Consider the following 71453-nt stretch of genomic DNA (forward strand, 5'->3'; position numbering starts at 1 on the left):
CTGGAGACATTCCCCTACGAACACATCGTCTTCTTCGGGGCCCCGCAGCCCAACACCTACAAGATCACCGTGGACGAGAGGGAGATGTTCTTCGAAACGCCACAGGTACTTTCAAACGCCATCGCTTGGAACTGCACTATAAACACATCGTCGTCGCATCGTAGCATCTCAGAGCCATGGTTTTATTGGCTGTTGAATAGCGTATAATAATGTTCCTGTGTGTATCCCACATGTACTGAATAGCGTATAATAATGTTCCTGTGTGTATTCCACATGTATTGAATAGCGTATAATAATGTTCCTGTGTGTATTCCACATGTACTTGTTCCTGGCGGGTGACTGTGTTTATGTTGTATCATCATCAGGTCGGGGAGATCACCAAGATCATGAAGGCCTACATCAACATGATCGTGAAGAAGCGCTGCAGCGTGAGATCGGTTTCCAGTTACGGAACCAGCTGGATCAGGTGATGGACGGGACAACAGCCCCACCGGGCTCGCAACCACCTTGGGTCGAAAAGTTCGCAGGAAGGAGGCCGCGAAGGCTACAGGGATTAAACTCCACTACCCAGAAATCTGAATGGCAGGGAGTTTTGCTGATCAGAAGCAAATCTGTCCTTCTCGTAGACATTGACTGGCTAGTGAGAATCGTGGGGGTCTCCCTCAGTGCATATGCCAACATTGTAGCATCTGCTTCACTAAAGGCTTTATCGCCCAGTTAATAGTGCTTATTCCCCTAGAGGCTGCGCTGTATTCACACCTACACCATCTGGTTGCAGCCTGATCAGTACAATATCAGTATGAGTATCACATGTCGTGTCAAATTCTACATTCTCTGATCTCATTGGATCGAGACGCAGACCACACTCCGTTTCTCACGTCGCCTCGGTAACTCCCCCCGCCATGAGAATGTTGCGTTTGTTTTTTCCCACGTTGGCATAGTAACTGAGTTATTGACCATAATGAGGTTCTGATACTGTACACTCTTAACAGATGTGTTATTTTAACAAGTCTGTGTGTATAGTTCAGGACGATATAACACATGTTGTTTTTAACACATCTGTGGTAAGAGTGGTGTTTGGGGGCGGGTCTCACTATTATTATTTCTGATATGTCTTGATTTAGCCACTGAATGGAAATGCAGGTTGTATATTTCTCCTGTTGGAAGAGTCCCTCAGGTTCAGTGGGCAATATGACGGTCAGCATTACACCTAGGGAGGTTCCTGTCTTCAACTCTAATGCCTTAAGTAGTTTCACTGCTTCCATCTGTTATTATGGACTATAAGTAATAGTTTCAGTGCAGACTTTGCCTTTCACGAATGGAGGATTAAAGAAGTTGGTTGGTTTTGCTGCACTCTGCCATTGAAATGTGCCTCAGAAGCAGGGTTCTATCCCTGGTGAAATAAAATGCCTTTTACAAGTCAGTAGAATAAGCAAATTACATTCGCACTCCATGAGAGTGCCTTCATTCTAAGGCAGTGTTGTTCACTAAAAGCAGTGGCTCTACAAAGTGATTGTGTGCTTTTTGTGTAATACACGCTTATAGAACTAGTCCTCAGTATTCAGCTGTTTTGATTTTCTTATGGATTAGAACATTTTTGCATCCTGGTAATGAAATGTATTCTGACTGAAACTGTTGTTCAAAGAAAGCGTTTTTTTTTTTTCTCCAGAAACGAGCATGTTCTGCTTGGTACTTCTGCTACTGAAGGATGTTTTATTTGGGAGGGGGACATGGGTGGGTGGGGTATTTATTATGTGTCATTTTAATGGTTTGGAAGAGAGAGGAGCAGTGAGGAGGACACGTCGTCACAAGCCAATACAGAGAGTATAGTATAGAGTAGCATAGTATAACAGATGTATCTGCCATGTCAGAGAAACGTTTAAGGCGAGTCACAGGTGGACCCCTGGTTTGGCCCCCTGGTTTGGCCCCCTGCTTAGGTGGTCTGCAATTCATGATGCAAGCATTTTAAAGAAAGAAGAAAAAAGCTCCTATCCTAAAACCTAGATTCACTATTATTTGGTTGCAAGCATTTTTCTTTTAAATGACCCCGAGACCCATGTTGGTAAGGGCAACGGGTGTCTGCCTGTCAAGCTACGGTGTGATTTGGATGTTAGCCCATGTCTGTACCTCGCTCTCAGCATCGCTGTCCTCCCTGCGTTTCATTGCTCTCCTCTCTCGTTGACTGTTCTGGTCAGCTGCCGGCAGCTACACCAGAGCTCTTAGCTTCCAATTTATAATGACTGTACTTATGACATTTCTGCTTGTTTGGAGTAAAACAATCACAAAATGATGTTTTATAACTGGATTTAAAAATGCTTTAATAAATTATTGTATTTCATAAGCTATCTGATGTTGTCTGTATCTTGTGGACTTCTGTGATGTAAACACAAACACGTACAACATTATTTATTTCACAACTTGCAGCCATACCCCACCTCCCTATGGCTAAATTATTGTTTTGATAAACAAGGGATTGGCCTGCAGAGGGTATGGGATCAAATTGATGACCAAAAATATTATGAAAAATATGAAAATCATGATCCATCCGGTATATGGAAAAGTATGGAATTTGATTTTAGTAATTTCCAGGTCTGGATAAGCAAGGGGGGGGGGGTGGTCTTGGACCTTGCAGGAATGACAGCTGATACAGTAGTTGTGGGTGGATATTAAATCCACTTATAGATTTCCTCATAGCACTGGGGTTCTTTCGCCCCAAGCAAATTGTCTTTGTGCCATTTGTGCAGATCTGATCATATCATATTCTGCCACAAAGAGGCGCCAAATATCTTTATGATTAAATAGAGGGGGGGGGGGGTAGACCGCTACTGTTGAGTGACGGTTTAAATATTGAGGGATACCCCTCCAGCTGAAAGTGGCTGATGTGTCACATATTTATAGGCTATATTCTCTTTACGTTGCCTTAATGTTTGTGAAACGATCTTCGTGATTGAGTCTATTAATTGTAATAGGCTTGTTGTGCCCCCACGCCCAAGCCGATCCCAGTCACGTTCCCAGTCCCACTCAGCGCGTCATCATTGAGGTTGGTCCCGGCGTCTCCTTCAGCAGCAGGTGTTTCCCATTACCATCTGACCAGCTGAAGCCAATCACCGCCTGGGCTCGGTACTACTTCAGGCTGCTGAAGACAAACGTCGGGCGCTTGAACGTTGACAACTGTTTGGCTCCCTCCGGCTCAAGACCAGTGTCTCCCCAGCTCCACCTACGTCCTCCCCCGAACTTCCTAAGCCCCATCTCCCCGCTCCTTCCCTCCACTCTCTCGTTCCTCCTCGGGACCGCATCTCCCCGTGCTCCCCTACCCAGGACCCTCCCGGACGGGTCTCCCCCCACGCATTCGACCCAGGAACCCACCTCTCGGATTCTCCCTGTCGCCTCACCCCTGCCACTAGGGCTTTTCTTCTGCAGCACATAGCCTACACAACACTCCCCGGTACATTTAGCCTACACTCGCACCGGACACTGACACACACACACACTCCATTCATATTCCTACCAGGCACCCATACACAACTAAATAGGCTAGTTTTCGTTTATGTTAGGTAGGGTTTATGATTTATCAAATCGTTGAACTTGGATCCGGTCTTGTCTCTGCTTCTGGGGTCTCTGGCACATTTGGCTAGCAGGTATCGTTGGGTCTTAACAACGCTAAAATAAAATAGCTTAAATCTATTTAAATCTAGCACTACATTTATTTCAATTAGTTGGCCGCCTGGACTAGCCGTCAAGTCACAGTGTTCTATCCGGTCTGTGACATCACGGGTGTTCGCATGGCGTAACATGTACACGTCACAGCGGCAAGGTACATCCTGCTGTAAACAAGTGGACAAGCGTCAGTGTGGTGTTTGCGATGAGATTAACATGTTGCTAAAGATGTGTCTTTGCCAATATGTTCGATAGTGCAAGAAAGATTTTTTCTAGAACCCGAGAGAGGGTGCCATGTGGACATACATCCCAAGGTCCTGAGGCGACGCCCTTTCAGCCAAACCCGTTCCTGGACCTTGATGTGATACTCTGGGGAGTTGTGGTCGCTCTCTCTATGATCCTGATCCTGTCTTGGCTATTAGACCAATGGAGAAATCGCCAAGGAAATATTAAGGTTGGTAATCAAAGTTTCATTGTACTTTAATAATTTACAATTCAAACAATTACAGAAGCTGCTCTTTGTGAAGCCTTAATGACCTCAACATCCATCTGGTATTTCCTTTATAAATTAGGATGAAAACCGTGAAGACAGTGATTGGTAAGTTCAAAATGTTTTTTGCAGTGTATCCAACTGTGTGTGTGTGTGTGTGTGTGTGTTTGTGCTTGCATGTGTGAGATGTGTGTGTTTATGTGTAAAGTGTGTGGTATGATGCATTTTGATTATACAAGTGTACTAAAATCATCAAAAGTCATTTTTTTATTCATTTATTTTATTCTATCTCAAAAGGGCCGAGCTGGAGAGTGTGACAGTCAGGGTCAACAGCTGTCTTGCCCGTCTGGAAGTACTAATGCAGATGCATGAGCTCCATTGGGACTGTCGAGGACAAGATGATCCAGGTTCATACTCCTATGATCCGGGGGCCTGTGGAGAAGACCCGGTGTCTGAGATGAGTAGAGGCTCCGCCCCCATGCCGTCTGGCGGCGTCGCCGAGCCCTTCCAGACACACAAGGGCAAAAGTTCAAAGGGCACATCTGAGCTGAACGTTCCGCTCTCAGCCGAGGCCGACAGGGAGCGTCTGGTGCTGCCTCGCTCTCAGAGGCTCTGTTGCAACAGCGCAGACTCTCTGGTGAACAGGGCAGCTGTCACAGCCCCGTCTGTCACAGCTCCATCTGCCAGTCCACCACTCTCAATGACCAGGACCAGTAGAGGAGACAGCCCCGCTAGCCACTTATCCACCCCCATGGCATCTACTGGTGTGCTGGTAAAGGGACAATCTGACCCGGACGTTCCACGATCGCCCGAGTCCCACTGGAGGCAAGGTCCAGAGGTCTCTCTGCATCAGAGGCTCTTTCACGAGATGTCGAAAAGAGACCATCAAAGAGCAGCCACTTCCAGTTCGGACTCTCTGATGAAGAGGTCACCTGACACAGTCCCTTCTGTCACAGCTCCATCTGCCAGTCCACCACTCTTCATGACCAGGACCAGTAGAGGAGACATCCGCACTAGCCACTTATCCACCCCTGTGGTATCTACTGGTGTGCTGGTAAAGGGAAAATCTGACCAGGACGTTCCACGATCACCCGCGCCCCACTGGAGACAAGATCTGGAGCTCTCTCAGCGTTGGAGGCTCATTCGTAATAAGTGGGAAAAAGTCTCTCAAGGGGCGACCACTTCCACCTCGGACTCTCTGATGAAGAGGGCCTCTGACACAGGCCTGTCTGTAACAGGTCCATCTGAAACAGCCCCGTCTGTAACAGGACCATCTGACACAGCCCCGTCTGTAACAGGTCCATCTGACACAGCCCCGTCTGTAACAGGTCCATCTGACACAGCCCCGTCTGCAACAGGTCCATCTGACACAGCCCCGTTTGTAACAGGTCCATCTGACACAGCCCCGTCTGTAACAGGTCCATCTGACACAGCCCCGTCTGTAACAGGTCCATCTGTCAGACTACCATTCGCGATGACCAAGACCGGTAGAGGAGACAGCCCCGCTAGCCACTTATCCACCCCCATGGTGTCCAGTGGTGTGACACTAAAGGGACGATCTAAGCCTGACGTTCCACAATCGCCCAAGGCCCACTGGACACGAGGTCCGGAGCTCTCTCTGCATGAGATGCTCCGTCGCGAATTGTTGGAAAAAGTCGCGAACCTGACACAAACCCGTCTGACCAAGTCCCTTCAATCACAGCCCCGACTTGATGACCCGACTTGATGACCCGACTCGATGACCAGACTCGATGACCAGACTCGATGACAAGACTCAGTGACCAGACTTGATGACCGGACTCCCCAGTTCCCCCCAACACTATCCACTGAACAAACACAAGACGTTATGTTTTGTGCTTTTACTGATTTCATTTGAGAGTAAAGTTTCTGAACATTCTTCTCCTGTGTTTGGGTCATATCTCCATTGTATCCTGATGCACGCTAATTAGCGCCCATCCCACGGCTGTGCTTAGTGAGCTGCATGGACTAAGAGACGTGCAATAAAATGTGTAATAAAAATCAAATTAAATTCGCAAGCAACAATGAGACGAGGTCCTACGGTTACACGCCTTTAAGACTGACAGACAGGGTGAGACTGACCAGACAGACCTGGTAAATCCAGCAAGACCAGCCAATGACCAGCTGTGGTTTGTAGCTGACTCTCACTGGATTTACCAGTAGAGTATGACATCTAGCCTGTATTGAGGTCATTGTATCACACATTTACCATGGGGGTAATTTTACATACAATCCAGCTGCAGATTGACAAACAGGGTTTTATTGATTGATTGATTGATTGATTAATAATAATAATAATAATAATAATAATAATAATAACAATACTACACTATGTAGCCTATATAGCACTTTTCATACAACTAGCTCAAAGTGCTTCAAATAAAAAGACGTCAAATAAACAACAAGCAGGTAAATAAGATGGAAGACAAAACACAATAAGAGATGAAGATAAGAAATCAAGTAAAATACAGTGTAAAATTACAATTTAATAAAATATTGTGCTGAAGATAAAATAAAGAAAAGTACAGTAGGCCTAGCCTGCAAGTGCAAAAGGAGCTAGTTAAAAGCTTAAGTGAAGAGATACGTTTCTAGCTTTCTTTTAAAACTATTTAGCGAGCTGGCTTCCCTGATATCTGTATTGTGTTCCATAGCTTTGGGCCATAATTGACAACGGCTGCACTCCTGATCGGCCGACTGTTGTTGCTGGAAACTTCTAGTAAACCAGCAGTGGATTATCGCAATGTTCTTGAAGGCGCGTAATTGACAAGGGAGTTAGCAATGCTTGGTCCATTAAAGCCCATTAAGGGCTTTGTATATAAGGAGGAGGACCTTAAAATCAACTCTAAATGTTACTGGAAGCCAATGTAAAGCATTTAAGACTGGACAAATGTGCTCTCTCCTCTTGGTTTTTGTTAACAGTGGGCCTGCAGAGTTTTGAATGAGCTGAAGTCTCTCAGTGGTTTTGGGGGGAGGCCAGTGAAGAGTGCATTACAGTAATCAAGTCGGCTTGAAATAAAAGCATGAATCAAATGTTCTGCATCCGTTTGCATATGGCCGTACCTTAGCTATTTCTAAGGTGGGAATATGAAGTTTGAGGTCACATTGTTAGCTATATTAGCGTTAGCCCTATTTTGCTAGTTATGGCTTCGGTAGGGATTTTGATAGCTTCTTCATATTATTATCATGTAATCTCTGGTTATACTGTAGGCTATTTGTAGCTCAGAGTAACTGTAGCCTACTTTGTTTTATTTTTATGTTCATTATGTTCTGTTGTCCAAGTAGGCTATGATTTAGTCCACGTTCTTGTTGGCTACAAATGTGTGTTATCGGTGATAGACTGCATTTACCGTTTTCGGCCACAGGAGGGCAGCAACAGGCTTAGACAGACTGTTCCTGGCTCAGTTTCAGCAATTCAATTAGTATTTGAGTTAGGATATTTAGTTATTTCTGTAAGTATTTCTGTTAGTTAGGCTATATATGATATTTCTTTATTATTTCAGAGACCACACACTCACTAACCAGGTTTCCCGATAAAGAACCTTCTTAAGGAACCCTTCTTAAGCAACCCTTTGCATGGGAGTTAAGAAGTACTTTGGAGTTAAGTGCTTCTTAACACGTTCGGGAAACCCGGCCACTGTCTGTTAATGTAAGTGAAGAGAATTGAAAGGTCAAATAATTCTTATTACCTGTTTAAAAAGAAGTAGTACTGTCACAATACTGAGGAAAGCTTGCGTGCAACGAGCGCATGTATGCTCTCACTCACTTAAGAAACTGGGCTCAGCATCATGATCATTATCACAAGTTTATACAGTTTACATATTTTTAAGCAATGGTAGTGTCTTCTTTTCATGTCAGTGAGTCAAACAAAATTGATAATGCATGGGTTGTGTCTTTTGTCTTTTCCCACATGTGACCTTCATTCCTGTCTGGGCTGATCATCGACCACTATGTTCCTCTGATCTGGAATAAAACAAGTGCAGAGGTAGTGTTTTTTTCTCTTTCAATGTCTAGTTAATGGAGTAAACAGTGAAAAATTGGGGGGGGGATTTAAAAAAGGGGGTACCACATATAACATTTGTTATAATTCCTAAACCGTTCACCTGATTTGGATGTACATTTTGATGGATTTTGGAGATTAGCATATAACATATATGTGTGCCCTGTAGTTTCTAGAGGGTTGTCAACACGCACTGGTAAATATACAAGAGCTGTTCTGCCAACCAGGCCTAGCAGAAGGGTCATGCTAAGGGGTCAACTTTGGGAGTGCAGACTAGGAGAGAGGCCTAATCCCACCATCTAATATCTTATTTAGAAAGAAGGCCCTCCTGATAGTCATAAATTCATTAATGGTTGAAGTCTAGGCGTTGCGTCATACATATTACGCGCCACAGCTGACGCACACGAGTGTTATGGAACCTTCAGGTCTAGCACAAGCACACTGTGAATAGCAAGTAAGGGTCATCTTGGCCCCCCTAGCACCATTTAATCAGAACCTTAGCTGATACCGATACGCTAATGAATGACTGTCCACATATGTCGAAGTGTATGGAGGTAGATTTATATCATAAATACACACGTACGAAAGTATAATACGCAACCGTGTTTTGCTATCCATCCGCACACATCTCTCGAGTCGTGTGTCGTAAAAAGAATTAATGCGTGCGTGAACAGATCCACGCGCAAAACCCCCTTTATACGTGCATAAACAGATCCACACGCAAGCGTGTTTTGCTATCGACCCGCAAATATCTCTCCATTCGTGAACCGTGTTTTGCTATACACCCGTAAACATCTTTCGATTCGTGCTCAACACCCCTCTTCGTACATATGCAAAGAGAATCCGCACGCAAACACCCCAAACGCTTTACTTGCAAACTGGCAAGACACGCTTGCTCTGCTTGGATTTACGTATGTATTTTTGAGATAAACATTTCCCTGTTTGGCCGTCTCGATTCGTAACTCGTAATATTCATTAGCTGATTATAAGGCGCTATCTGATTGGCCGGTGACTGCCAATCATTCTAGGCTGGAAGTGGAGGTCGTTGTTTGCTTTTTAATAATTAAAAAGGCTAGTAATGAGCAAATGTAAGCCTACCCAAACAACTAACAATTAAAAAGCAAACCATCATTGAGTGAAGATTTCTTTAATTATATTTCCAGGCGAAAGAGACAGAGAAAAACAACCCCTTATCAATGGACGGACCGGGTGGAAATCTGTCGGCAGCGTTATCTCAACAGACAGCAGTCAGAACTGGAGAGGGCACCGTTAGCACAATGTACCCTAACACAGGGGGGTGCTGATTGCTAATCAAGCTTAAAGATCAACTATTATCTGGAATGTAATGCTGACTTTCTAGTCAGCTAATATGCTAACGTTAACATGCTATTGCCCATTCAAAATACTCCCAAAGCTAGTTCAACGTCATGATCCTATTCAATGCCGACAGCTCTGGTAAACAGGTTTAGCTGACGTTAGTTAGCCTAACGTAAAGATAGAGAGAACCAGCTCACAACACAACGTTACTCACAAATCAATACATGTCTTTCCCAGTTACAGTAGGCTACCGATCATCTGGTTGATGTTAAGATGGCAAACGTAATGACATTCACACCAGATAGCGGCTAGCAAAAGTTATTCAGCAGACCGGCGTACCCTTGATGCCTTTTCAAACGACCTCCACTTCCAGCCTAGAATGATTGGCAGTCACCGGCCAATCAGATAGCGCCTTATAATCAGCTAATGAATATTACGAGTTACGAATCGAGACGGCCAAACAGGGAAATGTTTATCTCAAAAATACATACGTAAATCCAAGCAGAGCAAGCGTGTCTTGCCAGTTTGCAAGCAAAGCGTTTGGGGTGTTTGCGTGCGGATTCTCTTTGCATATGTACGAAGAGGGGTGTTGAGCACGAATCGAAAGATGTTTACGGGTGTATAGCAAAACACGGTTCACGAATGGAGAGATATTTGCGGGTCGATAGCAAAACACGCTTTCGTGTGGATCTGTTTATGCACGTATAAAGGGGGTTTTGCGCGTGGATCTGTTCACGCACGCATTAATTCTTTTTACGACACACGACTCGAGAGATGTGTGCGGATGGATAGCAAAACACGGTTGCGTATTATACTTTCGTAAGTAAGTAAGTAAGTAAGTTTTATTTATATAGCGCCTTTCACAGCACGAGTGCACAAAGCGCTTTACAATACAAATAACACATAAAAGGGAAGAAAGAGCGACATACAAAATACAATACATACAAAATACAAGGCAATTACGACATACAAAATACATTACAAGGCAGTTACAAAATACAGTACGAGGCAGTTACAGTTACCAGGGGAGGGGAGGGGGAATTACCATACAGGCAGCCAGCCTCGACAAGCAGCCATACAATCGGCGCGGCCAATAACCTGACAGCACTGTACTGTAATGAGAGAGGGGGGGGGGAGGGTGCGAAAGGAGGGGAAGGGGTGGGGGAGGGCTGGGGAAGGGGTGGGTGCGTGTGGTGTGGTTTGTGTATGTGTCTTTCTGAGTCCGTGAGTTCAGTCCATGTGTGTGTGTGTGTATGTGTATGCCTGAAGGCCTCTGGCCGAGGACTCGGACGGAATGTCTTAGCGATAACAGCTATGGAGACGTCCTCGATCCTCAAGACCAAAAGTCAACAGGAGGAGGGCAGGGAGGAGGGGGGACGGTGCAGCGCCTCTTTAGCCTGTGAATCTTCAGGGGAGTTTGGGCTTATCAATTCCATACGTACGTGTGTATTTATGATATAAATCTACCTCCATAATAAATGGACATCTATCAAAAAGCAAAGGTAACGCTCTGGACAGTTGTTATTGCCGCTGGCAAATCGGCAGCGTCAAACATTTCGCAGATATGCACCACATATAGTGGCATTGGGAAGCCCCTATACAGTCAAAAACTCGCTTCCATGAACTCATATCATCATGCATTGGAGCGTGATTGATGTCGGACGTTCCTGAGGACAGCACGATTGGAGTTGCCGTGGAGGACGAAGGAAGACGATTGTGGATTATATGCTATAACGACACACATTTTGGATTGTAACCAGCGGAGACGCCGACTCGTCGAGACCTGTGGATTGTAACCAGCGGAGACGCCGACTCGTCGAGACCTGTGGATTGTAACCAGCGGAGACGCCGACTCGTCGAGACCTGTGGATTGTAACCAGCGGAGACGCCGACTCGTCGAGACCTGGACCACCGCAGCCAAACCGAGCGATTATGGATTAATCAAGACCAAGGGGCAACGATCTACAAACATTGAGGTATGAGTAGCGCTACTTAGGTAATGGCCATAACATGACTTGTGTGCACACATTTTGCGGGCATAAATCCAAGCTTGGTAGCTGAAAACTAAACTAACTTTGACTTGATCGTTGCGTTTGCGCGTTCGTGCGGGATCGTTGCGCTACAGTATGGCAGACGTCAACAGTGGGGATGGTTTGATACCAATGGACTTGCCTGTCGAGGATGGGCCTAATGACTTGAATGACAATGGGGTGTCCGACTATGACGCAAATAACTATGGTGAAATCAAATCAGATAGCACCACTAGGCCAAAACGTGTTATTAAATTAACTAACAAGGCGTTTTGTGAAAAGGTAGAAAGGCTACAAAACACAAGAAAGGCTAAGTTTAACAAAGCAAGTAATCTAAAACGACTTGTGGAGGAGTTGATGTCTGAGAAAGATTGTGAAAATGAGATAAAATGCACATTTAACAAATTTCTTGCTTTGTGTGATGAAGCTAAAACATTGCATAATTCATTGGTGGGTTTGTTACCAGGTGATGAACTTGAAAGGCAACAAACATGGTTTAAAGCAAAAATGATGATTAATAATGTTCATTAATGATGTGCAAAAATGGTTGTCACACAATCAAGGTAATGCAAATGAACATAATAACAGTTTGTCACAAATTGAAGCCAATGAAAAGGAGGTCACTAAGGATGTTCAAAATGAAAACAATGAAAATTAGGTCATTGAAGACATTCAACCTGAGGACAGTGTGTCAAATGTTGCCAGCAAACACCACAGTAGACACAGCTCTGGCAGCAGGAAAAGCAGTAGTTCCACAGCATCTGCCCGTATTAAGGAAGAAGCTGAAAGAGCTGCACTTGTGACACGCATAGCTGCTCTCAAGGAGAAACACATGCTGGAGGAACAGGAACAACAGCTACGGAGAAGAAGGGAACAGCTTGAGCTGGAGGCTGAGATAGCTGCATCAACTGCTAAATTAGCAGTGCCCAAAGCTTCAGACAGCACAAGTGTATCCAAAGCCCGGTCTGATGGCATGAATTCCTATCTGGACAGGAGAACTCAACAGCACTCAACTTCCAAAATTCTCAATCCTATGGCAAAGGAATATGAACCTCTCTCAGGAAACTCATTAAGGAATAGAAATGAGCCATTACTTAGTCAAAGGGACTCATTATCACTGGGCACACATCCCAAGGAGCTCACTAAACAACTCTCATCCAAACCAAGCCAAGATGCCCACGTCAACCCAGGGTACCAACATGGGTCTATTGTGCATCAGCAAATACATGCTTTTTTGGCTCCCGATGCAGAACCAGCACTGGATCTCACACAACCTTTGCAACCTCCAACCAAAGGCAAGGAATATGGAGGCATCTACAGCATAATGCAAAGACAGAATGAGATTACAGCAACTCTTGTGCAACAGCAACGCTCACTGTCCTTACCACCTAGAGACATCCCAGTATTTGATGGTAATCCACTTGAATACAGGGCCTTTATACGAGCATTCGAGCATGGCGTGGAAGAAAAGGCCAGCAAAGATGATTGCTTGTATTTCTTGGAGCAGTTCACTAGAGGGCAGCCAAGGGAACTTATACGTAGTTGTCAGCATATGGTTCCTGAACGTGGTTATGCATTGGCAAAAGAGCTTCTACATGAACACTTTGGAAATGAGTTTAAAATCGCATCTGCATACACTGAAAAGGCTCTTGCTTGGCCTACAGTAAGATCCGAGGATGTAAAGGCACTGCAGGCCTACTCTTTGTTCTTGCGCGGTTGTTGCTATATGATGGGAGAACTTGAATATATGCAAGAGCTGGATACACCAACCACCATGAGAACAGTAATGTCAAAGCTGCCGTTCAAATTGAGAGAAAGATGGAGGACCGCTGCACATGATGTGTTGGAGAAATTCAAACGTAGGGCACGGTTCACAGATCTTGTCATCTTTATTGAGCGTGAAGTCAAGATAGTTTCCGATTCTGTCTTTGGCGATATTCAGGACTCTTCATTTGTGAAAACTGGCTTGAAGATTGTGAGTAAGCCTATGCTTAGGAAAGACGTGAGAGGAAACAGCTTTGCCACTACAGTTAAACTTGCTGATGGTGCGGATGAGAAAGGAACTAAAGGTAATGTTCCAAGAAAACAAGGATTGACTGAGAAGCGTAAGCCAGCTGCTTGTATGTGCTGCGCTCGCGAGCACTCATTGGAGGATTGTCCACAATTAAACAGGAAGAAGCACTGGGAGAAGATCAACTTTCTAAAGGAGAAAGGAATCTGCTTTGCCTGCCTGTGTGATGGACATATGAGCAAGGACTGCGAGCGCCGCCTTACTTGCAAAAGTTGTGGTCAAAGTCATCCTACCGTGCTTCATGTCAAGAAGGAGAGAGCTAGCCAAGACTCAAAATCAAAACTGTCAAAGGAACCACCAGCCAGTGGGACACTGTTTTCTCAAGGAACTTGTGGACATACAGGGGTCGGAAAAGACGATTGTGTCCTGTCAATACTGCCTGTCAAGGTCAAGTCCAGCAAAGGAGACAAGGTGATACATACTTACGCCTTTTTAGATCCTGGCAGTTCTGCCACTTTCTGCTCGGAGAGTCTAATGCAAAGGCTGAATATTGGAGGACGACGTACAAGCTTTCTCTTACGGACCATGGGACAGGAGAGGGTCGTTCCAACGTATGTGCTATCCGGGCTTGAGGTGTCTGGTCTTAGCAATGAGTGCTATTACCAGCTACCGGACGTGCTCACTCAAAGCAAAATGCCTGTAACAGCGGACAGTATCGTTACACAAGAAGATCTGGTGCAGTGGCCATACCTGTCAGCCATCCAAATTCCTTGCATAATGGCCAATGTTGACTTGTTGATTGGTAGCAACATTCCCAAGTTACTGGAACCCTGGGAGATTGTCAACAGTTGTGGGGGAGGCCCATATGCTATAAGGACAGTGTTGGGTTGGGTCATTAATGGTCCCATGCAAGGCTGCGACACCACTGACCTGGAAACTGGATTAACTGTTGCTGCTGTGAATAGGATCTCTGTTTGTAAGCTGGAGGGACTGCTGAACAACCAGTATATGCATGACTTTAATGAAAGGTCCTATGAGGACAAGGAAATGTCTAGAGAAGACATGAGATTCTTGGAAATCGTAAGTCAAACTGCAGTACTGTTGGATGGCCACTACAGCTTAAAAATGCCTTTTCGGAAAGTGCAGCCCACTCTCCATAACAATCTCTCTATGGCTAAGCAAAGGATACTTGGACTCAAGAGGAGATTTGAGAAAAATGAGCAGTTCCATCAGGAATACACAAGCTTCTTCTCAGATGTCATCAGTAAAGGTTACGCAGAGAAGATACCTGTCGTGTAATTTGTCCCTTACACGGGGGGCTGGAAAGAGGCGTCGAGATTCGAGTTCCCAATTCTTTACTTTAATTAGAAACTAAACAGATTTCGAACTGGGAAAACACAAGAAACACAAGGAACAAAATTACAGTCACATCAGGGATCAATTGGGGGGAAACAATCAAGGGGGGAACACGAATAGCAACCAACGCACCAATTCCTCATTTCAACCGCCTCCCCCGAAATCCAGGTGAGAAAGACCTGAGGACCCTGCTCGGTGTGTTCCTGCCCCTAAGCCCCCTTCTCGGCAACAGCCAATCCCAGCGCTCTTAAACGACAGAGCTCCCCTGAACGCGCAGTAAACCGCACACCTCCCACTTGGTCCCCTGGTCTCCAGACCCAAGGGGACCACAAAAACCACCGCCATCATACGTCCGCGGGCCCGCCATCCTGTTCCTCCACGGGAATGAGCACCACGAGCCTCCGCACGTCCCTGCTGAGTACGACGGAGGGTCCCCGTCCTTCGGTAGTCCCCGCCCTCGGACGAGCGTGCCCGGACGCGGGGTAGCTGGGGCACACCTTCACCATAGCATCCCTGACGACCCCCTCCTTGTCGGGAGTCACTTCCAAGACCCGCCCGAGTCTAAACTGACCCCTCAGGGCATTCTGGTCGGCCAACCAGACCAGGTCTCCCACCGCCACATTTCGGGCTTTCCTGTGCCACTTGGGCCTGATGAACAGACTCGGCCCGGCCAGTTGGCTCCACCGCAACCAGAACCTGTTCACCTCGGCCTGCACCGCCCTCAATCTCACAAAGGGGTAGGTCGTGGGCTCGAACCCCCGCATGTCTCCTTCGGGCCCGGCCCTTCCCAGCAGCAAGGAGTTGGGAGTGATGAACTCCACTGCGTCATCCCGCATCTGGACCCTGGCGCCGATAGGCCTCTCATTTGCCAGGTTGGCCGCAAGGAAGAGCGCCGTCTGGAACTCCAGCCCTGTGAGGTTTCCATCCCCTCCGATGCTGCCCAGCGCCCGCTTAATCACCCGGACTGCCGCCTCAGCCGCGCCATTCCGATGGGGAGAGTCGGGCGGATGGAGCGCCCAGGCCCACTCGGTTCCGTGCTCAGCGGCTTCGGCCGTCACCCTGTCCTTATTGATCCCTCCCAGGAATCCGTAGATCTCCTTCAAGACCGGCCGGGCCCCTATGAAGTTCGTCCCCTGGTCCGACCAGATCTTCTTGGGGTGCCCACGGAGCGCGGTGAACCTCTGGTAGCAGCCCAGGAAACTCTCTGTGGACAGGCTCTCCACCATATCCGCGTGCATTGCTCGTGAGGCCATGCAAGCGAACACCACGCCCCACACTTTCATTCCGGACCTCCTCTTCACCACGTCCTTGACAGTGTACGGGCCAAAGAGGTCCACGGAGGTGAATGCGAAAGGAGCGGCTGGCTCGGTCCGTTCGAGGGGGAGACTACTCATGACCTGCTTGCACGCCTTCGCCCTGGTCTTTCGACAGGGGACGCAGGAGTCGGCAACTTTCCACGCAGCCCGCTGACCTTGCACCACCCAGGCCTTCCCTCTCATCCGCAGAAGGGTCCCGGCCGTGCCCTCGTGATTTGCTCTGTGAGCCTCGCGGGCCAACAGGGTGCTGACCCATGCTCCGTAGGGGACCAGCGGCACTCCTACTTCGCCCGCTCCCACGCCTCGGACCCTTCCATAGCACCTTAGCAGTCCAGTCCCGGCGTCCTTGGCCACCACCAGCCGACTCAGCGTGGATTCGGGGAAGACGACTCCTTTTTGGGCCGCCAGACACAACTCCTGGAACGCGGCTCTCAGCTCCCACGCGCTCAGCACGGGCGCCTCCTTAGGCTTCCTCTCGAGCTTGGCCTCCCACTTTTCTCTCTTTGCGGCTCCTCTGCGATCCAGCCAACTCCTCACGACCCGCCTGAGCCAACCAAGCGCCCCACACAGCCCACGCAGGCTGCTGAACTTCTCCGGCTTGATCAGTTCAACTATACTCGCGCCCCACAGCCCCTCCTCGCCCCTTTCTCCTGAGGCGGTCGTCTCTCTCTTTTCTTCGGGGGAGCTAAGGGCCTCACCCTCTCTTCCTGCCGCGGCCCCGGGACTTAGCGCCTTCCGCGCCTGGGCGCGAGTGAGGACCGCTGTGAAGGCCTTTCTCTGGAGCTTGCTCACGGCCTCCCTTGCTTCGGCCGCCACCTCCCCCGCGGATTTCATGGGCCACTCATCCACCGGCCCCTCCAAGAACTTGGGCCCCTTCTGCCAGACGGAGTGCTCCCCCAGGTCTTCCGGGGAGCACCCTCGGGTGACGAGGTCGGCGACGTTCAGTTCTCCAGGGATCCACCTCCAGTCAGCTACGGGCCCGGCCCTCTGGATCTCACCGACCCTGTTCGCGAAGAACGTCTGGTACCCGTAGCTCTCCCTCTGGATGGCTCCCAGGATGGTCTGGCTGTCCACGAAGTGGACCCATCTCTCGACCTCCAGCCGGCTCTGCTTCTCCCAGTACTTCTTCAGTCTGGAGGCGAAGACCGCTCCGCAGATTTCAGACTTGACCACGTCGCCTTTCTGGTCCAGGGGCGTCAGTTTGGCCTTTGCCTCGACTAGGCGCGTGACCACCCCGGTGGACGTCTCCCACCTCAGGTAGAGGACGGCTCCGAAAGCGTCGTCGCTCCCATCCGAAAACGTCACTCCCCACGGTTTCCCTTTCCATCCGGATGGGGTCAGGCCCCTCGGGAAACTGACGCGGCTCAGTCGCTCGTACTCCTCGAACAGCAGGATGGCCTCGCCCCGGAGATTCTGGGAGAGGGGGTTGTCCCACGAGCCCTGCCTGGCTTCCTTCCTTCCGGACTCCTGGAACGCCCTTCTCACCAGGATGGCTCCCTTTTCCTTGACGGGGGTCACCAGACCGAGAGGGTCGTAGAGTCCTGCGACTTGGCTCAGGAGCTCACGCCTCGACAAGGGGTCCGGCGTCCTTGCTTTGACCTCCACCTCTGAGAGGTTGGCCTCCAGCCTCAGCTTCTGCTTCCTCCCGGAGAAGTTGATCGGGGCCCGCAGGAAGAGCTGGTCGCTGCTCACGTGGTACCCGAGGCCGAGGGCCTTGTTGTCTTCTTCTCCGAGCTGATTTGGCAGCACGAGGGTCTCGGCCGCCGGTTCAAGGCTCTTGCCGCCCTGCCCGTTCGGGACGCTCCCACGCCTCCCACTTTGACCGGAGCGGACCCATGGCTTGAGCGAGAAGCCTCCCGCACTGAGTATCTTCTCTACCCCTGCTGTGATCTTGTCAAGCTCCTCTAGATCGTTGTGGGACGTGAGAACGTCGTCCACGTAGCAGTCTTCCTCGATGACCCTCCTCTCCTTGGCCATGTCACGGAACTTCGGCAGGTTGGCCGTCTCCCTCAAAGCCAGTTGCGCGATGCACCCCGCCGGCCTGTCGCCGATGTTCACTCGGGTGACGGCGAAAACTCGGATGTCCTCCTCCGGCGAGTCTCTCCAGAGGAAGCGGTGGAGGTGGACTTCTCGCTCCTTCAGCCACACCGAGTTGTACATCTTGCGGATGTCTCCCACGGCCGCGTGCACCCCGGTTCTGAACCTGAGCAGCACCGCTCGGATCGGGTTCAGGACGTCCGGCCCCTTCAATAGCAGGCTGTTCAGGCTCACTCCCCTGAACTCCTGGCTGCTATTCCAGACGAGGCGCACCGGCGTGGTGAGCGAGTGGGGGTTGAGCGCGACCAGATGACTCACGTACCAGACGGGCCCCTTCCAGGCGTCAATGGCGTCCTTCGTCAGCTCGACGGCTGCTCCTCTTTCCAGGAAGTCGCGGACCTGCTCCGTGTAGGCCGCTTTCCACCGCGCCTCCCTTGCGAGCCGCTTCTCGGTCCTTCGGAACGTCGCTTCCACTACCTTCCTGTTGTCCGGAAGCGAGACCGGATCTTCTACCCAGGGGTACGCCGCATCCCAGTGGGGGGAGTCGCTGTGTCCATCCGCCTCCACGTAGGATAGGCCCTTCTTGATCTCCTCCAGCTCTTTTTCCTCCACCAGCGACATCTCTTTACCGCCCGGCTGGCACGTCCCGCACCGGCACCCCCCGCACTTGGGCACGCAGGCGGCGCCGATACTGTCCCACCTCAACCACTCCAAGAACTCCACGCCGCTCGTGGCCGCGGTCCTGGCCGTTCTTTCAGGCTCCTCCTCTTCTAGGATCTCCTCGACCCTCTCAGCCGCCGTCCTCAACGAGCGCGCAAAGTGCGTGTTGGACCGGTGGGCAGTCACCTCGACGTCCTCGAGCAGGCCAGGGTGCGTCCCCCCTACGACCTTCCCCAGCGGGCCGTCCCACAGGACCAAGTCACCCACTCTCTTCATCTGCCACGGGGCGAGCCGACCCTCCCGGAGGCTGATTAAGAGTTCGATCTTGTCCGGGCGGACCAACTCCTCCCTCTTGACCCCTGGGAAGAGTCTCTGGAGCCGCCCCGGGTCGACGGGTTGGTCCGCGCGGGCGATTGTTTCCAGGCCGTAGCAAGTCAACTCGTGGAGCGTCCAGGAGCGCTCTGGGGCCCGCACCCTGATCTTGAGTTGGTACTTCCTGGTCTTGACCCTCGCCTCCATCGGTCCGACCCCGTGCACGATCAGCGTGACTTTCTCTCCCCTCAGGCGGAGTCTGTTGGCGGCTTGGTGGGTGATGTAGTTGGTGTCGGACGCCAGATCCATCAGGGCCCCGACCGTCTGTCCCCCACCGACGGTGACTTTCATGATCATCATGAGCACCGGGTGCACTCCGGGGCCGCTTCCTCCCGAGAGATCCTCTCCTCCTACATCCGCACGCGCCTCCGCCCTGAGTGTGCGTGCTTCCCTCCACGCCTTCCTCATTGCAGCTACTGCCTCGGGTTCGGTTTGGGTAAGGGCCTTCTCCAGCTGCTCGGGCACCCCCCCTGCCCCCGGGGGACCGCCTCTTCCCTCCTTCTGCCTTCCCCGCTGCTCTCCGCCACCCTTCTCCTCTCCCTCATAAGGGCACAACAGGTGGTGGTGCTCCGGGAACTCGCCTTTCCGGCAGCGTATCCTCTTGCAGATGAACCTGTTGGAGCACCTCCCACTTTCGCCGTGAGAGTCCAGGCACCTCCGGCAGGCGTTGATCCTCTTCGCTGTTTTCTTCCTTTCGACCGGGCCGAGGCTCCTGAACTTCCCGCAGAAATATACCTTCCCCTCGTGATCCCTGCCTCCGCACACGCCGCATGCGTCTCCCTCCGGGCGTGCGCCTGTGGCCCTCGAGTACGCTCCCCGCTCTTCCGACTCGTCTCCATGACCCTCGTCCTCGCTCTCGCCGCTTGCCTCTTCCTCGGGGACCGCTCCCGTGGATCTCGTGAGCGCTTTCTTCTCCCACCTGTTCGTCCTCTCAGGTGCCTCCGACTTCCCCAGAAGCTCCAGCCCTTCGAGGATCGCCTCCTGCTCCTTCAGGAACCCCAGGAGGGCGTCGAAATGGCGTTCCGGAGTGACGCCGTTTGTGCCCTTAAGCCTGAAGGCAAGCCAGCTCTCCTGTAAGCGAGACGGTTCTGACTGCGAGCGGGTTCTTAATGGCGTCGGTGCTCCCGAGGTCTTTCAGGTCGACCAGAGCCTTCTCCACAGTTTGGATGAGGTCGATAGTTTTCCTGGGCTGACTCCATCTCGCCGCCGGGATTTTTTCCAGCTCCTCGATTATTTGAATCGCGATCGCGGCCTTGTCTCCGAACCGGTTCTCGAGGACCCTGAGCATTTCCTCGGCGGAGTTGTAACTTGAGAGCCTGAGTTCGTCAAGAACCTTCCGCTCCACGCTGCCCAGGAGCTGAAACTTTTTAACCTCAGGTGACCCGTACGGATCCCCTTGGCGCTGGAGGCTCTCCCAGTCTTTCCGCCACCGGTGGAAGTCTCTCCTGCACCCGCCGAACCTCGGCAGCTGCAGGGGTTGGAGGCGCACTCTCGGTGTGACTCTTTCATGCGCGTCTCCTCCTTCCGAGCCGACCGGCGCAGCGCCCCGCGTCTCCTCCCACGCCTTTCGCTGGGCCTCGGCCACCCTGACGCGCTCTACCTCGGCTGCCTCAGCCGTCATCAGCTGGAGTACGGCAGCCTTCTGTCTCGTTTCAGTGTTTCTCTCCTCCGCCTCAGCGGTCCTCCTTTCTGCCGCAGCGCTATCCTCGGCGTCCTTCAGTCTAGCTTCCGCAGCTTTCCTCTCGGCCGAGGCGGCCTCAGCGCTGTCCTTGGCGGCCCTTCTTCTGTCCTCCACGGCCTTCCTTTCGACCTCGGCGATCACGGCTTCGTTCCTGCCGAGCTCGCCTAGCTGTCTCGTCCAGAGGTCGGCCGCGTTGTCCTGGAGCTCCCGTATTTGCTGCGCCATGTCGCCTCTCTCGGCCCTCGGGATCCACTTTTCCCAGGCGGCTAGCAGACCTTCGGCCTTCGCGTTCAGAGCCTCCAGGGCCTCATTTTGCCCCCTGGCGGAGGCGAAGGTCGTCCACGACAGGTCCCCTTTCCCTGCGTCCGTGCAGGCCCTCTTCGCCGCCCTGACTGCGGAGGTGAGTGCGGGCCCCGCGTACACTGACCAGAGGTGGGACCAGACCACTTGGTTCACTTCATCGGTCCTGACCCGGCGCTTCCGTTCTGCCTCTTCTGCTTCGGTCCCGCTCTGCGCGCTGTCCGTGCTCTCCGCATAGTCCTCAATCGCGGAGAAAACCCGCTCCCCCTCAGCGGAGAACGCCGTCCATGCACCCTTGATTTCCTCCTCCCCGGCCGCGGCGTCTACCTTCATGCGGGCGAGTTTAGCTTTTTTCTCAAATGCCTTGATCGCCGTCTCCAGCTCCTTCTTCTGCTCTCCTGCCATACTCGGGGGATGAGGTTAGAGTTCAGGGTTAGCAGACAATTAGGTTTTCAAGGATACCAGTCAATTACCAAATGACATTTAGCAACCACTAATGCTCAATCATTAAGGATCAGAGCGCCAGAGATGACCAAGACGAAAACCAACAACTGGCAGTTCACAATTAGCAATTGACAGACAATAACCGGTAACTGTTTGATCAATAGTTCAGATCGCTGATGAGGAGAGTAGTGACGGATGCTGGTGTTACTGAGGCCCCTTTCCGAATGTCTCTTTTACTGTCCAGAAGTGGCTTATCAATCAATTAACTAATTACCAAATGAGTAATAATAATGATAATTAATTAATAATTGATAATCGTTCAAACGGTAACACAAAGTCCTGAGCGATAGTCTCTGCGAAGGAATGTCCTTTCTCCTGCTTAATGTTGCCCTCCCCACCAGTTGCTGACGCCTCTCCCAGGCAGCATGGGGCAGCAGCAACTGTCTCCTGTGAAGGAATGTCCTCTCTCCTGCTGAGTGTTGCTCTCCCCACCAGCAGGGGGCGACAGCGGGCCTCGCAGCGGCTGCCTCTTCCTTGTCTGTAGTTCCGCTAGTCTCTTTACTCTTTAGCTGCAGCTAGCACGCTAACACGCTAGGCTCACGTTAGCCTTAGCACCTAGCTTCGTTAGCCAGCTGGCTCCGGGCATGCTAACCGACTACACAGTGTTCAGGGTCCTAACGTTAGCACAAGCCTCCCCAGACATGCGGTGGGTTTATAGTATTTTCCTGCTTAACATTGTCCGAAACCTAACATCACAGTCCCTTCCCAAACGTGCGATGGGTTCATTTCCTTTCCTACTCAAACAGTTCTCCACAGCTGGGTCGAGTCCTCCTTTCTTTCACCTCGCCGGTCAGCAAGTCTGCCGCCGCACCGGATTGTTCGAAATTGTCGTGTAATTTGTCCCTTACACGGGGGGCTGGAAAGAGGCGTCGAGATTCGAGTTCCCAATTCTTTACTTTAATTAGAAACTAAACAGATTTCGAACTGGGAAAACACAAGAAACACAAGGAACAAAATTACAGTCACATCAGGGATCAATTGGGGGGAAACAATCAAGGGGGGAACACGAATAGCAACCAACGCACCAATTCCTCATTTCAACCGCCTCCCCCGAAATCCAGGTGAGAAAGACCTGAGGACCCTGCTCGGTGTGTTCCTGCCCCTAAGCCCCCTTCTCGGCAACAGCCAATCCCAGCGCTCTTAAACGACAGAGCTCCCCTGAACGCGCATTAAACCGCACAATACCTCAGCACCAGTTGGACTGTGAAGAAGGAGAGGCGTGGTATATCCCCCACCACGGAGTCTACCATCCAAGGAAAAATACTTTGCGTGTGGTATTTGACTGCGGGGCAACTTTTAAAGGAACATCACTGAACAGCCAACTCTTGCAGGGTCCCAACCTCACTAGTAGTTTGCTTGGAGTGCTCACAAGGTTCAGGCAGGAGCCTGTTGCCTTGATGGGAGACATTCAGCAGATGTTCTATCAGGTCAAGGTTGCAGAAGCAGATAGAGACTTCCTTCGCTTCTTATGGTGGCCTGGGGGTGACCTGAGTCAAGAGATGGCACAGTACAGGATGACCGTCCACTTGTTTGGGGCTGTTTCGTCTCCAAGTTGTGCTTGCTATGCGCTTAAGAAGACAGCCAAGGACAGTCAGGCACTCTTCCCAGCTGATGTGATTCAAACAGTGAATGAAAATGTCTACGTGGATGACTGTTTAAAGAGCACAGCATCAGAAGAAGAGGCCATTCAAATGATTGAAGATCTTACAGCTGTTTGCCAAAGAGGAGGCTTCCATCTGACGAAGTGGGTCAGCAGCAGCCGTGTGGTGCTGCGGACAGTGTCGGAGGAACACAGAGCCAAGGACCTGAGTGAATTGGATCTGGACAGAGACAATCTTCCCTTAGAGAGAGCCCTTGGTCTGCAGTGGTGCATCGAGAGTGATGCTTTTCAGTTCAAGATGCTGGTGAAGGAAAGGCCTCACACTAGACGTGGTATGTTGTCTCTGCTCAGTTCAGTGTATGACCCTTTGGGGTTTATTGCACCAGTAACTCTACCGGGAAAGGTCTTGTTGCAGGAGCTCTGTAGGAGAAGCTGTGGATGGGATGACAATTTGCCCCATGACATACAGCAGCACTGGACAAAGTGGCTGGAAGAGCTAAGCAAGATGTCAGAGCTCAAGATCAGGAGGTGCATTAAACCAAACGGTTTTGGACAGCCCACGGTTTCCCAACTGCATCACTTTTCTGATGCAAGTGAAGGTGGATATGGCACCGTTAGTTATGTTCGAATGGAGAATAACAGACATGGCGTTCAGGTAACTTTCCTGCTCGGCAAAGCAAGAGTTACACCGCTAAAGCAGGTTACCATTCCACGCCTGGAGCTTACAGCTGCGGTGCTGGCTGTTCATGTGGACAGGATGTTACGAACAGAGCTTCAGCTACAGTTGGAAGACTCAGTCTTTTGGACAGATAGCACCTCTGTGCTGAAGTACATAAGGAATGAAGACAGGCGCTTTCGTACCTTTGTAGCGAACAGGGTTTCGATCATCAGGAATGCTACGGTCGTGTCACAATGGAGGTATGTCAATACTAAGGACAATCCCGCAGATGACGCGTCCAGGGGTATGAAGGTTGAGGATCTACTGACTGGCAGCAGATTGATGGAAGGGCCCGACTTTCTTTGGAAGCCAGGGAACTATTGGCCAGAAAACATTGTGGAAATCACCATTCCATTGGATGACCCAGAAGTCAAGAAGGACTTCACTGTGAACGCTGTCATTGCCACGGACACACCCAATGCTGCTGACCAACTACTGTCTTATTTCTCAGACTGGAGGGATCTCAAGGTTGCGGTTGCCTGGTACCTCAAGGTGAAGAGTACTTTGTTGAAGTTCAGACAGAGGAGAAAAGAGTTGCAGGCCTCTGATGCAAACAACCCATCCATGCTGCTGGAGATGAAGAAGGTCAGAGGTGCGGTTGGGGGTCAGAGTGTCTCATTGGATGACCTTTTGGAGGCAGAACTTGCCATCATTCGCTACATTCAGAAGCAGCGGTCAAGGAGGAAATTGACACCCTCTCCTCTGGAAAGTCGGCAATCAGAAAGGGAAGTCCCATTTACAAACTGGATCCCTGCTTGGAGGATGGTCTGCTTAGAGTTGGAGGACGGCTGAATAGGGCAGCACTGCCTGAAGAGACCAAGCATCCACTCATTCTTTCTAAAGATCAGCACGTCTCAACTCTTATTCTTAGGCATATCCACCAGCAACAGGGCCACAGTGGGAGGAACCACACCCTTGCCAAGTTAAGAAAGAAATACTGGATCACAAAGGCTAATTCAGCAATAAGAAAGATAATATCTGACTGCTGTACTTGTAGACGCTCCTCGGTAAGAGTAGGTGAACAAAAAATGGCGGACTTGCCGTTGGACAGGATTTCACCCGATCTCCCTCCATTTGTTGTGTTGGAGTCGACTATTTCGGCCCAATTGAGGTGAAGAGAGGGAGAAGCCTGTGTAAACGCTATGGCGTTATCTTCACCTGTCTAGCAAGCAGAGCTGTTCACCTGGAGGTGGCGAACTCCTTGGATACTGACGCCTGCATTAATGCTGTGCGACGGTTTATGAGCAGAAGAGGTTTAAGTATGCGGTCCGACAATGGCACCAATTTCGTTGGCGCAGAACGAGAACTAAGGGAGGCTCTCGCAGGATTGAATCACAGCAAAATACAGGGGGCATTGCTGCAACATGGGATCAAGTGGAGTTTTAATCCTCCATCAGCGTCACACTACGGAGGTAGGTTTGGAAGCGTATTATTCGCACGATCAGGAGGGTGCTTGGCTCCATTTTGCGTCAGTAGACACTCGATGATGATGGACTCAATACCGTTCTCTGTGAAGTCGAGGCCATACTGAATGATCGGCCACTCACTAAACTCTCTGGGGATCCAAATGATCTTGAACCCCTTACGCCCAATCACATTCTTCTTATGAAAGGCAAACCTGCCTTGCCACCCGGACTGTTTGTGGAACAGGATTTGTATGCAAAGAGGAGGTGGAGGCAGGCACAATATATCTCGGACCTGTTCTGGAAGAGATGGGTGCGGGAGTACCTTCCCTTGCTGCAGGAAAGGCAGAAATGGAACCAACAGAAGAGAAGTCTTGCGCCCGGGGATATCGTCTTAGTGGTGGATTCGACTGCTCCTCGTGGCTCTTGGCTACTCGGTAAGGTGCTGGACACATTCCCCGGCAAGGATGGTCTGGTGCGGTCTGTTCGTCTCAAAACTAAATGTAACGTTCTCGAAAGACCTGTAGCCAAACTTTGCCTTTTAAAGGCGATTTCTGATGTTTGATTTGCTGATGCAGTGCGGTGTTACCGTATGTTCAAATGCTGGTTATCATTGGCCCTATTACCTTTATGTGGGTGTTGAAGGGCTCTTTGTTTGTTGTTTGAATTGTTGTGTCTACCTGCCATTAACAATTAGGGGTCGGAGTGTAAGAGCCATATTTGTTATGTGTGTGTGTTATTTGTGGAGTAATGCACATTTGGGCCAATGGGGGGCAGTTACCCCTGAGGGGATTCTATGAGTACCACGGGGGTGATTGGGACAGGTGTGCATGCCGGGGGAAACATACAGTTTTTGACCGTGGCCACGGAGCCAGATGGGTTGAGCAGTAAACTTGTTTTAGGCTGCCTAACTAATTATATGATGTTACCGGGATGCTACTGTCACCTATAAGTAATAAATGGACATCTATCAAGAAGCAAAGGTAACGCTCTGGACAGTTGTTATTGCCGCTGGCAAATCGGCACGCGTCAAACATTTCGCAGACATGCACCACATATAGTGGCATTGGGAAGCCCCTATAGTGCTAACATTAGCACGTTAGCTTGGCAATTAGCACTAGCGCTATTACTAACGTTATCTATTCTGGCCTAGCCTAGCAGTGTTGCTGCTGCTGGGCTACTTAACGTTATATCTTCGAAGAAAAAGAGGAGCAGGCTAACGTTAGCTGTGTGTGGCCATGGTCCAAAATTAACCCTAGCCATTTACTAGCCAATGGCTGGCTGCTAAAAATCTATTGGTAATGGATAATTTACCAGCCAGTTGACTGGTAAGCCTAGCTCCTTTCAGGACTGTTACTAAGGGGCTAGGTTAAAAAAGTTCGTTTTTTTTCATTCTCAACACTGAAATATATCAAAAGCAGACTGAGGAGCAGCCTGTCTGCCAGCAAATTGGAAGCCTTCATGTTGATGGCCACTGAAAAAGACGTCCTTGTTGCTTTGGACACAGACACTGTCATTGACAAAGTGTCAGAGAAGAGTGAGCTACTGAGGAAACTTATAGTAAGTTGATATGAAATTGTTGTAATTATTATAAAATTATTCATAATAATGTAGCAGCTTTTTAGACTGAAGATAGTGTGATCATGTGACTCATTATTACCCCCCCTCCCCTGTCTCTCAAAGGATGCCCGGCCCTAACTTGTGTGGTTCATTGTCCATTGTTGATGAGGGTATTCAGAGGGCCATGCAGCCTTTTCCACTAAGTAAGTATACAATACATGCAACTATGTTTTTATATTTTCTAGAATCTGTAATTTAATCATTTATAATTTAAAAATGATCATTGATCATGTCTCATCTCTCTCTCACTCCCCCCCCCCTCTCTCTCTCTGTCAGGATATTATTGTTGAGGGTATCCAGAGGGTCATGCAGCCTTTTCCAGTAAAGATAAAGGTATTATGATCATGTAATTACCAGTACTGTGATCAACTATCAACATAACTGATCATCAATTATAATGTCTCAGTCTCACCTTTCTCTCTGTCTCCCCTTTTCTCCCTCTCTCTCTATCAAAGGTTGCCCTCATTTGTTTGAAAAGAAGCACTTTGCTTTTAACTGGAGTGGACTTCACAGGCATCCTTTTTATGTAAGTAGTGAGTTTACAATCCATGCAACTGCTTACATTTTCTAGAAGATATTGTTACTATCTGAATCTATAGTTTATCTCACTTATCGTGTCTCATCTCTCTTCCTCCCTCTTTCTCACTCAGGATGCCATTGTTGATGAGGGTATTCAGAGGTCCATGCAGCCTTTTTCCAGTAAGTAAGTATACAATTCATGCAACTCTGATCATCTGAATCTGTCATTTAATCATGTATGACTTATCATTGATCATGTCTCATCTCTCCCTCTCTCTCTCTCTCTCTCCCCCCCTCTCTCTCTCTCTATCTCTCTCTTTCTCTCTCTCTCGCTCAGGAGATGCCATTATTGTTGAGGGTATCCAGAGGGCCATGCAGCCTTTATTACTAAGTAAGTATCAAATACATGCAACTATCTCTCTACATTGTTCTCAATTGAAGATACTGGACCAGTACTGTGATCATTTAACTCCATCAATTATCATTCTCACCTTTCTCTCTTTGTCTCTCCCTCTCACTCTTTTAAAGGTTGCCTTGTTTGAGGAGGAGATCTTTTCAGCCCAGTGGAGTTCACAGGCAACATTTTGAGTTACTTGTATACTTTGTTCATATATTTCTATACTTACATTTGAATAAGAATAAGAATAATTTAATAAATAATTTGAAATTATACTTTGACTTCTATCAGAGCTTTTTCTTTGACAATTTCTTGTACTTCTACTGTAACTGTTACTTGAGTATGGAGATAGTGTACTCCACGGCCACGTCTGACCACCAGGGAGTCAAGAGTGAGTGAGTACACTCGTCCATTTACACTGGTACACTTGTCCACGGAACTTACTCATCTTTTTAGTGGTTTGGGGAAATAGTACGGTGGTATTGCATATTTAAAGGGACCGCAAGGATTTCGTACTGGTGGGTGGTGTCCGACCGATTGTGGTGGGCCGGTCTGGGCCAAAAATGCCAGGGCCGATTTTTTGTCCCAGTCCAGCCCTGTCCTCGACGGACCTGCCCCCTGTCAAAACGGGCTGGCTCTTACTGGCTCCTAAGGATAGCCGGATCCCGGCAGGTGCAGAGGTAGCCTGAGCCTGCTCCTGAAGCTGCTCGCCTTGTGGTGGGACTCTACTTGTGTCTCTCGTGGGCCTAACGGCCAATAATCTCCCATAGAAATCCTTCAGCTTGGCCTGAAGCCTCTTCACAACCCGAAGGGCTGCAGGGAAATATGCAGCCTTGTGGTCAACGGCTGTCTCACTTACTAGGCACCTCATGTCTTCTACAAAGGTGTCCACAAGCTCTGTTGCCTCAGACCTAACATCTAGTGAGGGGAGAGTTGGTTCTGGGACAGTCTGAATATTGTCCTGCACATGCTGACTGCTGGGTTCCGATCCCAAACCATACAGTTCACTAGACATTCTGAGTAGTACACTTCTGACTGCAGTTGTGGCTTTGCATAAATTCGGGACTGGTGAGGCTGTCTATCGGCAGTGTCAGACCGGTGCTCATCTTGGTGCTAAGCCGAGGAGAGGACTTCCCCGAACCTAGAGGTGTAGTATATATCCTCGGGAGATGATGGACTACAGGAGGTGGTGAACCCCTCCAGCTGGGTGAGTATGTCCTGTACGAACTCTCCAGCTGCCGTGGACTCGTTTGATGACACGCTCGCCGTGGATGGGCAAGCTCTGACTTTGTCCACCTGGGCCTTGTAGGTGATCAATATCTCACTGATGACTTCTTTAGTCGTTTCAACAAGGTCAGCGTGGCTTGACTGGGCTTGACCGAGGGCCTCACAGAGAGAGTGAGGTCTCTCATTAAGCCCATTATGGACGCTTATCACTGGCACATCTTCCTGCAGTGAGGTTGGCTTTTCCTTCACAGGTCTTTGAGAAGTTGACCTCTGCCAACTTTCCCTGAAGTTTTTGATAGAGCTTCATGGTGGCAGAGAATATTGCCCCCCTTCTGCGTGGGCGTACTTTAGGAGAGTCATTGTGGCTGGATATTGTAGCATCTGTCTCAGGCAGTAGTGGCTGGTCAACATCAGCCTGTCCCTGCATATCTCCGGCCTCAATAGCCTGGGCAATCTGTTTAACATCAGAGACAAACAACTGGATTATCTCAGATGCCTTATCTTCAATTTGAGTCTCAGATGGCCTGACTGCTGACAGAGTGCTTAGGGCTAGTGGAGGTTATGGCAAATTATGTGGTTGTGGTTGATGATAAATTCCTTTCAGAGTTCCTCAAGAGCACCTCAGTGACCCCATCTCTGGCTTTGTTTAGGAAGCTCTCACTGGAAAGCTTCTTTATGCTGGGCAGGACAGGGGCTGAAGAGCATATAGCTGGGTTTCTGTACTCAGAGCCTGGTGGTCCATAGCTTGAATTGGTCAGGCTGTCAAGCTGACCTATGAGCTGGTCCATGTACAGTGGAGGATGACTGTGTTCAGGGGACACACCCCTACTTGCCACAGGGGAGCATACAGCCTCGGTGTCTTCTAATTAGTAGGCCGCCAGGACCATACACAGGACCTCTTTGGTGCATGGATCTAGTTCCTCACCGTCCACAGGATGGAGCTCTGTTGTATCACTCTGTCCGTGAGTGTCGCTGGTAAAGAGAGTCTCCATTTTCACAGCTTGGGGCTCCTCAGGGATGGCAGTCCTGCTTACACCCTTCGCCTGAGGGGAAACCGGTTGTCTGAAGAGACTCTTCAGCCTAGCCTGCATTAACAAACAAACCCTCTGCGCCTCTGAAAACAGTGTCCTCCTCGTGGGCGCTCCATCTCGCTCAGAGCGAATACACTCCTCCAGGTCGCTAACAAAGCTCTGGACTATCAGAGATGCTGCCGACTCTGCCTGGGCCACAGAGAGGCACGGTGTGGGAGACACTGAGCCAAGGACGTCGGTCCGACTGGCAGCCACACCGGCGCTCTGGGGAAAAACAGTTGCCACAAAATAATGGGGGGAGGTGCAAACTAATGGGGGGAATGTATGGATGCGTGTGTGTAGTGTAAATGGGATGTGGAACAGAAGGGGGTGCGTGGATGCAACGTAGTGCCGTATGGGTATCAGCGGAGGTGTGTTGTAAATGTACTGCAAGGCCCTACCAGGCGGGGGGAAGCTCTGTGACCGCGGTGGCCTCTGGTGGCCGAGAGGAGGCGGAGCGGCGGTGAAGCCACGGAGCGGGGGAAGGCGGCGAGGGAATGAATCCAGGGAGGAACACGGGGGAGTGGAGTCCGGGAGCGGAGAGTCGAGGGCATGGGAGCTGGAGACGCGGCGCGGAGGTCGGGAGGACGCGGAGCCAGAGAGGGGAGAGGACGCTGGACCAGGCGGGGGGAGGTTCTGTGACTGCGGTGGCCTCTGGTGGCCGAGAGGAGGCGGAGCGGTGGTGAAGCCACCGAGCGGGGAAGGCGGCGAGGGAAATCCAGGGAGGAACACGGGGGAGCGGAGTCCGGGAGCGGAGAGTCGAGGGCGTGGGAGCCGGAGACGCGGCGCGGCGCGGAGGCCGGGAGGACGCGGAGCCAGAGAGGGGAGAGGACGCTGGACCCCTAGGAGGGCTGGGAACCTCTAAGCGACGAATGCAGGTGCCGGCGTCTTCTTATAGCAGGGCGGACTGATGAGGGCAGGTGCGCTTGATTGATGATCGCCGGCACCTGCAGAAGCGCGGGACCCGTCTCTCCCGGGGCGGGCGCGACCCGTGCGCGGCTCGGCTCCACAACATTTGTAATCTTAAATATATATACTCCGTATGAATGTTACAAAAATTAGGATATATATTACTGACTATATTAACAGGATTGCTTTTATAAGCTTGTTTATTAAGGAACATGCATATACATGTATATTTATTGTGGGTGACATGAATGCTGATATTTCTGATGAGAAATCCCTGCTTGGCTAACACCTACTGCAGTTTTGTCAAGACAGCAAGCTGGTTCTCTCCAGCAAAGTACTATTGCCCGCAGATAGCTACACAAGTGAAGCATGGCATACAACATCCTGGCTGGACCACTGTGTATGTACAGCTGATGCTCATGACTGTTTAGAGAAAGTTGAGATAATGTATGGGATGGCTGCCTACAACAGATCACATACCTGTCTCATTGATGTTTAATGTTGAGAATCTACCTGAGTTGACCAGCTATGATAACCATGAACCGAGTGGGAAGCTAGATTGGTCAAGGATGACAGAAAAGGACCTCTGGCATTACAAGTCGCTGACGGACAAGGGCCTTAGTAATATTGATATTCCGTCGGATGCTATCCTGTGTGATAACATTAACTGTAAGATCCAAAACCATAGTAATGATCTGTGTACAATGTATGACAAGTTTGTGAACTGTTTAATTAATGGTGGTAAACCAAGAAGCTTCAGCAGAATAATGCCAATTAATTCTGGAAAGAAGTTAAAGTTATTAATAACATTAAGATGCCCTTGCCATCTAGTATTGCTGGGATCACTGGGTCTAAAAATATTGCAGAACGTTGGAGAAAACATTCTTCACAGGTGGTTGGCCCGGAGAGGGGTACACTGTTCACGACCGGCTCTGGCCTGAAGGGCCATGTGAGTTAGTTCTGATGAACCAGTCAGTGTTTTATGATCCAGACGCCCCCCCCCCTACCATAGTCCAGGTCAAATGTCACAGGCTGCTCCCCAACAACCTGTCAGGCACCAAATGCACTATATGGGCCGCACCGACACACCCACTCACACACACACACACTCACTCACACACACACGCACACACACACGCGCACACACACGCACGCACACGCACCACTTATCAGTACCAGTCACTCATGTCTTCCACACATGCTTGGTCTCCCTGAGGGACGGGGGGGGGGGGGGGGGGGGGTTGCACAGACTTTAGTAAAGTGAATGCAGTTACAGTCCCGCGGATGGAGGACTGTATAGATAACATTGGTTCTGCATGTTTTGTTGTCAGTAAACTTGATTTACTCAAAGGATACTGGCAAGTCCCATTAACCCCTTGTGCTTCCACTGTCTCAGCATTCATAACACCCGATGCTTTCCTGCAGTACAATGTTCTGGCTTTTGGTATGCGTGACACTCCAGCCACCTTCCAAAGGCTGGTTAACACTTTATTGTCAGACGTCCCAGATTGCAACGCCTATCTCGGTGACTTGGTTGTGTATACCAACACTTGGGAAGAACACGTCAGCACATTAAAATCTGTGTTTGTCAGTAACTGTCAACCTTGCAAAATGTGAATTTGGTAAGGCGACAGTAACATATTTAGGAAAGCAGGTTAGGTAAGGTACAATGAGAGCTCTGGATGTTAAAGTTAAGGCTATAGCTGACTTTCCTGTGCCTACGACCAAGAGTGAGCTTCGCAGGTTCATAGGCATCGCAGGTTATTATCGTTCCTTCTGTAGGACTTTCAGTTCAGTTATAGCCCCATTAACCAGTCTGCTCAGCTCAGCGCGACAGTTCAGCTGGTCCACTGAGTGTCAACATGCCTTTGAGAGTGCTAAGGCGCTGTTGTGTAGTGCCCCAGTATTAGCCGCTCCAGATTGTGCGCTTCCATTCAAGTTGGAGGTTGACGTGAGCGCTCTGGGAGCTGGGGCAGTGTTACTTCAAGAGTAACACAAGTACAGGATCACTCCGTCTGTTTCTTTTCTAAAATGTTGAACAAGGCCCAGCTAAACTACAGTAGTGTGAGTAGTGGGTAGGGAGGGTAGTCTGTGAGTAATGGTAGTAGGGAGGGTAGTGTGTGAGTAGTGGTAGTAGGGAGGGTAGTGTGTGAGTAGTGGTAGTAGGGAGGGTAGTGTGTGAGTAGTGGTAGTAGGGAGGGTAGTGTGTGAGTAGTGGTAGTAGGGAGGGTAGTGTGAGTAGTGGTAGTAGGGAGGGTAGTGTGTGAGTAGTGGTAGTAGGGAGGGTAGTGTGAGTAGTGGTAGTAGGGAGGGTAGTGTGTGTAGTGGTAGTAGGGAGGGTAGTGTGTGAGTAGTGGTAGTAGGGAGGGTAGTGTGAGTAGTGGGTAGGGAGGGTAGTGTGTGAGTAGTGGTAATAGATAGGGTAGTTTGAGTAGTGGTAGTAGGGAGGGTAGTCTGTGACATTTATTTTTCTCCAGCCGAGTGGTGCACAGACATGAACTTGGCTATATCTAAACTTAGTGGGCAATTCTAACTCGACACTTGGACATGCAGCTCTTCTTCATACTCCTACGGACTCTAGTACATCCCTCATCCATTTTCCCACATTTACCTAACATAGTCTCTACTACTTCTACTACCACACACGCACGCGCGCGCACGCGCACACACACACACACGACAATGAATGAAAAATGAAGATACCTAGTAACTTTACTTATATCATGATGTTTACTCATAAAATAAAGCTGTAATTCAGCTCCAAATGTGTTTTATTTCATAAATCTTTCACAGTGTCACCCGTGATCTCTGATGGATGGGAAAAGCATTTCTGTCCGTCGGGTCCAGTCACTCACACACACACACACACTACTTTTTGAATACATTTAAAAATCGCCTATGCCCTTTTTTTGTTAAAAGGTGAGAAGTGAACCGAAGTGAAGTGAAAACACATAATTCATGACAGATGCCTTTCTCTCTCTGGAATGCACACAAGGACAGACGGTCCCATGACAACAATTCAGCTAATCACCTGCCTCATGCTGTACTGGCTCACTGACACAGTGCAGTGTGCGCACACACTTGCAGGCTACGCTGTGTTCCAGGGAGCGGAGCGACGCACCACGAGGCTACATGAGTGGGTCCCCTTGGCCTTTTAATATTTTAGTAAAAAGACTTTAAAATATTTTTTACTTTTCGTCTCTTCCAAACACAACGAAGGTAAGAAACTTCTCTATTCAAATAGGCTATAATGAGCTTGCTCGATCGCCTTGTTGAGAGGGGTCAGGGAAGAATTTTTACAGCTCACTTATCTGGTCCCCGGGTGATTACTGTTTTTTTTGCTTCCCTCTGGAATATGTAGAGAGTGGGTCACATACCCACCTCCCTTGTTCTCTGTAAAGCGCATTGTGTTGCCTCTGGGTATGAAATGCGCTATACAAATAAAGCTTTGATTGATTGATTGATTGATTGAATGACTAACTAGTACATTGTGAGGGAGATGTCTGTGAAGAACATATTTCACTGTTATGAAATGGTATTATATAATTTTTTTTTACAGGATGTTCACTGCATGTAACTGACTATTTTCAGATCAGTGCATGTAGGGCAGGTAAGTCTATAGGCCTACAAAACCTGACCCTGTGTGGCAGATGATTGAAGAAACAATGAAATTCACATTCAACTTGGCAATATTTTCTTAGAGCTTACTTTGGTTTGGTTCACCGTGTTGTTTGGTAACCATTTAGTAATTGGGCCTCTGGGAGATTGAGGTGAGTTAGTTGTTGAGGTGTGCAGTGCTCTGTTGATCCCACTCCCCACCTTAGAGACAAAGAGAGAGACAGTAGAACTGGAGGAACAGGTGGGACAGCAATACTGTGGCGTCTTAAAGAGACAAAACGTGGTATTCAAAACAGTGTGCTGTGTATCATATCGCAAGGTAATTGCAGACTACCTGCTCTCTGACCATCGACACACATACTAAAGGTGACATTATGGATTAGGGTTCTGCAAACATAACTGTCACTAATGATGGTGTGTAATGGGGGAATACAAACGCATACATTGCTTTCACTAAAGAACTTATACCTGTAAATATATCTGTATTATACCTGCAATAATATATCGACTTGTGCAACCCTCCTTTCTTAAAGGGATGATGTTTGCTGCCCCCTCGGTCCTCCTCATGCTCCTGCCTCTGGTCGCTGCTCAGACCTACCTCTGGGGTCCCTGCCCCATACCCAGGGTCCAGCCCAACTTCAACATTCAACAGGTAACACACACACACACACACACACACCAGTCATCCATATTCACACAGTTTATCTCTCACATGCACACTCTTCTTCTGTCCTCAGTACCTGGGAAAGTGGTACGAGATTGAGAAGCTCCCAGCATCCTTTGAGAGAGGGAAGTGCATTGAGGCTGATTATTCTATAAGGAGTGATGGCACCATCAGAGTACTCAACTCCCAGACTTAGTGAGTTTAACAAGAATTGTTCTGGGTCTTATATATATAATCTTTATTGCAGACACACTGGTCCATATCAGCACCATACAAGATACGTATCACAGTATTCACTGTTTCACTTATCAAGATACTTATCACAGTATTCACTGTTTCACTTATCAAGATACTTATCACAGTATTCACTGTTTCACTTATCAAGATACTTATCACAGTATTCACTGTTTCACTTATCAAGATACTTATCACAGTATTCACTGTTCAGTGGTCACTATTTAGAGTATGAAACTAGTATGACCAGGAACCATTGTGGACCACTGAGCAAGACTGGTTTCAGATTTGTCAACCAGGGTGTGGTGTGTGCGTCAGAACTCAGTCTGACTGAGTCCAAGAGATTGTTCGAGACTGTGTCTCTGACTCTCTCTCTCTCATTCTCTCTCACTCTCTATCTCTCTATTCCTCTTGCTCTCTTACTTTCTAATTTTTCTCTTTATCTCTCTATTCCTCTCTCTCTTACTTTCTCTCTCTCTCCCTCTCTCTCTCTCTCTCTCCCTCTCTCTCTCTCTCCCTCTCTCTCTCTCTCCCTCCCTCTCTCTCTCTCTCTCTCTCTCTCTCTCTCTCCAGTAAGGGGAAGATTAGGAAGATAGAGGGGACTGCTGTGCAGCAGGATCCCAGTGAACCAGGGAGACTGGGAGTCAGCTTCTCCTATTGTGAGTCTGTTCATCATGGCCGTTTTCTGTACTGAGACATTCACATTTTACATGATTCAATTTACTAGCTGCGTATGGGCGGGGGTCCACCGCCATCATTCAGACAGAGACACTGTTGTTGGGGCGTTTTCCCCTGTTCTGTGTGCAAGGCCTCAGTCCACAGTTTTCACAGTTCAAGAACATTTTACCATTGTGGTATTTGTTGTGTACCTGTTCTTGTATTAAGGGTTATGGTTTTGTGTTTTATGTCTAAATGCTGCCACTGTCTTAGGACCACAGTGTTACCTCAAGATCCCGCCAGAGGACAATGAGGGATGACTTCACTACAGTCTAATGACATCATCTGTCTCTCCAGGGGGAAACCTTGTGTGACTCTTGAGTTTGGCACCTGTGACTCATCTCTCTCTCTCCTCCCTCCTTCCATCCCTTCATCTCCAGTCACTCCCTACAGCCCGTACTACGTCCTCAGCACGGACTACGTCAGCGAGTCGGTGGTGTACGCCTGCACCGACATCATGAGGGTGTTCCACGTCCACTACGCCTGGATCCTGGGCCGCTCTCGGTTCCTGCCCATAGAAACCCTGGAACATGCCAGACAGCTGCTGATGCAGGAACACATCGACATCACCTTCATGAGGGCCACCGACCAGAACGGCTGCGACTTCCCGTAGAGGGTCAGACAGCTGGCTGGGTTAGTGGAGGAGAGTCCAATTCCATGTTGACTTTTAGTTTTTACTCCTAGTCACCATGTGTAGATCTGAGAATATTGAATAGGTGTGATCAGTATGGTAACTTCTCGTCTTCAACATCTTTTAGGATGAAATTGTATTTTACACCAATCCTACTATGACATATCTACAAATGTTTTATATCTGATATAGTACCTCTAGGGAAGGGGTTGATATTGGTTGGTATGAAAATGGGCTCTAAACAGCAACCTACAACCTACTATCCCTCTCTCTCAGTTATTCAGGAGTAATGTGTTACAGCCGTGCGTTACATATCTAATGACATTGCCTCATAGTCTGCTATTGCTTTAAGATTCAGTACATTAAGAATCATTATATCGTGGAACGAGGGATCCTTTGAGCAGAACTGTTTTTAGACTGAAATTATGGTGACCTATTTAAGAAAATTAAAGTATAGTTTTGAAATCAGATGAATACTGTCCATTCTTTCTTTTTTAGAGACCATGCAATGGAACCAATGGAACTTTTAGTCCCTATGGCAACGAAGTATTGGTCCAAGTAAACTGCACTGTAAACTGTGGTATTATTGTTTTGAATATGAGCATTCCATGAAATGGTCAATAGCAGTGGTTCGGTTGAGGGCAGAGTGTGACTGTGACTCACTATACTGATGTATCACTTAAAATACATTTGGAAATAGGTGGTGACATCTATGGTAATGGTAATCAAATCACATGAATTGCTTTCCTGTAAATTGGAGATGGACATCTGCTGCACCCTTCTGGACATATATGGAAACCGATACTGGTAACACTGACAGTGTTATGGTTCGGGCCGGGTCCGCCCCGGCTCACCCCCTGCTCCCAGTCTGGACCCTCGTCCCTGCCCCGGACCCCTGGTCCACTCTGCTCGCTCCCGGTCCAGACCCTCGCCCCTGCCCCGGACCCCTGGGTCATTCTGCTCACCCCCTGCTCCCAGTCCAGACCCTCGCCCCTGCCCCGGACCCCTGGTTCGCCCTGCTCACCCCCTGTTCTCGGCCTGGATTCCTCACCCTGAGCCCCTGGACCCTCCTGGACCCTGAGCACCTCCCCTCCCAGTGACTGCCCCTGCACTACCCCCAGAGACTATTGTACACTTTGTCCACATTGTCACTTGGTTTTGTTCTGCCTCCTTGTGTGTTTGGTCTTGTGTTCGTTGTCTTGTCTGTTGTCTTGTCTTCTATGTTGGTTTGTGTCCTCTCAGCCCCAGCTCTAGACACCTGTCCCCTCACTAGTCTCTCGTCACTCCAGTCCCTCCTCTCCTGGCCCTTTAGTTCCCCCCTCTAGTTTTCTGCCCAGTCCCTTTCCCTGTCCCAGCCTCATTCCCTGTTCCCTTCCCTTGTGTCCTTGTTCCTGTGTCCTTGTGTTGGTGTCTTGTTGGAATCCCTCTGTCCTTGTCTGGGTGATTGTCTGCACCTGTGTCTCGTTATGTCTTGTTGCACACCTGTACGTTGTTCCTTGATTGTTCTCCCAGTATATATGCCCTCCTGTTTCCTTTGTTCTCTGTCGGTTCATTGTCAATGTTAGTGTTTTTTGGACATTAAATCCTTTATTTTAAACCTGCGCTGCCTGTCTGCTATTGGGTCCTACTTCCACCAGCCACAAACCCTAACAGACAGTATAATTGAAATCAGAGATATCAATCGATTAGTCACTTAAACAATCATACAAACAGAGAAAGACACACACACACACACAGCCAGAGCCACACGTACACACACACACACACACTCGATGAGGCACACACACACACACCCACACATCTGTTAGTGGGCACTGGACAGTGGTTTGGCTGTAGAAGGGTGGGTTGGGAGGCTGTGTGTGTGTGTGTACTGTACTGTATGTGTTTGTGTGTACGTGTGTGTGTGTGGGGGGGGGGGGGGGGGGTGGGGGTAGAGACACGTGGCCAGTAAGGTTCAGCAGCTGTGTTCCTGCTGAGCCTTAGACGCCTCTGGATCTCAAGACGAACATCAGCATCACTCTGAACCTCCACAGGACCTACTCACAGGTAAAGACACAACTCAGACAGCATCTATAAATAATTCCAAACCTTTAGCTCTCCTCAGCTTTTTAACACTACAGTTCTACTGTGGGCTACCAAAGCCAGTTATTTCTCAGCTCAAACGAAGATGAAAGTGTTACGTCGACTTTGTCTGTATAGATGTGGGCGGCAGTGTACATTACATTAGTCATTTAGCTGACACTTTTATCCAAAGCAACTTACAATGATTGCATTTAACGTAGGAAGTCAGTGTACTACTACTCACCAGAACTCACAAATGCATCTCCCGTCTAAACAAATGACTAAGAGCATAACAAAGTCTAATTGTGTAATAAAGTCTAATTGTGTAATAAAGTCTAATTGAGAGGAAGTGGATACTCAGAGCCTTGACTCTTGTGTGTGTTTGGTTTCCAGGCAGGCGGGATGAAGTGGTTGGTCCACCTCAGCGTTGTCCTCCTCTGTCTCATTGTCAGTCGCCTGGGTGGTGAGTGACCAGTGTTTCTGTCTCAGAAAAACGCCATCTGTATATTATGGTCTGGTGGCGTCAACAGCGTGCATTATCATTGTATCTATCGTTGACTCTGTTTGATATGCAAGATCAGTTTCTTTATTAATGGTTTCATCTATTAAAAGCCATACATGTTTCAGTCTAAAGAGGTAACACTAAGTTCTTTGTAGGTATGACAGTTTTGCCTCCCTAGGAAGAGTTCTGCTTTTGACCACTGGATATGTATACAATGAGCACTCTGTGTTTATGTGGTGAATTCCATCTGCCACTGACTGTGTGTGTGTGTGTGTGTGTGAGAGAGAGAGAGAGAGAGAGAGAGAGCAAACACACTGAGGAATAATATTTGAGGAGGAAACAAGTTTCCTCAGGTATCGCTGAATCCCTTGGGAGAGGCTCAGTTTCCGGCCCCTGAATCCCGTCTTTGTGTGTGTAGTACCCTGGAATGTCTGGAAATACTAAAGATCTCTCTCTGTCTCTCTCTCCTTTTTGCCCCTTTTCCCCTCTTTTACAGACGCCCGTGTCATCATTCCAGAAGGAGGTAAAAAAAAAAAAAAAAGACCGTTCCCTTTAAACATTTTCAGCTGATGTGAGACGTTACCAAACCAGATCGTTTAACATAATATGCTCTATCTGTCCCTATCTCTCTCTCTCTCTCTCTCTCTCTCTCTCTCACACACACACACAGAGCAACAGTTTTTCTTTCTATCTGTGTCTCTGTCTGTAGCCCTGTACAATACAGTAGTGATCTAAGTCTCGTGTCAGAGTGTGTCTATCGCCGTCTGTCTGTCTGTCCGTCCGTCCGTCTTTAGTTCCATATGATGAGCCTCCAGCAGTTCCCTATTGGCCATACTCCACCTCTGACTTCTGGCACTACATCGAGTACTTCAGATCCATCGGCGCCTACAACCACATCAATGAGCTGGCCCGGGCCTTCTTCGCCCATCAGCACCTGGGAGACACACTGGGCTACGAGACCAACGAGGGACACGAGCACTGAGGGGACCACGGAGACAGACGAGTTCAGCAGGGGAAGGGGAGGGAAGCATGTTGGTGGAGCAGAGGGAAGGGAGGTGGGATGAGGAGGAGAGACAGAGTGTAAGAAGGAGGAGGGGAGGTGTGGTGGGATGGGGGGGGGGGGGGTAATGGGTAGAGTTGAGTAGAGAGGAAGAGGACTGGGGGAAATGTTGAGTATTTGGAAGCAATAAAAGAAGGGAGAAGGAACATATAGAATTGCATAATAATTGGATTTGTTAAGATATTATATAATATTTTATGAAGTGTAGTTATACTTCCCTGCTCACACACAGGGAAATTGTACTGTATTCATGCCTAAGCCTTTGCAGTACACCTTTTACCAAAGGGCGGGCAGTAAGACCAAGTGGTCTCAGTGTCTCATTCTCTCCCTGAGTATAAGTATGTATAACATATCACATTATAGCCTGTAGAGTAGCTCAAATAACATGGGGAGGGAGCAGCCAGCAACTCACGTTTACTTAAAACCTGTAGTGCACTGCCCAATATGGCAGCCCCAGTGAATACTATTGATGTAATGTGCAATATCAAATAAACATTTTAAAGGATTGTTGTTGTTGTCGTCGTCCTTGTATTGATTTATTCATCCATGCCAATCAAATGAGGTTGTAGGATGTAAACACACGAAAGCCTTCGCTGCAAGGAGGTTATATCAAAGAGGATATAATATTAGCCATTGCCGGTTCCTTTTGACAGTCGAACCCATTTCATTGTTACTAAGCTGGAAACGGTGTTACACAGAAAAAGGTCCGGGTATCTTGTTGTTTACGTGAACATATTTACCCCAGCTGTCTGTTTTCAGACACTAAAACACCATGAAACCTGCAGTTGACGAGATGTTTCCAGAAGGTGCGGGTCCATATGTGGATCTAGACGAGGTTGGTAAATTGAACTGACGGTAGCTAGCGAGCGACAAGTTATTGAACAGGAAAGAGCTAACGTGTAATAGACTTTCCAGGTAGTGCTAGTTGGCACAATAGCTAACTTAGCTAATGTAGCTAGTGCTAGCTAGCTCGCCACAACTTTTGGGGCTTTTTGAATAATTTAGTAATTTAGCTAGTGTACGTGTAATTCAGTTAAATGGTCTAACATTTAGATCTACTGTAAGCATTGTATCCAATGATCCAAAATTGAAAATAATCTGACCGCTAGATTACCTAGCACTAACGACGTTAGCTAGTGAGCTAGCACAGAGATAGCCAGCCAAGTCTGACAGCAGCCAACCAGCGTTAGAGCCAGCTAGCTAACTAGCTATCGACACCCCAAAAGCTTATTAGCCTAATGTTGTCCCTGACATAGAGGATGATATAAACAAACTATACATTGGTAGCTAGCTATAATAGGCTACATAAATCATATTATAATCGTATTCACGTGTATGGCGTGCTTCTATGACCCACAGGCAGGGGGCAGCAGCGGCCTACTTATGGACTTGGCAGCTAATGAAAAAGCAGTGCACTCCGATTTCTTTAACGGTATGTATGTCCCATCCACTCTGGGAGGATCTCAGTCGTTTGTGATGTGTTCTGCAGCTGAGATAGGAGAGGATGTGTAAGAAACATGGTGATGATGGCGTCATCATGTCTTTCGGTAAGAAGCATGTTTTTTCCCCCCCAGTGTTTAGGCCATCAAACATCAAAGAAGTCAGGTTACCAGGGGGAAGCTCTGGGTCATTAGAACGGTTGTTGGAACGGAGGAAGGGACATTTGACAGGAAACCTTTTGAGGTGTTTTTTTTTCCTTTATAGACCCTTTTCTGTGCAACGTCACCATCCTGTTTCAAAATTGCGCACACATCGCTGTAATGACACCGGCCAATAGAATCGATGCATTTGATTGATGCACCTGCGTCATCAATCAAATGCATCGATTCTATTGACAACACAAGTGTTGCGCATCCGTGTTAATTCTTTTGTTCCAAAAATGTGCGCGCACACTTAATTGTTTACCAACAGTAAAAGGGTCTATACTCTACCGCAAAGGTTCAGTTAGTACTCCTGCATCATTCAGGAACATTTAGAGAGAAATGGATAGAATAGTATCTATCCTTGCTTACAACCAAATATGAGTGCTGAGTGCTCTCCTTCGCTGTCATTTGGGGCTACACAATAACATGACAGAGTCCAAAACTATCTCCAAAGGACAACTCTAAAACTACAATAGAGGATAATCTTAGAGTAAGGATAGGTTGATCCCAGACCTGAGTATAATCTTAGAGTAAGGATAGGTTGATCCCAGACCTGAGTATAATCTTAGAGTAAGGATAGGTTGATCCCAGACCTGAGTATAATCTTAGAGTAAGGATAGGTTGATCCCAGACCTGAGTATAATCTTAGAGTAAGGATAGGTTGATCCCAGACCTGAGTATAATCTTAGAGTAAGGATAGGTTGATCCCAGACCTGAGTATAATCTTAGAGTAGGGATAGGTTGATCCCAGACCTGAGCCCTAAGACTTGTATCCCACCATGTGTGTGTTTTGCTTTGCCAACAGTACCGTCTCACAGCAACTCAAACACGCTGTAAACCTCATTTTGCACGCATGCACACGTGCACACACACACACACACACACGCACAACTCTTGTAGAAACACTCAAACTAAACAGTTTTCCGTCCCCCTGTGTTGGCTACAGGCAAAACAGTTTACAGCTCAGCATGACCTAGAAAAGAGCTGATTGTTAAAAAGAGGGGAGGAAGGGGGGAGGAGCTGGGGTGGGTGGGGGGGGGGAGCAGAGTTGGGAGTAGGAACAGGAGGAGAGGATGATGGTAAAGTGGGTTTATGGCTCCTGCGAGACTGAATCTCAGCAGGACTCCTCGCCAGTCAGACGCTGTGAACACACACACACACGCGCACACACACACACACACACACACACACACACACACACACACACATAGGGCCTCAGCACTACTATTCCCCACCGTTTCTGTGATCTCTGCAACTTTTAACGAAGCATAAAGTTCCCTTGAAGCTGTGACCGGCAGACTGAACCACTAACCGTTTTCTGCATTTGCCTGAACTCCTGGACCGGGGGCTTCAAAGCTGGGCGGAGTTAGTGGTGGAGGATAGAATGTAAAAATATATATATTTTGAAGAGAACACAATCTGCTAACATCTATTATTATTCTGTTTCTTCCCATCTCTCTCTCTCTCTCTTCTGCAGACTTTGAGGATCTCTTTGATGATGACGACCTGCAGTGAAAGAAGACCCTCTTGACGTGTGTGTGTTTGTGTGCGTGTGAATATGGAAACCTCCATTCTACCTGAAGGAAGCTCCACTGTCTGTGAACGATGTTTCTCTCTCTCCCCCGCTGAGTTTGTTATAATAAAGTTTTGTTGAAAACACACAGCCACGGTGAACCAGATGTCTGAATTCTGAGAATCCCATACATTCCTTCGTTGGGGTAAATTATGAGTATGGTTTTGCTGTTTTCGTGTTTCAATCTGCTCCTGGTGGGATTGCAGGTTTGTGGGCTCTGGGAAACACCTGTTGAGCCAACGTAATTACACACGAGATACAAGGCCGCTACCTTGTCTCGACAGGACGGGACAGGAGAAGGTTGACCAAACGTGGAAATGCTGGAAAATATGAAGGTGATAAAATGTGCTGATATTCACATTCATGAGGAGTTGTGCAGACTCAACAGAGCCAAAGTAAATGGTAAATGGACTACACTTATATAGTGCTTTTCCACCTTAGTGGCATTCAAAGCGCTTTACAATGGCCTCTCATTCACCCAATCACGGCAGCTGCCATGCAAGGTGCTAACCTGCTCATTGGGAGCAATTTGGGGTAAGGTGTCTTGCTCAAGAACACTTCGACATGTGGACAGTCGGAGCTGGGATTCGAACCACTGACCCTTCGATCATTGAACGACCCGCTCTACCAACTGAGCTACAGCCACCCCCAGTGATTCCATTAAGGGAGTGAACGAGAAGTAATTGGAGATTCAGCCAAGCATCACATGAAACTGGGTTAGACAATGAGATACAAGATTGGTTTCAGGTTGTGGGTTAATTCAGTCAAGTCAGCGTTAAAAACAATTCCATAGTTGACATTTGGCAAATAATTCCAAATGCCTTCATGTCAGATCAATGAGCATTTTGCATCGGATAACATTTTAATTCGATCTCACCTCGTGAATTGAAACTGAAGTGACCCTAATCCTGGTTTCAGATGAGGCATCAGCATACAGAGTATCGGAGGAAGCCGAGCAGAAACCCGGATGGCATCTGGCGTAGCGCCGCACCACCGGCCCGTGCAACGCAGCATGTCTCAGGACTGGAGCCAATCCAAAGACGGGCCAATCAGTCGCTGATCCACTCAACGCTTGAGGTGGATGGAAGTTCAATTTGATGGTTTGATCTGTTGAATCTATTGATTATCCAGTGTGGGTTATTCAGTTCTGTAACACAACTGATGAAAGTTTGAATTCACTTTAGTAACACATTTTGAAGCGGCCTGGTGTTCTGTTTCGAGGGAATGGGGACGACAGAGTGGAAGACTGAGGTGACATGAAATTACGTGACAACAGACAAACAACAACACAGAATTCTGTCATGTGATGTGAACGGGAGTTAGAGTAAGATTGTGATCTTTGTAAGAGTGGCGTTCCCCTGTCTTACCAGGCGCTGGTCTCTCTCATCACTGCGTGACACGGTCAGCTGCTTCATTCAAGTGGTCATACATTTGGTTTGAGTGCTGTTGAATATGGTTGATTTTCAGAGAAATGCCCTTTAATATGATCCTGTTAGCTATTTCCTAATTATGATGATTGACCTCTGAGTATGGCTGTCGGCTTGAGTTTTCGGTAAGAAACGGTGTCCCTCTTCCATAGACTTATGAGATAAAGACGTTTATCTTCGTTTAAAGAAGAAGGGCGGCGTAGGTTAACGTGACAAAACAAGGCCACAGAAGCAGAAAGACAGTCTTATCGGATAAGAGACGAGGGAGGGGGGACACTCAAACCCCATAAGAACGTTTCAACGAGACCAATGCTTTGATTTGGGTCCAGACAGCATACCAAGAGGTCAACTGTGCATTAGGCCATGCCATTGTCTTTTGTATGTAAAACCTAAAACCGCTTTTGCTTGAGGCTCAAATCCCGTGTTGGAGAGATTCATTTGGAATACACCTGAGAAAGGAGACACTGGACTGTGTGGTATTTTGTGAGATTGGGGGCCGTCTTTTATCGTCATCAAAACAACGCAGAGCTAAGGACAATGATAAAAGACAACGAAAGTCAACAGTGCTATTGCATCATGCAACGCCACATTGAAGTTCCAAAAGACACACTCTTCTTGCATATTGTATGTGTGAGTGTGTGTGTGTGTGTGTAAACTAACTGTTACAAGGCTGACGTGTCTGAACACAACAGAAGTGAGGAGGAAACTGTAGATTATGAGATTCCTGATGGGGAGACCAGCTGTCACTGACAGACTGTGAGTGTGTGTGAAAATGTGTGTGTCTGTGTTTGAGAGCAAAAATGTATGGTTGTGTGTGTGCCTGTGTGGGTACTTTGAATCTGTGGTCACAATCTTCACGGGAAGAGCTAAGGGAAGTGCTTATGTGGCACCTTCTTTCTCTCTCTCTCTCTCTCTCTCTCTCTCTCTCTCACACACACACACACACACCCTCACTTAACCCTTTTCTCTCTCCCCTCCCTCCCTCTCTCTCTCCATCTCTCTCCCTCTCTCTTTTTTCTCAGGATATATGTTGTACATATATGGATGCGGGATACATTTTACAACCTATCCATGTCCAATTACCCCCAAGAAATCAATCACTCCTGGCAGATCGTTTCCTCTGTCTTTCCCTCGTTTCACCATTTCAAGTCAATTTTCTCTCTCTTCTTCCCACCTTCCCTCTCTCGTTGTAATTAGGGTGCTTCTGATTGGTCAGGTGGTTTGGAAAGCAGTGACCAATCACAGGTCTTCTTGAAGTGCCATTCAACCTCCTGGGAAGGTCTGCATGTGTGTTATTGAAGAGTGTGTGTTTGTGTGTGTGTGTGTGTGTGTTTGTGATGAGCGGTCTGTTTAAAACCCAGTCGCACCCCTTTGCCAGGGCACAGTCTGTCAGCAGGGCCAGTGGGACAGGGTTTACCAGGAGCTGCACACACACCACACACACACGGACACACGTGGACACGAGCACACAGCCTCAGAGTCAAACTGAACCGAGCTGGGCTGTGCCGGAGCAAGTTACCCAGCCTAGCGGCTTCAGCAGGCTCCCTCTGCTATCAACACTATCGAGACAGCAACACCCAACTACAGGTAAGAGAGCAACTTTAGACACAAACACACACGCATATACATACCCACATAATAACTACAATTTAGTACCGTGTGAAGATCGAGGTAAGGTAAGGTGGAGAATCTGTGTAGTTCTGAGGAGCAGTGATAGAGGTATAGGACCGAGCAGAGATTCAAGGTCATGGTGAAGTCCAGTTTACACTGAATCAGACGAGAGGCTTGAACCCAGCGCCCCCTGCTGGAGATAAACCCTACTGAGGGATTTCTGGGATCTTTTTTTAGAAGTTTGAGGACCACAGTTTTCCAACAGCCTCCATGAGCTCCTATACTGTATGAAGAACACACTATCATGTCAGGTGTAGTACAATCCAAGACAGACTGAACTAATATTTGCCTTCATCTGTGGAGTATCCATAATGAACCCAGAGTTTCACATAATGATGAGCTTGCCTTGTGTGTGTGTGTGTGTGTGTGTGTGTGTGTGTGTGTGTGTGCCAGTGTGCCAGAGTGAAATTGTCATCTGGACAATGAGATGAGGCTCTGGTCAACAATGTAGCAGTGATTAATTATTATTAAAAATATATACACAGTAAAGTAAAACTATAACTCAAATTGAAAACTATAGAACTGTGCAAAGATGGTTTAGTGTGAATATAATCTGTCTATAAAAGTTACCGTGCAATCAGGGCAGTCAGTAGTGCGACACAATTCACATTGTAGATGTAACATCCAATTAAAGTCAGTTGAGTAGCCTGTTGTTGTTGTTAACTTATTGTGAGTGTGTAACTGTGTGTGTGTGTGTGTGTCTGGTCCAGCAGGAGAAGGGGAGGCAGTCATGGCTGGGGCAAGGAGAATGTCCTTCACCTGTGTGTTCACCACAGCTCTGCTGGCTACACTACTACTACCAGGTCAGTACATAACACCCACACACACTCAACCATGCACGCAAGAAAAGCACTCCCTCCCTCACTCACTCACTTTCTCTCTCTCTCTCTCTCTCTCTCTCTCATTCACTCACCCACTCCTCCACTCCTTCACTCATCCACTCACTCACTCACTCACTCACTCACTCACTCACTCACTCACTCACTCACTTTCTCTCTCTCTCTCTCTCTCTCTCTCTCTCTCTCTCTCTCTCTCTCTCATTCACTCACCCACTCCTCTACTCACTCACTCACTCACTCACTCACTCACTCACTCACTCACTCACTCACTCACTCACTCACTCACTCACTCACTCACTCACTCACATGTTGGATGCTCCCCCTTACCACCTGTTTCCTCTCTAGTCCCCCAGTCATGACTGACAGCTTAATGCTGGGGAAGCTTTATTGACTTCTCATCTTTCCTCTAAAACTGTGCTTGAAACGGCCCGTCCCTTAGTTACAGGGCTGGAGGGAGGGAAGGGGGGGGGGGGGTTGAGGGACTTCAGGAGCGTTCTTTCATCACTCCCGGTCTTGTGGAAGATTAGTACCTGTCAGCATCCGTGTCCCACTCTCCTCCTCCGTCTCTCCTCTCTCCTCCCTCTCTCTTCTCCTCCTCCCTCTGTCCTGTAGGCTGCGGTTACCAGATGTGCCAGCCGGTCTTTTACAGGCTTGTTAAAAGTAATACAGCGGATACGCTAAGGCTACCCCCCACCCCCCTGGCCCGCGAGCACACCTTCGTCCTTCTCCTCTCTGTTCCTCCTCCTCAAAGACTGTTTTCTCTGTCCCTTTCAGTATGAGCTTTCCTCTGTCTTTTGTCAAAGTTCCACATCTTTCCGTTTGTCCTTAAGACTTCCTGTTTATCCCCAACACTTCCTGTTTGTCCCCAACACTCTGTTTGCATCACTCTCTCTCCGTATGGTTCTCTCTCCTTTACCATCTCCATCTCCACTACCTTCTCTCTTTCTTCATCATATCAACCCATCTAATTCTTTCTTTATGCTTCCAACCACCATCCCTCTCTTTGAATCTTTCTCTTCTCCAGACCCCACCACACACACGCACACACACACACTTTTCCTCCTTCTGTAAAGCATTAACACCTTCTCCTGTGTAGATGAAAGAGCTTGTTCAGAGCTGAATCTGCTGTTCTTTCACTGGGGTTTTACACACACACACATGCACACACACACACACGAGCGCACACGCACACACACACACACGCACGCACACACACACAGAGTTACACACAGGTAGGGGTTCCCTGTTATAGGCTGACTTATAAAATCTACAAAGAGCTATGCCACCGAACCTTCAGGCGGAGCCAATTACCCCCTAGGCCTTATATATCTGTGTGTGTGTGTGTGTGTGTGTGTGAGTGGGTGTGTGTGTGTGTGCGTGGCTGCGTGTGTGTGCATGTGTGTGTGTGTGTCATACTGTACATACCACCTGTATACTGTATTACAGACACAGTAGGGAGGGGTGATTAGAGTGTGTAAGCATTTTAGGCTCTGATCTGACACAGGCAACATCTGGCCCTGACAACTCCCTCTGTGTGTGTGTGTGTGTGTGTGTGTGTTTTCAGAACTCTTGTCGGCTGGGCCTATTGTGCAGAACCTCAAAGGAGATGGTAAAGACATGATGACTTCACAAATTCCCTTTACACTCACTCACACACGCGCACACACACACACACACACACACACACACACACACACACACACACACAGATGAGATTAATTAGTGGATGTGTTTGTGTGAACAATAGGAGATGCCAGTGCGGCGGCCGTCGCCATGGCAGCACCGAGGAGACTAGTCCGTAACCGTAGAAACATCAGTTGGTACAAACAACATGCTGACTTCTGGAGCTGGTACAAGTACTTCACCGACAATGGCAACCAGGAAGCTGTGAGTGTGCACACACACGCACGCACACACACACACACACACACACACACACACACACACACACACACACACACACACACACACACAATTTGCCCGCTCTGACTGAATTTGCCTGCACCAAATTGTCTTGTTTTTGTCCTTGCGGTTTGCTTTCATCTTAATGAAAGTCCTAAATCTCTGGTGTCCAGTTTTCCTGCTAACCCCCCCTCCTCTCCTCCTCCCCTCTCTCCCCCTCCCACCCCTTCTCCCCCCTCTCCTCCTCTGTCTACCCCTCCTCCTCCCTTCTGACCTCCCCTCACCCCTCCTCTCCTCGTCCCCTCTCTCCCCCTCCTCCTCTCTCCACCCCTCCTCTTCCCCTCTGACCTCCCCTCACCCCTCCTCTTCTCCTCCCCCCTCTCTCTCCTCTCCTTTCTCTCCTCCTCCTCCTCCTCCTCCTCCCCTCTCTCCTCTCCAGGTCCAGGAGCTGGACCGGGTCTATCTGAAATACCTTCAGAACAAGAACCGCGCTGAGGGCCGGCGCTCCTACAAGGCTTACCTGAGGCACCTGGGGGACATCTACAAGTCCTGCGCCGACACGGACGACCCCAACTGCGTGGCGTCCTACACCAGCAGGCCCAAGCCCACCGAGCCCCCGAAGGCGGCCCCCAAACCCGCCCCCAAACCCGCCCCCATCAAGATATGCGACCCTTACCGCGACCCCTACTGCCTGTACGCTGCTCTGGCTGCGCAGGCTAAGAGCCCCTACCTGCCTCCCCCTGCCCCGGCCAAGGCCCCGGCCCCCATGTACACACGCTCCACCATCCCCGTGATAGACCCCCAGTCTGGGTACTACTACTACGGCCTCACCGTGGAGCCGTTCCTGACTAAGGTAGGACATGCCTCTCCACCGGCGGTCTTTGACGTGGGATAAAGGCTTTTTTCACCGGGCCGAATCGCTTATTTTCAATCGCTATCGTCTTCGTCGTCACGATCACGATCGTCATTCATTATTATCATACGTGCTGTAACATCAATGTTATCATCGTCGTTATCCTCACTTGTCACCCCCCCCCCCCCCAGGCCCAGAAGGCCGAGCTGCTGCGCATCTGCGCGGCGGAGGACGTGGAGTGTCTGCAGTACCACCTGAGGGCCGCCTTCGGCCACAAGCCCTCAGCCGGGCCCCTGCCGTCCTACGCCCACCTGGGCTGCGACCCCAAGGCCGACCCCAACTGCAAGCCCCAGCTGGTGCAGAAAGCCCCCAGCGGCCTCTACCTGCGCTACCCCAACTGCGACCCGCTGAGGGATCCCTACTGCGCCTACACCGCCTCTCTCCAGGTCAGCGGGGGTCATAGGTCATGTCATGCGCATGGCGTTGGGGTTTTAAGATAATTTTTACATTACTTTTTTTTTTTTTTTCCTCAGGGATGAATACAGTTTTTTTTATTTTTTTATTTAATTGAATCATCTGATGACTTGATCGTTGGTAGTTATTTATCTTCTGTGTGTACCGTTACTTCCTTGCAGGCCCCCCGCGCGCCGTCGCCCCCCGCCCCGGCCGGCCCTGGCTCGTGTAACCCCCTGTTCGAGGACGGCTGCAACCCCCTCACCGCCACCAAGTTTGCCACGCCCCCGAAGGCGTACCAGAACGAGCAGAGAGAGGAGGCCGCCCCCATGCGCGCAGCTCCCCCGGCTGAGCAGCGCAGCGATCTGTATGCCATGTTGCGAGATGCTTACGCTAACGCTAACGCTGCTAGAGACCCTCGTGCTATGTACCGCCAAGCTAGCGCCCCAGCTAGCGAGCAGTACGCCGCGCTCCGCCAGGCTATGGCTCACGCTCAGGCTAGCGACCCCGGTGCTCCGGGTAGCGACCCATACGCCGCGAACAGGCAGGCTAGCGCTAACAACCCCTACGCTATGTACCGCCAGGCCGCCGCGGCCGCCATGCACCGCCGCCCCCCTTCCTCCCCCAGTCAGCAGTACCCCGCCACCTCCCCCTACGAGGAGCCCGCCCAGGAAGAGCCCCACCCCCTGGGCCCGCGGGGGAAGACCAAGGAAGGCTACGAATGCTTCATCGGTTACGACCAGGAGTGCTACCCGCTGACCGCTAGCGGGCCGCGCTCCAGCGGACCCCAGCGCCACACCGCCTACCCCGCCGAGGCCTACGAGCCGCACCTGAACGCCGACGGGTCGAGGAAGGGAGTGCTGGAGCCCGCCAACCCCGACTGCGACCCCGAGTACGACCGCGACTGCCGCCTGCGCCGCCATGAGCCGGAGGGTGCTGCCGAGGAGCTCCACGCCGAAGCCGACCAGCAGGGGGCCGCCGTCGTCAACGACCATGGCGAGCACCACGGCCAGGGGGTGGCGGAGAGCGAGCAGAAGCGGCAGGATCAGTACGAGGCCGAGCCCTACCAAAGCGGCCAGGAGGAGCCCTACGGGGCCTACCCCCCGCACTCGCAGGGGCTGCCCAGCTTCCAGGACATGTTGAGGGGATACGGGGACCAGTACCCGGAGCAAGGTGACCACAGGGCTTATGCAGAAGACTACCGCAAGAAATAAACACACACACACACACACATATATATATATATATATATACACACACACACACACACACACACACACAGAGTAGCATACACACTATGAACTGACTTAAATGTACATTCACACAGACGAAATATCCTAAAGACAACGCCTGGTGGTAGGACTGGTGATAGATAATGTCACACACACACACACACACACACGTGCGCGCGCACACACACACTACGCTAGCTGCTGTGAGCAGTAGTGTTTACCAAGATATTCCCATCAGTGTTTTAGATGTGTTGCTTCTATCTGACCTTTGCTTTGCAGTACCACTTCCCAACTCACTGGAATATTCAATAAATTCTCACATCTATAAAATTCTGCATCTATCAAACTCACACTTTCGTTTGCTGTTTTGTTGTTGTTGATGTATTATGTAAAGTTTGTTTTTTTCCACTTTGAATGTTTTAATAAAAGCTTAGGAAAAATTGCGAACATTAGTTTGTCTGTTGCCATTTTGTTTTATGTGGACTGTGAACACCCTCATACGTTTCCAACATGTTTGAGGGTGAAGTCTCGGTATGTCTTTAGTGAGGTGCGCACAGCCCAGGGGCCTCATTTATCAAAGAGCGTGTAAATTCAGGTGTAAAAGAGGGCGTACGACGAAAACGCGGAAAATGCACAATGTAGCGTACGACGAGAATATTTACACGCTTTTCGGATCTATCAAAAATGTCGTATGCCCTTTTCTGCACGGTAAATCCGAGACGGGCGGGGAAGGGAGCGTACGCGCACGCGCCCCGTGTTCCGCCCCCTCCACGCCCTAATCCAACCATATATGGTCACAACCATGAGTGGACAAACGTGGTTTCCCGGAAGGAACCGGCTTAAAAAGGTAGCGTGGAGCACCCAGGCGGGACAATGAAACATGGAACGAAGAGCAAAGAAGAGGAACTTTTCGGAGACGGAGGTGCATGTGCTAGTTGGTGAGGTCCACGTGAGGAAGGCAATCCTCTTCGGAAGGTATAAATCGCCTACGTTTGTCTGTTTGCTCCTACAGCTTAGTAGCCTACTTTAGCTACATGTTGTGCATCTAGGATTGGGCATACACGGACATACTGTAACATGTGGCTGCGAGTGAAGCAAACATTCTGTGGTAGGCTATGATTAAATTAGGACCAAAAACAGGGAACAATAACGCAGATGACCACTTCATAATGTTAGAACACATTAAACATTTTCCCCTCTGGGAAATTAAGACTCATCTAAATCACCCGGTAAATCACAGCATTTATTTGACTGCCAACAGAAAAACATATCAAATGAATATGGCTGCACAATGAAATGTTTAATGCATAATCAAGTTCACAGACAAACTCAAAGAAAATGATTGAAATTGTTTCTCCAGACTCTGACGTGGGGTGGGACTCAGAGGAGGGGGAGTCTGCAGTGGTCCTTGACCTGACGGTCGTGCCCCCGCGAGTTGCAGCCTCCACCTCCAGCGCGCCGACTTCCACCTTCTTATCAGCTTTGAATATATATCTTGGCAAACATAACACGGGATGATGTACAAGGAGGGGACAGATACCTAGTGAAAGTACTATTGGTTGCTAGTAAAAAGACAATAACGAGGGCTTGGTATAAGGTGGAACCCCCAACCAAGGTGCAGTGGCTGGGTGTTGTGGAGGAGATGTATGTTAGGGAGAGGTTCACGCATGCATTGAGGATGCATGAAGGAAAGTTTGAAGGGAGATGGGAAAAATGGATGGATTATAGAAGGAAGTGTGATGATACCACTAATATTAAAATTGTCATATTTGAGTAAGAAAAAAAAGCTGCATGGATGGAAGTACCCATAAGCTGTTATTATAAGTTTTTATGTTTTATTGTATTGTCGTTGTATGGATGGAAAATGCTAATAAAGATTAAAGTAAATAAGACAAAGAATATGTATCTTGGCTATGCACACACCAATAAGCCAGCCGTCACGCGCAGCGCCTGCCTCCAGTCTAGCCCTACCCTGCTGTGCGCCAGGATGAATGAGTCATGCGTGGAGCCAGGCCACCGTGCCACTACACTTGTGATGAGCATGTCACATATGATTTGGGTATTTCTAGTGTGCACATTTTAGCGATTCACATAGACGTATTCATTCACTGATGGTGCCCTTATGTGGGTGCAGTCGCCATCGCCGTCACCTCTTTGGAGTTCTATCTCGGGCCAGTAGGCCGAGTAGCGCCGGATTCATTTAGGCTCGCATTACGCACAGGAGGACTGTCATTTATATGCTTACCAAAGAGCAAACAGGTCCACATGATCACATATTAATGACAATCTAATTGGTCAATTATTGCCGTTTGATGGAGTGCCTGCATTAGGTGTGTGACATATAGCGCGGAAAGGTTTGGGACAGCGCATAGGTTCCGTTTGGGGAACAAATCCATATCGGACCATGAATGAGCCGGTTAGAGGACACGTCTAATCTAGCATTGCGATATATATTGGTGCTGAATTGGGCTATTAGCCTACATGATTGTGCGTTCATGAACTGTCGCTCTTATTCTCTCCGTCAAACATAGTAATTCACCGACGCACCACCTGCGTCGCCAGTTCCCCCTGTGTTCAAGAAGGGCGTAGAACACCGTGTAAATCGGTACGCCAACTGGAGAGGTGTCCTACAAAAGCGCGGAGAAAGGCGACTAAATTTTCGCCCTTACGGCTTGATAAATCGCAATGTGGGGGGGGCAAATGGCGTACGCCTGAACTCGCGAAAAAGACCGTGTAAAAGAAGGCGTACCTCAATGATAAATGAGGCCCCAGAGATGAAGTGTGCTGGTCTACAACTGAACTACGAGGCTGTAGCAGAAAGCCAGTCCTCCACTGACACCTGTAGCACCACAGAAGACCTGCATCATCACAGTCCTGCTAGCGACAATATTGGAGGCGTTTAGGACTGATGATAAAACAGGCAGCTGATTTGGGGAGTTGATCTCAAAAAGAACCTCTACCCTCCCACCTATGCCCAATCTCTTAACCCCCCCTAACCCAGCTTCACTTACTCCCTTGACACAAACACAAAAGACAAAGCAGAGAGCATAAACTCAACTTTATCGATCCAAGAGCACTCAGACACTGACAAGACCAGTAGCCTAGCTGTGCGTCCGGGGGGACAGGCACTCAGAACGACGCGCTGACCGATGCGCTGCGACAGCGCGGGGGTGGAGTAGGCGACGTGTTCACCCCCCGAGAGAAGAGCCCCAGAATATCCCCCAATCACCACCGCACAGCCCTCGTATCCGTGGCGTCACAGTTACGATGCGTCGGACTGAATGATCTACGTTCGTCCAGCACTGGTCAGTGTAAATATCTGTCAGTACAGTGCATGACCTTCCGTCACTATGATGATAGATTCAACTAATTGGAGTGGAGTAGTATAAATATCACTATCACCCATGTTGAATATTGGTGATTTTCAGAGAAATGCCTTTTAATATGATCCTGTTAGCTATTTCCTAATTATGATGATTGACCTCTGAGTATGGCTGTCGGCTTGAGTGAGAAATAAGAAGTGTCCCTCTTCCATAGACTTATGAGATAAGGACAGCTCATGGCTGGTACATTCTGGGATAAACACCATTGTTGTGGTTAGAGATAAAGGCCTGGGCGCCGAGGCAAGGCCACAGAAGAGACCAGAGAAACAGTCTTATCGGAGAAGAGACGAGGGAGGGGGGACACTCAAACCACATAAGAACGTTGCAGCGAGAGCAATGCTTTGATTTTGGGTTCAGACAGCATACAGAGAGGTCAACTGTACATTAGGCATGCCATCGTCTTTTGTATGAAAAACCTTCTGTAATAAATCGCTTTTGCTGAGGCTCAAATCCCGTGTTGGAGAGATTCATTTGAACACCTGAGAAAGGAGAAACTGGACTGTGTGGTACATATTAGAGATTGGGGGTCCGTCTTTTATCGGAAACAACAAAACACAACGCAGAGCTAATCAAGGACAATAATAAAAGACAAAGAGATTCATCACCCAGAAGTAACACAGTCTGACACCAACTGTCACTCCGGGCCAAAGGTCAGCTGTACACACGGGGAGGGAGGGGAGGGAGAAGGGACAAGACGAGATCAGTTGCTTTCATTAGTGAGTTTTAAACACTGTTCCGAACACTTTCACTCTAACAGAAAAGGATGCTATTCAGAACCATTTTGGAACAATATAATGTAGAAGAACCCTCTGAAGTAGGTTCCAACCTTTTTCAGCTTGGAACCCCATAAGGTTCTTTCTGGAATGAAAAGGGCTCTTTACAGACACTTTTTTCAGAGGGTTCTTCTGTTGTTCTAAGCAGTTCTATTTAATGACTGGCCAGGCGATTTTCCAACGGCCCGACAGGTAGGCGCGGCCGCAGCAGAGAGCTGCTGAAGGTGGAGTCACTGGTGACGTCAGTGAAAACCCCGCCCTCACCCAACCCCGGGCCCTCACTCAACCCTGGGCCCTCACCCAACCCCGGGCCAAACACCTGAGCACAAGAGCAGAGGCTCTCAGCCTGTCACCTCCCCGTGTCCATCTCCACAACCACCGCCATCTTGTTCAGTCCTCTCCTGTCACGGAAATACAGTACCTCATAAAACCTGCTGTGGTACGTGTGACCCCTCTTTCTGTGCAGTTGCTCGAGACAGTCTGAGGGGTAGGTCACAAAATGCACCCGGTTATTGATTTACTATTCTAAATGCTATTATGTAATGTTGGTTACATCCATGTAATTAGTGCATAATGAGTAATGTTGAGGTGTAAATATAATTTTTGTGTTTTGTGTAAATATGTTAGAGAGAGATCTGTTAGCCACCTGAGTGGAGTGTTGCTAGCTAGCCTATGGGCTAATGTTGGTTTTGCCTTTCCATTAGCCGTTACCGATCGAATGCTGCACACACAGCGAGTGGATGGCGTGCGGGCCGCTCACACGCTTGCGTTTGATGCGTCAACATTGACGGATGCCGCTTTTGGGTCCTCGACTGAAACCTAACAAGTACATTGCAGGGATGAAGCACCTGAACTTCCCTGAGATGGTGTCATAGTGATGCTGCAATGAAAAACAAAACAAAATATGTATCAAATGATGGAATTAATAAATAAATACTTGAATGAATGAATAACTAACCACGAACATGTTTACCTGTTCATTGTAGTCCTTAGTGAACACTATGGCTGTGTCGACAGCGCCATCCAGTGGGCGCACCCCTCTCTGGGGTAAACCCTCGCCCCCCCCCCCTCTCTTGGGTAAACCCTCGGCTCCACCCTTCCCACCCCCCCTCCCACGCTTCTCTGGGGTAAACCCTTGGCTTCACCCCTCCCACCCCTCTCTGGGGTAAACCCTCGGCTCCACCCCCCGGCGCCGGCTCCACCCTCCCGGTCAGCACGCACGCCAGCAACACCACCAGTCTCGCTGTGGTCATGGTGACCACCAGACAACAGGTTTCTGACAGAGCAGGAAGTAGATAGGAGGACGCAGGAAAGTGAGGTGTGAGTTGTGGGGAGACGCTATCCTACAGAGGGGTCCCAGTCAGGGACCAAGTTAATAAGACCACCGTAGCTTGGATAAACTAAGTTACCCTATTCCATTGGATAAGCTGATCCTAGACCAGTATCTATATATCATTCCTCAGCTTCAACTTGGTGTGATGGTGTAGCTGCATGGACCGAGATCAGATGGGTCTGAATAATAGCTTTACTTCTATACTGAGCGCACAACCTCTGACCTCACATCGACTCCTGGTTAATTAATGGAGAAGACCATGCAGTTAATGGCATTCACACTGTAGTAAAATGTATGGTCTTCTAACCAATAGGCTTGGCATTAAGAGGGCTGTATACAGTACTGCATGTGAAAGGTTCAATTCTCTGCCAAACATGGTGGAGACTATAGCATGGATAATAGGGCTGGGTTCAAAAAATCGATTCATCGATTAATGAATCCCAAAATCGATCTTTTATTTAATGAATGAATGAATAAATGAAGGAATGAATAGTTCATTAATTCATTCAATGATTCATTCATTCATTCATTTTTGGAAATCAGTATCGATACCCAGCCCTAGTATTGATGTGTTGCATAACTTGGCAGTCATGTAATTAAGGTTACAGCAACAAAAAAAAAAGGTTTTAGTAACACTAACCGAATCGATATTGAATTGAATCGAATCGAATTGAATCATGATAATCGATTCTGAACCTTGTGAATGGGAATCGAATCGATTCTTGAAATTCGACTCGATACCCAGCCCTAATGGATAAAGAAATGAAAGGGCTCATTCAAGCTCTCGACGCTGGGTTATTTTAATCAAACAGACAACCTTTCAGCCCAGGGTCTTTATCCAAGTCTAGCATGACGACTGGTATGAGTGTGGGGGGGGAATCTAACACAACATCTTAAGACCTTGACTCCTGTAATGCAGAAGTGACTCAAGAAGAGAGAGAGGAAGATGGACTGAGAGAGAGGGAGAGGGAGAGCGGCAGTGTGAGTGACAGGATCTATGTTCTTGTCCTTGTGTAAAAGCAGTGTGTGTGTGTGTCTGTGTGATTCTCACACACACACACACACACACTCATAGGCACTCACACATGCATACTCATATGCACACACAGACACACACACACACACACACACACTCATCAGCACACACACACACACACTCATATGCACACACACACACACACTCATATGCACACACAGACACACACAGAAGAAAAATGTGCAAACACACACACGGGGCAGGCCTGTGTCTCCCCCTGGTGGCCGCTGTGTGGCGTTGTCATCGTTAGTGTCCTCCCAGCAGAGAGACGACGCCATAGAATTCACGCTAATGCAATCAGCTTGAGACGGAGGGACAAACAGTCCCCAGCAAGGCTCCGAACCGGTTCAAGGAACGGAAACGAAAACCGAAAACGAACGGTATTTTACGAGGAACAGAAACAGGAACGAAAACGAAATGGTCTTTAATTGTTCCAGAACAGAAACGTTAATTTGAAATCTTTAAAACCGGTTAACCCTTTTAACCCTGAAAATAAAGTGACAACATTTCGAATATTAATTGGATTTTCCCTATAATACTAGAAAGCGCAGTTTCTCAGCTTTCAGCAAGTGTTGGAGTGAGGAATTTTTTAGATTTGTTAGATTTAAAAAAAAAATATTATTAAATATTTGTTAGATATTTTTAAAATGTTGCCGGTGACGTGGTCGTATTAAAAGGGTTAATAACGTTATTTTTTCGTTCCTTGTAGTAGGCCTCTATAACTTAAAAATAATTGTAAAAAAGAAGAAAGCTGAGCCTTTTATGGCCGAATAGGCTAAATTAAATTAATTAAATTTGTAGCCTACATCTTGTCCTGTTTTTGTAATGTAGCCTAGGCCCCTAAATCTGTTATTTCACAGTCAGGATCTTAAATGCTTGCTTAGCGAAATGAAGAGATTTAGATATTACAACAACACATCATAGCCTAGTTCCGACTAGGGATGTGCGCAGCGACTATTTTCACTGATGACTAGACGGTGGTTTTGTAACCGATTACATGACTAGTCTAAAAACAGGATTCCCAAGTTTCTACAACAAGTGCTATTTAGAAAAATTGAGGATGTTTCTCAAACTCTGCAAGTTAAGATGCATGACTATTCTTGATGTTTCCCAACCACTCAGCGGCAGCCAATTTGCACGCGTTGCGCAGGGCTGTCACACACTCTCCTTTGTTTGCCAGTGCAAAACAGTAGTTCAGCCTGTCCTTACAGCTTATTACTTAGCAAAGATATCAATGTGATTAATTTTGTTTAATTGAAGAAGAGTAGGCTAGCCTATAGCCTGTAATGTTTCAGTAGGCTTAAACTAGATTTCACATAAAGACCGCGGATGTCAGAGAGGACAATAACGTTCGAAGGCAAATTTATTCCAACATTGGTCCACAAAGAATGATGCAAATAATAAAGTGAAAGAAATAATAGCCTACTGTGCAAATATAATGTTTTATATGGACCTGCCTACTGTGCAAATATAATGTTTTATATGGACCTGCGTGTCTGCAATAAAGTTCCTCTATCTTTATAACCACCATTCAGCGGAAGCCAATTTTCACTCGTTGCGCATCTCGCTCCAAGTATGGTTTGGCTATTTAAAACACGGAGTAGGCTACTTTGTGACAGTTGCTTGGATGTATACTAGTATGCATAAACCTATGTTTTGCGAATTTAATGGTCTGCCTCCTTCAGAGTTCAACTCGGCAATTAGGCTGTGAAAACGAGCGCGCCTCTTGGAATCTAGTCTATTGTTGCACAGATTTCTGTCACGTCTTGACTTTCACAAAACAAATGATTAGGCTACATTAATTAATATGAGCACACTTTAGTGACAATGTGCCGTGCAACCCTGATCATTGAATAGCATAAGTTAAATTACTATAATATTAAAGACCGCGGATGTCAGACGATAGGCTACGTATTACGCGTATAATCCGGAGCTCCCATACAAAAGGAACGCAGCATAAACAATAGGGATTGTGCAGATGAATGAATGAGGTGACTAATTATTTATAAATAACATAAGACATTACAAAACGAAATAAAAACAAACAATAGGCCTACAGGCGCAGAATAAAATAGCTTCCCGCAACAGTACAAGAAAATATTTGTAGAAGAAATACTGTAGGCCTATAGAGTCTTAATAGGCTAACATCCCCGGAACGGTGAACGGAACGTTATTTTTCGTTCTTAACCGGTTCAGGAACGCTACGCTGGTGGCGGAACACGAGAACGGAAACGTTAAATATTCTGGTTCTGCTCGGAGCGAACCGATTGAAAAATAATTTCGTTTTTAAGCCCTGGTCCCCAGGGACATCATCCTTCCAGGGACGTCGTCCTTCCAGGGACATCATCCTTCCAGGGATGTCGTCCTTCCAGGGACGTCATCCTTCCAGGGACATCATCTTTCCAGGGACGTCATCCTTCCAGGGACATCATCCTTCCAGGGACATCATCTTTCCAGGGACGGCGTCCTTCTAGGGACATCATCCTTCCAGGGACTTCATCCTTCCATGAGCCTTGTCCTTCCAGGGACCTCATCTTTCCATGGTCCTCGTCCTTCCAGGATCCTCATCCTTCCAGGGTCCTCGCCCTTCCAGGGTCCTCATCCTTCCAGGGACCTCGTCCTTCCAGGGTCCTCATCCTTCCAGGGACCTCGTCCTTCCAGGGGGTTAGTCTGGCTCAGCTCTCATTCCTCGTTATAATGAAAAGCAGAGATGAAGAGACAGAGAGAGCTGCGAAGAGCGAGAAATGATGAAGGTCAACGGCTTTCTCTCTTGTTTTATTTTTTGCTTCTCCATCCAGAGGCATGTAACATCTGGGCTTAGTGTGTGTGTGTGTGAGAGAGAGAGAGAGAGAGAGAGAGAGAGAGAGAGAGAGAGCAGCAGAGAGGGAGAAGGAGAGAGACAGAGACAGAAACAGGAGATAACTATTGAAGTGAAGCTTCCCAGCATGCTCCTCTGGAAAGGGCAGCGACAGACGCGACACTCTCTAGCAGAATATTCCGGCACATGTCACTGGCTATTAAACAGCACAGTGTAAAGGTTAAAAATGACAGACAAAAAAATGGTCCTACAGCAAACGGAAAATGTCCGCAAATGTCTGTCGACAGAAAAAAAATGTCGACCGACATTTAGCATTTCTACTTCAGCGTAGTGATTGATCCATGGCAACGAACGTGCCTTCTATCTAGCCATCCAAACACAGCTGTGCGACAAAAGTGACGGCGTCTGCGACATTTGAAAATTTGGTAGGTGCAAGACACCCCTGTCCAACACAAAAAAGTGTTGACAGTGACATCATTTCTGTCTGTCGACACTTTCAAAAGTGTAAATTGGCCTTTAATGAAATCAGGTTGAGCCAGTTTGGCAGCTGAAGACTTCACACTGTGGTCTGTTTATCACGGTCCTTCATAATTAGACACATAGTGAGTTACTGTACATCCATGGCTAACTTTACATAATATTTTTAACACTCAGGGTGGACGTCAAATTTTATATCAACTCACCTTTGTTCATCAGCATGTTTTTGTATGTGTGACAGGAGGATGAGTGTGTGTGTGCGTGTGTGTGTGCGTGCCACACAGGGGCGTAGATTCCATTACTGCTGTAGATCCTATCTGCCTTCAGGGTCATAGAGAGCTCAGAGACAGAAACGCCTTGTCAGCAGCTGTCCGTTGGAATTAACCGGCGGAGCAAGTCCACCACAGGAAAGCTGGGGGATTTTAATGACATCAAATCACACCTCTTTTGTCTTCCTCTCCTTTCTCCTCCTCCTCTTTCTCATCCCTTTGTTTGTCCTCTGCTCATTGATGTGCTGCTTGAAACAGCAGCCTGAGGGGACAGTGGAGATGAGACGTGTAATTGGAATGGTTGAGGGTGGAATTGGGCTCATCTTTTGCATCGCTGTCTAACTAGCCCACCGAGGGTTTGAGAAGAAAGACAGAAATGAAACAAAAAGAAAGAAAGACCAAAAACGAACAATGTGGCGTGACAGGATAAGAACGACTCTTGTGAAAGACGTTTTCAGCTCTTATTAGTTGAGGTAACGGAGCTATGGGCCACCTGGAAGGAAGTGAATTAATCTCAATATGAAGACGCTTCAGATATTAGAGGATAAGTTTGGGGGAGGTAGAGAGAGAGAGAGAAGGAGGGAAAGAGAGAGAGACTACAGTTTTTTCATATCATATCAATAAAGCTTATTTGAATTGAATTTGAGACAAGAGAGAGAGAGAGAGAGAGAGAGAGAGAGAGAGAGAGAGAGAGAGAGAGAGAAAGAAGGGACATTGTATGGAGTTTTGAGGGTCAGTACAGTATGTCTGCTCCAGAGAAAGGTGTGTGTGTGTGTGTGTGTGGCACTCCTGTCAGTGAGCACACCAGTGTGTGGTGTCTGACATTAGCTTCATATTTTATGTAGTAACGTTGTTCTACTAGTTCCCTAGAAACTTTGTTGGCTGTGAGCTAGTGCCTGTAGTGACTTGAGACAGGCGAACAGACCGGTGAGTGTTCGCGGGGCGCCGCTCACACCTGCACACCGGTCGCCTAATGGCATCGCAACAGGTCGCCGTGGAAACCTTGGCGTGATGGATGACTCGGCCCGCTGCTGTCGTTTTGGCGATGCGCTGGTGTTTGTCTTGTTTACCTTCACCCTGAGCACTCCATCATCTGCAGCCACCGATTAAATATGAATCACATATTTACTCACAGGCAGGTGTGAGCGTGTGTGTGTATATTTATGTGTGTGCATGTGTTGTGATAAAAGGATCTCTGCTAACGGTAATGGCCATTACCCACAACACATCTCATCAGCATCTAGAGATATGAAACCAGTGATATCTCTTTAGATACGCTAATTGTATTTAAAGATGAGATAACACTAAGATAACAGTTTTCATGTCCTCTACACTTTCAACTCTGCTCTGAGAGCACACAGTCTGTACATGTGTACTTCCTAACTTTTTATATTATATTTGGATGAGCAGCTGTGCCATCTACAGACATGATGCCTGAGGTGTGTGTGTGTATGTGTGTGTGCGAGAGAGAGAGAGAGAGAGAGAAAGAGAGAGGGAGGGAGGGAGAGAGAAAGAGTTAGAGAGCAGCTGTTTAGAGTAGCAACAGATGCCCCAGTCTCCTGTCTTTTGAGGCGATAAGTACTACCCCCTCTCTCTTCCTCCCTCTCTAGCCGTGTTCGGAATCGCTCCCTATTCACTATATAGTGCACTATATAAGGCGTCAGCCATTTTGTTTGTGGTGTCCGAATTCTCCGCGGAATTTTCGTTCCCTATATAGTCCACTATTTATTACCCACAATTCACCTTGATTTGCAGGGAACAGTATGTACCCTACATTTTCTCCGTTCCCTAGGTAGTTCACTACATGGTGAACCCTATATAGGGAATAGGGAGTGAGGGAACGAGGGAGCGATTCCGAACACAGCTTCTGTCTCTGTCTCTCTTCCTCCCTCTATGTCTCTCTTCCTCCCTCTCCGTCTCTCTGATCCTCCCTCTATTTGATTATTATTTTTCCCTCTGCCTATCTGAGGAGACACCCGGGAGAGAGAGGGGAGATAAGGAAAGTGAGAGTGGTTTTTGTTTGTTCTTTGGGAGAGGAGGCAGAGGATTTTAAGGTTTTGTACCTGTGTGAGTATGGAGGCCCAGCCTGGACATGTCTCTGTGTATGGAGGTAGATTTGTGTCTTTATTATGCAAACAGTTTAATAGTGTTGATAGCAAAACTATTGATGCTGTAATCAAAAAATATTTGGATTTCAAAAAATTGTCAAAAGATTTTGGATTTGCAAACAAAGGTCTTTGATTTGCATTAAAGGGACCCCGAGGAGTTTATTTTTAGTTACGAAACAGTCTCATTTTAAAGTGGGTGAATCTACATTACCCACACTTGTTTATGTGTCCATTTTCGACAAATGTAATTTCTTCTATGTAGTTCATTTTTAGATTATTATTTCGTGGTCGGGTCGTCCAGAACTTCCTCGGAATGATGAAACGATTTACTGCAGTAGCCTACGCTGCCGACAAGAGACAGCGCAAGCAAATATGACCGTTATATATGTTATTATAAAAGTAACGTTACTAGTAAGACCTATGTAATTACCTTGTCGGTGGCCATCGTTCCGTCTTCAAAACACCCGGCTCAGGTAGCTAAGGTTTACGACAGTGCGCGGGGAGGCTCATGGGAAATGTGGTCTTTTTGGGCATTGCAGTGTCAATAGTTTTGCTCTCAAATCTATTTTTTGAAAGTTTTGCTAATCTGCCTCCACACTGTGTGTGTGTGTTTCCTTGTGATAATAATTAATAATTAATTTTATTTATAAAGCACTTTTCATTGTGATACAATCTCAGGGTGCTGAAACAATCGCAAAGTCATTAAGAAAACAAACAAGCAGAATAATAACAGACATACTAATTACAGTAATATACAAACATTATATATAAAAAGCTTTTCTAAATAAGTAGGATTTAGATTACACACACACACACTCACATTGTCGGGGAGGGCATTCCAAAGGTTGAAGGAAGTTGAAAGAAGTTTTGTTTCATCCATGCCCTTGTCTCCTCAAGGTAGGTGTTGAGCCATGAACAGGCAGCCGAGGGACTTGGGGACAGTTTTCAAATACAGCTGGGTGTAATTGGCGTAGCAATGGAGTGATATGTCATGCCTGCTGATGATACGACCGAGAGGGAGCATATAAAGGATGAAAAGAATGGGGCCAAGAACAGATCCTTGAGGGACTCCGCAGGTGACCGCACACTTCTGACACCTGGACGCCTCTAGGGAGGCATGTTCTGTCGTGTCTAACGGACAGGAGAAGAACTGCTTCTGTAATGAGGAGCTTCACTGACCTTTAATCTCAACTCTCTCTGACCCCTGCAGGTAGAGCTTATGTAGCACACCTGAAAATAGAGTGTGTGTGTGTGTGTGGAGGGGGGGGGGGGTGTCTATATGTGTGCTCTTAACGTCTCATTTACACATCTCATCCCACAGCTGCCCCTGACCACGCTTGCAGCCTATGGCGGTGGGGGAAGGAGGACGGGGGTGGGGGGGGCAGAGAGTAAGAGGACGAAAGTGAAATGGGGGGGGGGGGGGGTGAAGCTCGTCATTGGTGTGATGTGCTAACGATTGTACTATATTTGTATCCTGTATTACATTAATCACATGTCTGTATTACTCTCATGTAGTAATCATTTTTATAGAATAATGAATAAACCTCAACTACTTTGAACTGTGTTAATTCAAGGCTCAACAGAGGGCCTTTGCCTTTGTCTCTGAGTCAGCGTGGCCATTAGGTCACCTTTGAAGTGAGTACAGTCTTGTAACATGATCCTAGGAGGACACAGGAAGCTCCTAGGGTCCAGGGGGGCAAAGATCAGCTGATATATTGACCATTCAGAAGACTAGTTGACTTTTTGTGACCATATCTGGTGTTGATGAACATTCCCTGTATGCAAATTAGTTTGTCATGTGATTCCTGGCTTGAAGTTTTGACCCCATGTGTTAGGCATGCTCAATAAATTTTTAATTCGACCGTTTTTGCCTCCTTGAAGTTCTGTTCCACACAAAGTCTATGCATGTGAAATACACTGCACGATCAACCGTACAAGCAAACGAGCAAACGACACGCAAGCAAACAATACACATCAGAGGGAAGGAGGAGAGGATGGAGAGGAGAGGAGGGGAGAGGATGGAGGAGAGGATGGAGAGGAGGGGAGAGAAAGAAAAGAAAGTTCTAGAAGCAAGTCCAGATGCCTGCAGTACTTTAGAATCACAGAACACACACACATGGATGTGCACACATGCGCGCACACACACACACACAAGGCAAGCTCATCACTGTGATGTACGACGTTCTCTGATAGATTAGCTATTGACAAACCATTGGACCACACAAATCCTGAGTCCCAGGGGGCTCATCAAGGTATAGTTACCATGTCTAAGATGGCGGTAATTAAAGCAGAGCCATGGTTCGGTATGATCTGGGATCAATCATGCTTCCATGTTCAATGAGGCCTGTCACTGGCTGGTTTGAACAATCTGTGTCTCACTACGACCACAGCCAGCTGGGATTTGAACCCGACTCTGTCAGAACCAGAGCTCATTGTGGCCACTTGAGAGAGAGAGTCATGACAACAAGCCAAGAGAGGGCCAGTAATACCCTTTATAAAGCATGACATACGGTTATAGATGCTTTGTGACACATTTATGTTTATTGAGGATTTATGAAGGCTTAATTGAGCCTTAATGAAGTGTGTGTGTGTGTGTGTGTGCGTGTGTGTGTGCGCGCGCGTGTGTGTGCGAGTGTGGAACTCAGCTCATCATTCATTCATGGACCTGTGTCCCAATGTTCCCCGTTTCATTAATAATGTATGGTGTCCTTCAATACATGTGAATACCACTAACAGACAAAGAGACCTGAGACAGAGACTTAGAATGTTCCAGCCAGGGTGCACACAGACACACAGACTGATATGAACAATAATCAGCCAGTCAGACGCTACACTAGAAGAGGCTGTGTTTAAGATTACGTTACACAAACAGTGGAAAAACACTAGAGCATTTTCAATTCAACACATGAACCTGTTGTGAAAAACAGCAATAATTGCTTCTTTCTTCTGGTTTTGGAAATGTTTGGTTCCGTGGGTAACGCTTCATATACTTGATATCCCAGGTGAAAGTAAAGGCATATCTATTTTCTTCTGTAGAAAAACTGCAAACATCAAATGTTTAACACTTTGTATCAAATCCTCATGTACCAAGCATGGAAAGCATTAGCTTGCCTCAACCATAAATAATCTTCACAAATGTAATTCACAGAATAATCCTCATAACATTACACACCGACAAAATATCTCAACAATTACATTACAAAAACATCATCATACACTACTTACTTGCCAAAGAACGTTGTGCCTCTCAAAAATCGTACAGGATCAATTCTATATTAAGAAAACACAATTAAGTTACATAACTCAAATACACTTAATATAAAGGCAGAAGCTTGACCTATTTCTGTTGCTACTTGTAATTGCACTGTCGGGGCAGAGCCAATGTATTTATACAATATCTTCTCTGTCTATTTCTGCTTGTCAAGTGCCTCCGTGCTGATTTCCATATTCATTTCAAACATGCTAATTCCAAACTCATTGGTTAACACTACTTCGGATTTCAAGCAGCATACAAATAAAGTAATTATTGTCTGTTTGCATGTGTGTGTTTTTTTTTAAAGATATTTTGGGGGGAGTTTCGGCTTTATTGGACAGGATAGTGAAAAGAGACAGGAAAGGTGGGGGAGAGAGAGAGAGAGAGAGAGAGAGAGGGAGAGGGAGGGAGGGAGAGAGAGAGGGAGAGGGAGAGAGAGAGGAGGCCCGGGCTGGAATTGGACCCGGCCCGCTGCGGTCAGGACAAGCCTTGTGGTACAGGTATGTGCGAGTCATGCCCCACTAGTGTGCTATTTACAGTAACCCTCCACTCAAACCCAGGACAAATACAGTCATTTTACTAGCATGCTGTTCAACTAACATATTGATATCCCCCCTATTCAAAACAAATGCAGATACACCAAGTTCAGGATCCAATGTTGGCCCCCGTTCTGGGAACAACTCACTGTGTGAGGAAGGACTGTCCAAACAACACTTCCTCAGTTTTGGTTCAAAAGATAAAGGAAAAATTCATTAAATCAAATCTGTCTTGAAACCTTCTTTATGGTCACTCCAAAAGGCTGTTATATATGTGGGTGTCATATATACTTATCATATATGTGGGTGTCATATATACTTATTATATACAGTATGTGGGTGTCATATATAGGGAGGGGAAGTAATCTCATCGCCCCCTAGTGGTAGTGTTCCCAATGCCGATTTCTCATAGACCCGTCTTTTGAAAAATTATATCTTGGTCGACACCGAAAAGTTAGTAGAATGCCTTAAACGGCAAATACTTGGAGACAAACTTTATTGATTCTGGTGACCATAGTTGATTTTCAATCACAATCCGAATTATGAAAATATTTTTCTTAAATTCCATTGACTTTGACTGGAGGAATGGAGCAATTACAAAAATTTGAAAGAAGGCGAAATACTGTTTGAAATGCTCACGGTTAGTAGGTTATTACTGTTTTGATAACTTCACCGCAAATGGCTTCGTAGTAATTATTAGAAAATCTGGTCTATGGGAGTTTACATTGAAACTCCTCTCCGATGGGAAGAAATCCGCTAGGGGCGCATGTTGTTTTCACTTACCCTCCCTATACTTATTATATATGTGGGTGTCATATATACTTATGACCGCCCAGAACAGTCACAATGCGTTCACTATGGAGTGTTAAGTCTCTATCATGGATGTATTAATAGAACTGGATACAGCCACTCCATTCACTGACCGCTATCAACAATGAAGCCCTATTGAACCGCGCCATCTTGGCAAAGTTGTAGTCATTTGACTATTTCCGGTGACTTTTGTACTTGCGCAGTTGTGCTTTTCTGGCCTGGAGAGCCGAGAAAGTGCGTCTACATTTCACATAAACGTGAACTTTTTCGTGGACGCGCGTCGGACAGAAAAGCTCAACTGCGCAAGTACAAAAGTCACCGGAAATAGCCAAATGACTACAAATCTAGACAAGATGGCGCGGTTCAATAGGCCTTCACTTTAGATTTCGAATCCTGGGGGCTTGAGTCTCTATTCGCCTTATTCACCTCAGCTGCCATATTGGTCAGTCTGACGTAATGAGGGGTGCGGGTGCGGAAGTGCCCGTTGCCTTCAATGTTAAAAGTTCGCTGTAAAAACACCACTTCAAGAACCGAAATAGTCCAAATAACAGGCTGAATACACTATCGGGGTTACAAACTCATCATTACCAGACTCCGATTGTTTTTCACTGCCGTTGTTTTCGCGTTTGGAAATACATTGGAGTGAATGCAGCTGACGGCTAACTATGGCTTATTCACCTCCATGTATTTCCAAATGCATCCGCACCCCAGACTGACCAATATGGCTGCCAGGTGAATACGGCGAATGCAGTCTGGTCTATCACACACCAGACCCCTCAAGTGTGTGCGTGTGTGATCAATTAAACTGATCGCTGTGAGATCTAGTGCAACACCATGCCTCAACCCTTAGCAGATCAATCAGATCTCCAATCAATGTCCTCAATCAGAACAGCAGCTCTTCCTCGTCAAGAGGACGGACGCCGGTCTCCCCTGGAGGACAATGCTCGCCGGTTACGTCCCCGGTGAGGAGGGACGGCCTCTGTGGTGCAAACCTGTGGACCAAACGTAGGTGCTAGTGTGCCTCGAGTTGAACATCATTCAGATTTTGTCTGGGGCATGTTGTTTTGGCAACGAAAAGGTGCCTCCGCCACCTGGTGTGACGACGGCTCGGCTTTGAGCCTGGTGGTGATAAGTGCTCGTGAGGGTGTGTCAGGAGCTGTGATTTGTATTGATCACCATGTCATTTACAAGCACTGTGCTCATCCACTCTGATTAGCACAGACTCTTAAGGACAATGACTTTCTATAGGACCTCCATTACGTGGTATGACAGGAGATTGGTCCGGTCTGAATGAATGTCCATCTCTTCTCTTCTTCTTTCAAGTCTCTCACGATTTCTTCTTCCTCCTCTGTAGTTCTCTCTCTCTCTCTCTCTCTCTCTCTCTTTCTCTCTCTCTGTCTCTCTCTCTCGCTCTTTAGCCATTGTAGTAGGCCACCAGAGTCAGTCTGGGTCTGGGCCAATCAGTGGGAGTCGTTTGTGCCGGGGGAGGGGTTTGGGGATTCGAGGGAGGCACACAATCCACCGCCTCTGAGGATTCGTGCTCAGACATGGGAGTGGGCGGGGCTTCGGCCGCCGCCGCTGCTGCTGTTGTGACGTTGCGTCTGTTTCCATGGCAATTGTTCCGGAACGACGACGCCCTGAATGTGGAGCCTCGATGAGGCGTGGAGCAACCGAGGAGAGCCCTGAAACACCTGTAGAACTACACACACACACACACAAACACACACGCACGCACACACACACGCACGCACGCACGCACACACACACACGGACACACGTACACACACGCACACACACACAAATTATTCTGGACGCAGTATAGAGATTTGTAAGATCCAACATCCTTCTAATGACGTGTGCTGTCGAAATGCACCAAATATCTCCCCTTCTCTCTCTCTCACACACGCTCTCTCACACACGCTATCTCTCTCTCTCCCACACACACACACACACACACACACACACACGCGGATGCTGGCTGTGTGTCCCCTGAGCAAACGTAGTGTACTTAGTATACTCTCCAGTTCCGCTCGTATACTTAGAGTCTACTACATTTTCCCAGGAGACATGCAGTGACGTGTGGCCTTCCTCCCTGGCCACACCCTCGCCACGCCCTGGCCACGCCGCAGAGCAGCGCAGACGCCAGGTTCCGGCTTCCTCCTTCTCAAATCTGAGCGACTCGTACGGTGCGAAGATGCGAAGACCGTCCGGAGACAACAAGCAACCGGGCCCTTTGGCCCGAGGGGAAGCGAGGCGGCAGGGAGAGTGAAGCACATCCTGTCCCAAAGTCTAGTCTGGACCTCGGGGGAAGGGGGGGGGGTTATTGCCTGGTTAAATAAAGGTTAAATGAACATTAAGGGAAAAAATG

The 71453-nt window shown here is 48.0% G+C and overlaps 5 protein-coding genes and 1 pseudogene across 6 annotated transcripts in view; 5 read left to right on the plus strand and 1 right to left on the minus strand.

The window, feature by feature from the left end:
* LOC311312807 (unconventional myosin-X-like) overlaps positions 1–470 on the plus strand; it is a 15435-nt pseudogene extending 14965 nt beyond the window's left edge. Inside the window, exons 14-15 of the transcript in view lie at positions 1–105; positions 366–470. The exon at positions 1–105 is cut by the window's left edge and continues 87 nt beyond it. The product of the transcript in view is annotated as an unconventional myosin-X-like (transcript). The remainder of the gene's footprint in view (positions 106–365) is intronic.
* A 34895-nt stretch (positions 471–35365) lies between these two features.
* On the plus strand, positions 35366–37055 carry LOC311312808 (apolipoprotein D-like; the record flags this gene model as incomplete). Its single annotated transcript, XM_084442815.1, has 4 exons — positions 35366–35479; positions 35565–35686; positions 36299–36384; positions 36823–37055. The coding sequence occupies 4 exons, from the start codon at positions 35366–35368 to the stop codon at positions 37053–37055; spliced, it is 555 nt and encodes a 184-aa protein (XP_084298941.1).
* A 2481-nt stretch (positions 37056–39536) lies between these two features.
* Positions 39537–40618, plus strand: otos (otospiralin; the record flags this gene model as incomplete). Its single annotated transcript, XM_084442816.1, has 3 exons — positions 39537–39597; positions 40133–40159; positions 40431–40618. 3 exons carry the CDS (start codon positions 39537–39539, stop codon positions 40616–40618), a joined length of 276 nt encoding a protein of 91 aa, XP_084298942.1.
* Positions 40619–41400: 782 nt separating this feature from the next.
* On the plus strand, positions 41401–43998 carry cops9 (COP9 signalosome subunit 9). Its single transcript, XM_084443433.1, has 3 exons — positions 41401–41531; positions 42056–42128; positions 43817–43998. The coding sequence occupies exons 1-3, from the start codon at positions 41469–41471 to the stop codon at positions 43852–43854; spliced, it is 174 nt and encodes a 57-aa protein (XP_084299559.1). The 5' UTR covers positions 41401–41468; the 3' UTR covers positions 43855–43998.
* Positions 43999–49622: 5624 nt separating this feature from the next.
* On the plus strand, positions 49623–52271 carry and1 (actinodin1; the record flags this gene model as incomplete). The annotated part of the gene is made up of 4 exons (XM_084442817.1): positions 49623–49742; positions 50197–50604; positions 50796–51050; positions 51240–52271. 4 exons carry the CDS (start codon positions 49623–49625, stop codon positions 52269–52271), a joined length of 1815 nt encoding a protein of 604 aa, XP_084298943.1.
* An 18228-nt stretch (positions 52272–70499) lies between these two features.
* The window catches only part of tmtopsb (teleost multiple tissue opsin b), a gene marked incomplete at both ends in the record, with an annotated part of 11816 nt that continues 10862 nt past the window's right edge, over positions 70500–71453 (minus strand). Inside the window, one exon of the mRNA XM_084442818.1 lies at positions 70500–70784. Coding sequence (XP_084298944.1) covers positions 70500–70784 — 285 coding nt within the window. The remainder of the gene's footprint in view (positions 70785–71453) is intronic.

This window comes from Borostomias antarcticus (genome assembly GCF_949987555.1).
Source record: "Borostomias antarcticus genome assembly, chromosome: 9".
Classification (NCBI taxonomy): Eukaryota; Metazoa; Chordata; class Actinopteri; order Stomiiformes; family Stomiidae; genus Borostomias; species Borostomias antarcticus.

Coding starts and splice junctions, on each gene's coding strand:
- cops9 (XM_084443433.1), top strand. CDS start 41,469: ATGAAACCTGCAGTTGACGAGATGTTTCCAGAAGGTGCGGGTCCATAT. Junction 41,532..42,055: donor CATATGTGGATCTAGACGAG/GTTGGTAAATTG, acceptor TATGACCCACAG/GCAGGGGGCAGCAGCGGCCT. Junction 42,129..43,816: donor GCACTCCGATTTCTTTAACG/GTATGTATGTCC, acceptor TCTCTTCTGCAG/ACTTTGAGGATCTCTTTGAT.